Here is a 70,000-nt window from a genome sequence, read left to right as displayed (position 1 = left end):
TGAGAGTTCAGGAACACATCTATAATTACAGTAATGATTCAGCAACAAAGCATAATTACAGCTCTGATGGCTCAATATACCTGCTGCTATATTTGACTCTCTTCTTACTGTTCGACACCTATGTTCTCTATAAAGACAGCGCCGCTTATTAAATACTATATATAGTGTTTCATAAGAAACCTTTCATACCAAACCTACCGAGCCTAATTACATCGGGAAAGAAGCCAGCCATGGTTCTGGAAGGGTTGCTGAATATCCATAAGGTGACTTCAAATCATCTAATAATCTCCAAAAAAGTAATTTAACTGTAGTCCCAACTTTTGGAAATCTCAGGGTATGGATTGAGCTGACACTTCTGGACTGCCAGCAATGTTCTTATCAGCCATATGTAAATACCTTCACACTGATAAGATGCGTAAAGTTTACAAAAAAAGGAAGGCGTGGGGAGGTTTGTTGACGATGTGTGACAGTGGAGCAAAATGTGCATAATTGGTTATGCATTATTGGAGGGTTTTTGGTCTGAAAACCAGAGGCTATGTTCAAAGCAAAAAGCGACACAAAATTCAGCTATAGGCCTACATTTATATGCATGGCCATGGAAACTCCTTCCAAACATTCAAACAAGGTGACAATTAAGGTACATTGGTGATGCATTGGTTTCAATTGGTTGGTTCCCCTTGGTTCAAGGGGAGGATTGAAGTCGCATTAAATAAGGATTGCTTGTGTTTTGAATAGCTTTCCTTTATTGCCCGATTGTATTATTTATATGTATTGAAATGTTGTTCTGGATGTTTGACAGTTTTTTTTGTTTGTATGTTGTCATCAGGGTGTCATTGAAAAAGAGAGCCTGCTCTTAATGGCCTGCCCTGAACAAACAAACAAATTCAGTAAATAATAATAATAATAATAATAATAATAACAATAATAATAATAATATTAATAATAATAATAAATAATAAGTTCAAGTGAATTGTAAACACCAGTCTATTCCAAATCTGTGGGAAGATTTGAGAGTTATAAATAGAGCAGAAAAATGACCAAAAATGTTGCAGAGGACAATGAAAACCTTCAACCGATTCACAAATGATAAGAGATGATAATATAAGGTATTTTATTGAGCTGCATTCAAATTTTGGACAACCAGGTTGGCCCAAGTCAGCGAATTCAGCATAGAAAATGTGGATTTCAAAGCTCATACCTAGAATAACCTTCACACTGGCCTCACTGTCTGTCCATTGTGTTCTCGTTTTGCTCATTTGAACTGTGGCAGCGATTATCAAACCCCAGCATCTTGATGAGAGGATAGAGTCTGCAGTCACAGAGGCTTTGTGTTGTTTACAGAAATGACCCCTTTCTGAGTCGCTGTGGTCATGGGGTTTTTCTCCTTTTTTTTTTTCACCCGAGTTGCACATCTCAGTGGAAACACATTGACTAAGTATGATCACAGGATGCCTAGGCAGCTGACCTCTGCCCGACAACAAAGTTACGGGGGAAGATGGTCTCGTATTGATCGCGAACACACGCTCGTCTGTCTTGGTGCGGCTGGACAACCAGCGCTCTGCGGCGGTTTGTAATGACACGACCACCAAATTATTCCATGACCTACATTCAGAGTCGTCGCCAAAAGGAGGATCCTTGAGTAAATGACTATAAAGAGCCATCAAATATGAGCTACCGGTTCTTTTGTCTCCCCCCCTCCCCCCCCCCCCGAACACTCGGCTGATTTATGTCATCAAACAGCTGTTTTTCCTCTCATCCATTTACCTTTTTTCCTTTTTTTTTTGCCGTGGTGCCACATCACATATCCCTCAGTTTCTAACTGCTGTTCTTTATATTTCTTTAATGACACCCTGACAGCCAGCCTCGTAGGGGCCCATCACCATTTGATGAGCTTTGTCTGTATCAACACACACCGCCCAGAGCTGAGTGTGTGCGACATTACCAACTAATGTCTCTCTCTATAAACCCCCCCCCCCCCCCCCCCCCCACTGCTGCCACCCCTCCTCCTCCCAAAAGGAAACGTACCTTCATGAAAAGCTCCGGCAGTGTCACTTGAGGAGACTGCGGCGGAAATGAAAGTGAGCGCTTTTTAACAAGCTGCAGGAGAGCTCCGTAAACAGGAGGAGCTGTCCTCGGGGCACTTGTACTAATAGGGGAGTACACAATCAGCTCCTTTTCTGGCTCCTGGGGGCCCCGTGGAGCACCCTCTGCGACGGGGACAATAGGGCCTCAGTGGCCGGCTTGTACTTCATTTGTTTCGCTTGTTGGTTGTAAAGGCCCCCCCCCCCCCCCCCCCCGTTCACCATCACGTCAGCAGCTCTGTGAGAGACTTGGCCTCCGAGGAGTTGTTGATGGGGGGGGGCCAGGCGTGACTTATATTGAGTGAGGGCCCCCGGACCGCAAGAACAACCACAGCTACATGAGGGTGACAGAAGCTCAGGAGGTAGAGTGGGTTGACTGGTAACCGCAAGGTTGCTAGTTCGACCCCCCCCCCCTCGACACCTCACTCTAACTGCTCCCAACGAGCTGGCTGCCGCCATCCATGGTCGACTCCGCCGTCGGTGTGTGAATGTGTGTGCATGAATAGTTGTAAGTCGCTTTGGATAAAAGCGTCAGCAAAATCCCATCAATGTAAATGTTAACGTAAGCTACATCCACATCCCATTGGCAACACCAATGAACTAACAATGATAAGACAAGAATCATCATCATCATCATCATCATCACCATGATAATACTCATGATAATCTCACTCCTTGTTTTACCCAGGAGATTGGAAACCAACCTGTACTTCTATTGACAAAATCATTTTTTTCGTGTGGTCTTTTTCGGGAAGGGGGGGGAGGGGAGGTGGGGGAGCGCACATCAAGTGCAAAACTAGTCCAACCCTACCGTCAGGGTAATTACCTTCATACTTTCCCTTCAAACAGTCGTACAGCTGAACTATTAGCAGGCCCTCCTCCCTTCCGCACCCCCCCCAACCCCCCGCCCTCCCCTCCACCACCACCACCACCACCCTCAGCCACAAATATTTGATCTCACACATCCAATAATAGCTACGCGCCGCTAAGCTAATGAGTCCCTGCTCCTGCCCCCACTGTCTACACAACTGCACAATCTAATATTCAGGGCCGGAGCCAGCGCCAGTGTTATAGTTGTCCCAGAAGCCAGCCAGGCAATTAATTGCAGTTGTGTTAAGAGAATCAGTTTCGATTATTTTGATTATTTGCTGCCGAGTCATAAATTATTATTATCCTCATTGTTTATTCTTATTGTAAGCATCGTCGTAACCAGCGGTGATTAAGGTTTGGCTTCTTGGCTAACCGGGTGGCTAGGTGTTAGCGAGCTAACTGACGCGACAGCTGTGGCAAACGCGGCCCTGATACAGACGGAGCGCTGATCGACACTCAACGGCGGCAATTGCCTTTCATTAGTCACAAACGACCCGGGAAACATAGGCGTCTGGCGCTTGGGAATGTTTACCGAGCAAGATGCCGTCTGGGTTCTTTGGAGGGTGGAGATGGACCGGGGGGGGGGGGGGGTTTGGCTTGCGGGGGGATGTGGGGGCGTAGCTGGGTCAGCTCCGTCGGAGCTGCACCTGTTTTCCAGTGAGGTGGAGGGCCCGGGGACACCTGGGCCCGCATGAAGGGCTCCGCAGAACACCTGGGAGGGTGGAGGGTGACTCACGGTGAGCTGACAGGTCTGCTGTAATCGGCCGTACTCTGGGGGAGCTCAGACCCCCGGAGGAGTTAGCCAAACAAGCGGGTTATTTGTTGGAACGCATCCCTCAGTTCAGTGGAGTTTTGGGGCATTAAGAGGAGGATAACATTGGCGTTTTGTTAGAAAGTGTTCCACTTTCAGTCTTAGACTGTTGCCCTTACAGGAATGAAAAGGCCTGTTGTGTTTTCTGCTTCAACGTGGGCTTCAAGACGCCAACAAGCAGTTCATTGTGGGTGGAACGAAAGATTTGAACATATTTCAGCCTTATGCTAGCTAACGGTTATGCTAGCTACGATTATTAGTGAGAACCTTTGGGTTGAGTCTTTTCAGTTCTTACTCTTTCAGGCAAAGAGAAGCCCAGGGCCGTCTGTGCAGACAGCGCGTGACTGTCGATCAATATAGCTAGTGTGTGTTAAATTTCAGGCTTGTTTGATGTCTGGACAGGTTCACAATGAACAGGTCCAGTCTTGACTAATCTCTCATTTCATCTCACCCTTCAATTCCTCATCGCGGTGACTGGTCTGATTTAATGCGTCTCCGTGATTGGAAAATGTCACGACTGTAATTATTTTCGCTTGACAATTTTACGATCGGCCGTACGCAGGCGTGACAAGTGGGGGAAATCAAATCAAAGGTGTACAAAATGTCATGAAACTTTATTTTTCTCAAAGCATCATGAAAAGATATCAAAATCATTCATTCCGCATCACAGTTCCCCACTGTGAATATACAATCATCTCAGTCATGCTTACATTCAATATATAAAAATATAAAAGCAAACGTGTTGAAACATACATGATTGCCAAGTAAAAAAAAATTGAGGCACTTTGAGAAACATATGTATTGCTATTCTGAGTGCTGGAAAAAAGTATCTGATTCACAACTGTGCAAAAGATATAACTCTTTTACCCTTACAAAATAAAGACTTTGCACTTGTTCCCTTGCGTATGGCTTCAATATTCCACGCTGTTTGTATTGTTATAGCCATCTATAGGCTGCACCGTTCCATCTATGGGACTATGGTCTACAAAAACAATGCACCCTATCCCCATAATAACAACAACGTCTGGGCCTCTGAGAGGAGACGGTACGGGCAGATACAAAGCAAAACCGTGGCTGTAAAGCCTTTTGGCACATTCGGGAAAACCCAACATGCAAAAAGTGCAGGGGTGGCCTGGTGGGTGGACAGACACGGCACGGAGAAAAGTTCAACACTGATTACGAGTCGCCCGGAAACACCGTTTGAACCCCCAGACACATGACAGCGCGCGCATCCCCAAACTCCCACATCAAACACTGCCCGGCGAGGAAGCAAGAATAACAAGAAGAAGAGGAGTCTCTGTGGTGACGTGATTCCCTGACAGATATCCAAATCCAAAAGGCGAGTTTTTCCGGGTGGGTTGAAAGTAGGAGGAGGAGAGGAGGAGTAGACGAGGAGGGTCCGGAACGGCGGTATTCCTGGTTCAGTGCGCTACACAACAGCCGGATTCCTCGTGCTTATGCAGAAGAGACATTCTGGAGAAGGTCTTGGAACAGTTTTTGCACTGGTACTTCTTCACATCTGAGTGGGTCTGTAGGTGAGCCCTGAGATTGGAGCGGTCGGCGAAGGCCCTGTTGCAATGCGGGCAGGAGAAGGGCTTCTCACCTGTCAACAAGGAGAACATACAGATTGTTAGAGTGGTCACAGGCTGGACAGGCCAACGGTGAAATAACATCCATACATTTCAGTCCCATACAGAGTTTAGCTTTGATGGTTCCTGCACAAATATATTGATGTGTGTGTGTGTGTGTGTGTGTGTGTGTGTGTGTGTGTGTGTGTGTGTGTGTGTGTGTGTACCATACAGTGCGCGCTTGCGTGCGCACTGTATGGTATTGCATTGTCCACACCACAATGACAAGTGTGTTGTGAAATATCCTGAAATGCTTCAATGGGATGTAAGACCCAACCCTGTAACACAGCTTATCAGACGTGTTCATGGTTTTGAGCCAATAAAAATGAACATGAACACTTTATGTCCATCACACTCGGATGTAAGGTCGGTAAAACGTTAGTGCCAGCGTGACCGACTTATTGTACACATAACGTGACCACCCTTCCAACCACAGCACACACTCTCAAACAGGCCCACAGTTCCACTGACACCTCCACAGCTAGAGGCCAGACTGACTCACCCGTGTGTGTTCTGATGTGTCCTTGCAGCAACCACGGTCTGGAGAAAGCTTTGCCACATATTTTACACACGCACGGCAACGTGTGAGTCCTGATGTGCATTTTAAGAGCTCCAAGACTGACGTACTCCTTTTCGCAGTATTTGCAGCTGAAGGATTTCCTCGACTGAGCGTCGCAGTGCAGCTGTTTATGCTTGAGCAGTCCAGAGTAGGTCGAGTACGACTTGCTGCACAAGCCGCACTGGAACTTCTCCGTCTCAACCCCATGGGGATCCGTTAACTTGGTGAGAATCGAGTCGTCCTCGTCGCTCCGCGGGCTCTCCGAGCCGCTGTGGTCTTTGGAAGAGGTGTCAGAAAGCGACGAAGGGTATCCAGAGATCGGGGAGAGGTCACTGGGTAGCGGCGAGAGGGGCAGGTTGTTGGTAGTCCATACGGTGATCGGGCTGTACGCTCCCGGGCTGAGGATCTCCGCTTGGGGGATGAGAGGCAAGGGGATCGCCCTGTATATGTACGGTGAAATAAATACTGGAAGCAGAGGGAAAATAACATCCAATTAGTACCATTATGTTCAGACTGAAAACCTGAGGGTTAGACATTTGCGGGACTTTGATAAACTTTTGTTTGAAACGAGTCTGATTCAACAAAAAACACAACTCTTAAACGACAAGCATCCTATTTTGTTTTAGAGAACAAAAAACTATTAAAGAAAGAAACTTAACAGTGTGAGTTAGAGAGAGTAACTTTTCAATTAACTTCGGAAACTTTACCTGTCGGGCTTTCCAGCTCACTATAATTAGGTTTCTTCGCGAAGTTTGTATGCTTCTTGACCAGAAAGGAGCGTGGCATCTTGGAAAAAAACTTTATAAAAGTTTAAAACTTTTTCGGAGAGCACAACGATCAGTTGTACTCAGTTGCGACAGTTCAATGTAAAAAAAAAACCCCGAGGTCCTATTGCATGGTCCAGCTGAGTGTCATAGCCTAGTGAGGAGTAGCGCTCCTGCAAACAGTGAAGTGGCTGGGAGCTGTAAATACTCCCCTATCAGGTGGATGGGAGGGGCCATGCACGCTGCTCGTTTACATCCCAGACTCCTTCAACCCAATTAAATCGCGCTGTTGCAAAAGTACTACTTTTTTTTAATGCATTACTTTCTCATGCGCAAGAGGTTCATTCCCTGGAGGGGGCGTGACCACAGCCACCTTCCTGCAGACAGACGGACAGGTGTTTGTGTGTGTGTGTGTGTGTGTGTGTGTGTGTGTGTGTGTGTGTGTGTGTGTGTGTGTGTGTGTGTGTGTGGGAGAGAGGTTGCGCTTTTCTTCTGTGTACCCCTGGAGCGGTGTGCGCCTGTCTGTCTCTGAATGGTTCAGGGTGTATTGGCTTTTAGCAATTAACTAAACGGCTCTGGTGAGGATGCACGCCAATGCAATCAGCGGGGTGTGAATGTTGCTGCTGATTACTCATCTTCTATATGACATGGTGTATCCTGTGTACAGGTCGGCCACTATAAATAGAACGGTTTAATATGCAAAATGTGTTGCCTATTAAAATTGCTACCGACCATTTATATTACTGCTGTCTGCTGCTGCTAACTATCTATCAATTGACAATAGTTATGCTAACAATTATACTATACTACTACTACAAATAATAATGATAGTAGTATTGTTTTAATTTTAGTAGTAATGGTAGTAGTAGTAATAGTAGTAGTAGTAGTAGCAGCAGCAGCAGCAGCAGTATAGGTAGTATTATGCCTGAGTAGTAGTAGTAGGCTAGTAGTAAAAGTAGTAGTAGTGTAGCAGTAGTAACAACAGTAGGATAGTAGTAGAAGTGGTAGTTGTAGGTATTAACAGCAGCAGTAGTAGTAGTAGTAGTATTAGTAAAAGTAGTAGTAGTAGTATTAGTAGTAGTAGTACTAGTGGTGGTACTTATTCTGCATGCAATACCATTGGGGTTATTGGGACGATAGGATGCATGTATGATTATCATGCACATGTACACTCATATCTTGTTTTAAATCGATCACATCTGTTTTCTACTAAGGCCAAAGCAGGGAGAAGGAATCCTTTGATTCGGACCCCCCTGGCAAGCTCATTGTCATGCTCCTGCTCTGCCGTCACATGGAGCTCCCTAATGCATTTGTGTATGCTGTATACTACACGTTTCCTTGCCAATAATCCAATAAGCCGTTCCTTCTTGGAATGTAAATTTAAGTGTAGTTGCCTCCCAAGGTCGGAGCCAATAGAAGTAGAACATTTACCCCCTTCCTGCTCTAGAGCTACCGCTTTCGGAGTAGGGGCAGCAGGGGGAGAGAGACTAACTTGGGAGCCTACGCCCCCTTGTGTTGGAACTGTTGTGCGCCAGAGGGGTATGGGGGCAATAACCCAGACGCGTCGAGGCAGGAAGAGAAAGAAGAAGTAAACAATGACAGCGTTGAAATGGGAATATGAAACGCAGGTCCCCTCAGTGAGGCTTAACTGGCAGGGTCAGCGGATATGAGGACTTCCAGTGACTGGGAGACACATTAAGTTAATTGTGAGGTGCTTATCTTATCGGGCCCAATGTAATTGCACATCAAGATTGTCTTCCCTCCGCGCCAGAGTGGAATTATGAAGATGGGGCGATGGTGGAGGTGGTGGGGGGGAGGGGGACTCAGGTTATTTGCTCATTCAGTGTGTGTTAGTGGCAGAGCTGCTACCATACGCTGGAGTCAAGAGGCACACGATGAGCTGGATGCACTGACACACACTGTGTGTGTGTGTGTGTGTGTGTGTGTGTGTGTGTGTGCGTGTATGAGGACTTGTGTGTGTGTGTGTGTGTGTGTGTGTGTGTGTGTGTGTGTGTGCGTGTGTTTGTGTCGCTATGGCCATGTGTTTGTGTGTGTTCTAGATACGTACTGACAAGTTATTCCATTTGTTTGTGTCTTCTATTATTTATGACCTGTATCATCTTTGTATTTCTGTCACTGTGTCACTGTGTGTGTGTTCTATGTTTGTTTGTGTGTGTGAGTGTGTGTTTGTATTTGTGTGTGTGTATGTATGTATGTATGTATGTATGTATGTATGTATGTATGTATGTATGTATGTATGTATGTGTGTGTGTGTAATTGTATGTGTGTATGTGTGTGTGTGTGTGTGTGTGTGTGTGTGTGTATGTGTGTGTATGTATATGTGTGTGTGTGTGTGTGTGTGTGCATGTGTTTTTGTGTGTGTGTGTGTGTGTGTGTGTGTGTGTTTGTATATCTGTGATTGCGTGTGTGTTTGATGTTTAATGGAAGAGTCTTGTTGCTGTTGTCTCATATCCACCAACACATATAAATGTAAAACAAACAGCACACTGTGTACATTATGCATATCTAAACAAGGGCGTTATCTCTGCTCTTCATACATACATGCATACATACATACATATATGCATACGATACATGCCAAGCACTACGCATTCTGTGTCAGTGCCACAGGGAAGGGAGATGACTGCAGATAAACGTTATGCATGATTCGAATGTGTGCATTTATGCACACATTCGTTGACAGAAACATGCTGCTGTATGGCGGTGCCGCTGCTGGCATTGCTTGCGATGCAAAGCAGGGACCTAATAAAATGCAGCTCGTCCAACCTGCTGGGTAATGTCATTCGCTTCGTTAAGATAATAAACAAGTGAACCCTTCAGCTGGAGGATCGCTCTGTCAGCTCAGGAACGATACAGGGGGACGCATCAGGGAATTATTGATGGTGGATGAGCATTAGGAGAGCGATTGAAGTCGGCCATGTAAAAGTGCTTTATTAACACCTGACAAGACCCGCCCCCCCCGCCCTCCCCCCCCGTGTAACACTGCGCGATCCATCAAGGTGAGATGCATTAGCCATGGCTTGATAACCTGCGGTTGAGCCATTAAAGGAACAACAGCGATGGAAGGGCTCCAACAGAAGTGCACAGAGGGGAGCACTCCGGTGGAACTGTGAGGCCATTGAGCACAGCCCATAAAGCATCTCTAACCCACCGTCCGCCATAGCGGCTGACGCCGTTACATGGTGCAGGCCAGAGCACGCGCCAAATGGTTACCAGGAACAACAGCAAACAACAGCAGCGGCTGTATGAGTGAGCAGGCTGCTGATTGATTATGTGTTGTCGTTCATTGTCTAACCCTATAGAGGGAGAGCATTGATCCCAGCCCAGTGATGACTTCCTATGGATCGTCATGTACGAGATGTTTATTAAGTGGGAACTGATCACTGACACCGCTGAAGGTGTGTTTAAATGTTGTTGTTTATTATGTTATCCTACTCCCTACATATTGTTTTGACTTTGATAATAGTAACACATTTTATTAAAGACACAAAGACACTAACTATATGCCAGATAAGCAAAAATATTTTTTGTGTACATACACATTTATATATACAGACACACACACATAGGCTACAAACATATTGTTGTTGTATTTTCCTTTCCATTATGTTAAGCAACCTTGGGTTTGAGAAAGGCACTATGTAAATGAAACTTATTATAATTGTATTATTGTTATATAAACACAAATGAATATATACATATAGTTGTAAATTTACATTCAGGGCATTTCGCAGAAGCTTTTATCCTCAGTGACTTAGTAAATTTGTCAGAAGAAAGAGAAACAACATTCATACAACGTTCATAGAACCAAGTGCCAAACCCTAACAACTGCTAGGTTAACCCATTCACTGTACACAACAAAGACAGCTAAGATAAGATGTCACACGACGCTAAGTACTATTTTTAAGTGCAAAGAAGCGCAACATACAATAAGTGTGTACATTAGGTGCCAGGACGCACAAACATACACCAAGTGCGTAAGAAGGGTGTTATACTATCTCATATATGATGATCCATATACACACACACACACACACACACAGGCTATAACATATACAGTATATACAGTACATAAACACAACATGGATCAGGGGTGTGGGGTGGTGGACAGGACTGCAGACAGGGAAGACGGACGGTCAGGGAGCTCAGGAGTAGCGCACACTTTGAAGAGGAACGTTTTACGGTAGGGTGCTGAAGGTTGGGAGTGGGATATACATCATAGATAGTTGTGTGTGTGTGTGTGTGAGGAGGTGTGTGTGTGTGTGTGTGGGGGGGGGGGGGGTGGGGGGAAGGAGAGAGTGTGTGTGTGTGTGTGAGGAGGTGTGTGTGTGTGTGTGTGGGGGGGGGGGGGTGGGGGGAAGGAGAGAGTGTGTGTGTATGTGTGAGGAGGTGTGTGTGTGTGTGTGGGGGGAGTGGGGGGAAGGAGAGTGTGTGTGTGTGTGTGTGTGTGTGTATGTGAGTGTGTGTGTGTGGGGGGGAGGGTGTGTAATGTATGTTTGTGTATGTGTGTTTTTATTTACATGTTTGTGGGTGTGCCAGTGTGTTTATGTGTGTGTGTGTGTGTGTGTGTGTGTGTGCCGCCTATAGACTCAACAGGGAGAGAAGAGAACAAACAAGGAAGCATAGAAGCATGTGGGTCAGCCTGGCATGGGGACAGGATTGGAAGTTGTGTGTGTGTGTGTGTGTGTGTGTGTGCACCTGCCTCCTGCACATCGACCTGAACAGCTGCTCACACGAGGAGGGCCTGTGGGGGGGGGGGGGGGGGGGTATCTGTACTAGGATGACGATTCACTGCTACTGCTGCTGCTAAATGTTCCTCAAAAACTGAATCATTCCTCACTGTCTATGAGAGGCTATTCTGCTGCATACACACACACACACGCACGCACACACGCACACACACACAGTATATATATGTATATGCTACAGTGTCATTCTTGCATATACGCATGTATTATTTTCTTTTCTTTTATCATGAAATTGTCATTATATGTCTGAGATAATATGTCTGTATGTTTATCTGTCTAATGTCTGGTGAGCCAAAGACAAATGTCCACTTTGGTGGACATTAAAGTTGTATTGTATTCTATTCTATTCTTGGTAAGTTTCCCAAAGGGCTACTTTACAACTTCAACGTGTTGTTGGAGGACGTGTAGGAACTCCATCCTCGGCGCCATGGGGTTCTCTTCTTTTGCAGCTACCTCTGATATGAATGTGAATCCTGTGGTTTCTGAATGGATCTTTTTAGCCCTACCTACCGCAGTGCCCTGCCGCGTTTATTCCTCCCCTTCTCCTCCTCCTTCTTCTTAAAAGTGATTTATGATTTGCTGTATGCGTGGCGACAGGGATACAGTCCCCTTGTCTCTGGTGAAACGCCCCAGCTAGACAAAAGTAAATATTAATAAAATATTCAGGAATACAGAGTTGCGCCGGAGTCTGGGGTAAATGAATAACTGAATAACTGAGTCGATTGACGCGCGCGTTGAAAGGAATCGCGTGTGGTTTTCTTTGCAGCCAGCAGCCAGTCATTTTGGCAGCAGGCGCGTCGCGCAGTGCACTGGAGAGACGAGAAACACACTGTGCACCCCACTGTCGGAGCTGATGTCTACCGAGAGGCACCCCTAAACATCGCTGCTGCTGCTGCTGCTGCTGCTGCTGCTGCCCAGGAAATATGGGAAGAAAGATCATCGCATCCATCCAAGTGGCGGTGGAGGCTGCTCAGTGTTCTGCACGTCGCTACACTGTACAGTGGACCGGGATGCAGTGTGGGCGATGCGTGCACAAGGGATACATTGTGAATGTGCAGTGATCTTAAAAGCAACCGCTGCATAAATTAAACCAGAAAGCTTCTAATCGGGGGGGATGGAGGCTGGCGTCTGAAGGGATTTTGGTCAACGTTAGCACCTGTTTCCTGCACGTTCGGGAGGTAAGCCTCAAAGCCTCTTTTTTGGCTCTAATTGTATTTACAACGATGTGTGACAACAAGAGCAGTTTGCGTTGAGATCGATAACCGGTATGCACTCATCCTTCATCTACATTACTTTACTATGCACTTTTCCCAGTGAGGTTTCATTCGCTTTCTGTGACTGCGTAGCCTCGACCCGCGTTTGCGTGCAAACCTGCAGATGATTAAACGCGGTATAGCCAGCCCTACTCACATGTTGGTACATTGTCAATCTGGGTTTAAAGAATGCGAACTCATGACCGGCCTCGCCATGGAAGACCGAGGCGATAGCCTGCGATGTCCAATTAACCCTGGCTTGTGCAACGTGCACGTTACCGCCTCAATATTGAAATAAAGCAGCCCGCAGTTCCTCTCCGTGCACATAGTGTCCCTCCGACCAGACCTCGCTTCGCCCAAAGTGGGTATAAGAGCGACTGGGTTCTGCGAATAACCAACAGCATCCCTCTTTTTTTTCTTTTCTTTTTTTAAATAGACCACCATAAATCTCAAACGTCATGTCTTGGCTCAGACCGCTGAAAGCTTCCTCCATCAGTCATGCCTCTCGCTGCCAGATCCTTCTCCGCAGCAGCAGCAGCAGCAGCAGCAGCAGCACCTCGGAATAAAACCACAATCAAGCCAGCGTCCAGCCATGGTAACCTAGGACCGTTACCACAGAAGACTGCTCCTGTAGTTCGTGCCCCCCCGTTTGCACAAAGGGGCTGATTTCCTATAGGAAATCATAATTTTCTTCGTTGAAATGATGATGGTTTTGTGACTTGTGTCGCCTGCGATTCGATTGGGCTGGGAAACGTTCACCCACCTTTGGCAGAACAGGGTTAACATAAGTCCTGAAATCCCCTCATTCTACATAGTAGGCCTATCTCGTTGTTTAAAACCGATTTAAGGAATTTGACTCACTGATTACCTGATGGATTTGGTGCATAACAGTATGCATGATTCCTGTAGAATTCATGTTGTAGTAGCAGACAGCAAGTCCTGGTCGTGCCGTAGTTGACAAGTTGTAATTGCGCTATGTGCAGAATACTTATGTTGCTGGCTGTAGGCAGTCAATTCCGTGCGGTCGTGGGTCATAGGTCATGAGTAGGTCATGGGATATCTGCTGCTGACGGGGTCTTCTCCAACACAACCAAACACCAAGTTGACACATCGTGACAATTCAATGCCCAGAGAGCACACAAACAAATACACACACACACAAGCATGCACACAAACAAACACACACCCACGCAAGCACGTACACACACACAAGCACACAAACAAATACACATACACGCACACACGTGCACACAAACAAATACACACCCACACACAAACACATACACACACACACACGCGCAAGCACGCACGCAAAGAAACACACACACACACACACACACACATGCACACAAACAAATACACACGCACACACGCATGCAAGCACCCCCTTGAGTTCCCCCTTCCCCCTCATCCCTCTGTACCCTAAGCCAAGCGTCCGTTGGCCACATCACAGAGTGTCAGTCTTCCCCCTGGCCCTGTGAAACGTGTCAGGGGTGTCAGGTCAATGTGTCCCGTCGGGGAGCGCTGGTGTCGCGGGGGCTGCCTTCTGGACACACACACACACACACACACACACACACACACACACACACACACACACACACACACACACACACACACACACACACACACACACACACACACACACACACAGAGTCAGCATGTAGCTGCAGAATGAGACCATTCTGTTTAATGTTTGGTTTTACTTTGGTTTTACCCGGTAGATTCACACAGAGATTAAACCCTAACTGTTCAGGAGAGACCTGTCCAGGAAGCAGCATCAACCTGCATGGTTATATATATATATATATATATATATATGTGTGTGTTGCTATGCGTTGCTATGGACAATGATTGCCGTTATTCTGATTGCACCGCCATTGCTATGGTTTTCTATTTATAACTTTTCCCATCATCTCTGTGTAATTCTTTATTATTTCAGACCCAGGGGGATCCATATCACAAGAAACAACAAGAACAAACGAAAAGACACAGTAAAAAAATACAAAGCTTTCCACGATATTCAATTAGTCTAGTGTGTGTCGCATGTGGCTTTAACATGACCGAACCTGCCTCTATACATGTACTGGGATTGTTTCCTCAATGTAGGAGATGTGACTGACCGCCTGTTACTTACATGTAGGAGATGCAACTGTGACTGACTGTTACTTAAATGTAGGGGATGTGACTGACTGACTATTCCTTAAATGAAGGAGATGTGACTGACTGACTATGACTTAAATGTAGGAGACGTGACTGACGAGCTGTTACTTAAATGTTGGAGACGTGACTGACTGCCTGTTACTTAAATCTAGGAGATGTATTTTATGCATATTAGATATTTTGCTCAAGGACGCATGACATGACATTGGGGATTGAAACTGCCACTCTTCAGCTGAGAGTTGAACACCCCTAGACACTACCCTGGAAATCCAGAGTTCTCGCGAGAGCACAATTTGAATTTGCTCAGTGAGTCACTCTGGGAACGAGCAATATACTGTCCCTGATTGCCCTGGCCCAGAACATCAACCAATCACATCGGTGTATCTGATATAGGCGGGCCAAAAGCGTTGCTGTTTTACAGATTGGATACAGCAAGTCTTATTTAATGGTTAGCTCCGCTGGTCTGGTTACGTCACTCCTTGTATTCTTCTGATTGGTCGTAGTGTTATCCAATTGCGTGCAGTGATATTTTCAAATGCACGCTTGTTGTTCCGCCCCTCGAGTTGGGCCATTTTCATTACTCGTTGCCAGACCCTACAGCTTTCTAGATGTGGGTGTGGATTTCCAGGCTACCTAGACACGGCAATACAGTACAATACAGTACAATACACTACAGTACACTACACTACAATACACTACAATACACTACAATACACTGAAATATAATACAATACAATATCCTATAATACACTACAATACACTGCAATATAATACACTACACTACAATACACCACAATACACTGTACTATCCTCAGGCCTAGTCAGAAAGATTGACATATATAATGTCTCCAACTAACAATGAATTAGTTGTTTTGTCTATAAAATGTCAGAAAATGGGGAAAAATGTCAATCAGTGTTTCCCAAAACCCAACAAGAAGTCCTCAGACGTCTTGTTTCCGAGGACAACCCAAAGATATCCAGGCTACTGTCAGAGAGTGACTGAAGCACACTGAACATATTCACATCCAGGCAGAGTCTTGAAAATGACTCACTGAATAATCAACTGTCAGAGCAGTCTGTGATTCTTTGAATAGTTGTAAAGGAATCCATTAATCGATGGATCCTCTCCGCTCCGGGCAGCCTATGGGCTGGTACCCAGGGTGTAGGCTAAGTCGCTGGTCATGAGCACACACACTTCACCGCTGCCTCTGTGCATCGCCTGGGAAACTCCAACATTTATGAATATGCAGAACGACCAGCACTCCCCATCCACCTCTCATCACTCCTCCTCCGCCTTATCACGTTTTCAAACTCCACGTTTTGAAAACTCAATCAATAGGCGGGCCATGAATATTCAGCTCCCCCCACACCTATCAGTCTCCCCCACCCGACGGTTCTCCACGTTTGGTTCCATTTCATTACGCCTGTGCTTCTCGTTCAGGTGCATGTTTTAACCATGAGGACGTAAACCCGCTCGAGGAAGATGTGATGTTAGGTGAGAATATGCAAGAGCGATATGCAAAAAAGCCAATGGCGCACACACACACACGCACACACACACACAGCAGAGACAGATGCAGATTACTAAGGATGTGCCGTATTGCAGTTTGAATATTGCTTTTCATAAGTGTTTTTTCAGATATTTTAATTTAATAAAGCTTGAATGGGAAACACAGAGCCTGGGAACCTGCCGAATCTGCGAGCTCATGTTTTATTTGCGCTGGTGCATGCGTCTGCCCCCCCTCCCCCCAGACTGTGATTGGCCGTGCTGCCAGTCTGGGCTGGGCCAATCACAACCAATACCAATACCGATCTAATATGGGGCGGGTTTGGCATGATGACTCATCAAAGGAGCGCCCAATGGCAGCGCCTTTGAGGCATTTTATTTAAAGCACCACATGGAAATCGAATATGAAAACGAGGGTTCCAGTTTAATACGCATTCCCGAACTAGTCGGCCGATGTCGGAAACACCACCTCAATGTTAAAAAACAGGAATTCTAACAGGAATCTAAAAATAAGACCCTTAAGGTTCTCATTGATTCCATCTAAAGAGGATCCGGGAGTCTCAACGAATACCAGTAGAAGTAGAAGTTAACTCATCATTCTCTAGCCTCGAGCCAAACGTCTAAAATAGGGCGATAAACCATCTAATATCATCGTATATACCGCTTTAAGAGAGGTGGGGGGGGGGGGGAGGGGTTTGTTCAACTGATTCGGTCTATATAAACTGACACAGGTGAGCGGATAGCAGCACATAATGTCATACAGCGATGGAGGTGCCAAACATTGCCATCTTTGCTGTGTGACAAGCCTGTGTAATCGCAGAAACAAACACACCGCCTCACACACACACACACACACACACACACACACACACACACATAGGGTCAAAGTACCGTTGTTGTCCTTCGCAGAGCCGGCAAAAATGAAAAACAGTGTGACGCTGCTGACCGGCCGGCTGGCTTGGGGGAGACTGATGTCCAATCAAGTGAACACACACAGCCAGCCTAATGCAGAGAGGAGGGCTGGGGGGGGGAGTGGGGGGGTGACACCACACTCATTGATATGCCCCTCAGACGCCAGGCCGTTTGATTTCCAGAATCAGGACCGCAGCGGTATACATGGGGGGTGCGGGCGAGAACCAGTCATGGCCGACCGTCAAACGCCATTTGGGGACGTGAGACGCGAGACAATGTGTGGGGCTCGTGAGAGCATCTGGGGACGGTCTTGTGTGTGTTCGTTAAGGGGGGGAAAGAAAGAGGAATAGGAGGAGAGTGAGTGAGGACGAGAAGAGAAGCCCCTTTGCTTTTACCACTGGGTTCTTGTCAGAGGGGGTTGCAGTGTTTCCCATGATGCTTTGCAGCATCCAGGTGTCCCAGCCAGGACAATTTTAGGTCATATTTGATTAATGCGGGAAGTCTGCCTCCTTCCTTAAGCGAGGCTGCCTATGGAAGTCGATATAAGCTGTCTTTTTTACTCTTTGTTTGCAGATTGCATTTTCGCCTCTTGTTTCCGTTGTTGAGTTTGTAATCCATGCAAACTTAGGAAAACAGCTTCCAGTGGCAATTAACCCAGTTCCATGGTTTCTCTTATTAAGACAGAATGGCCGTTGTGGTGTTAACTAAAGAGAGAATGAGGGGAATTGAGAAACACATGATTGGATTTAGATTTAGTCGCACTCCATTGAATTGTTTAATGTTCTCCAACAACAGCAGAATATTCAATTACACGTAGAAAGCGCAGTCTACGCCGTCAGGTCGAATTTACTTTCTTCCTTTTTTTATTTTAGATCCCATTTGCCTATTGCGTGTATGCTGAGGTTATTCTATCTCAAACATTCCTGTACCCTTCAGCCCTTGTGTTTCTTGTTTCACGGTTTGATTTCCCAGACTTTATATATTCCATTCGGTCTGGGGAGGGGGGGGGGGTACGTATTGAAGGCTGTGTCATACTAGTTTATATTCAGTGAGGGAGCATCGTCCTGTGTCCCCCGGAGTTCTTGCCTTTGGGTTTGGTTTTTCTTCCCTTGCAGCCACGAAGCCGTTGCTTAATCCTTGGCTGCGTCCTTTTGTCGCTTGTCGTCGCTCGTCGTGCCAAAGTGTCCTCTGTGAAGACGCCTCCCGACTACACGTGTCTCAGGGTGTCTCTGGGCCCTTCCAACGCGACTGCTTTGTATATACCGTCTGTTACTGTCTGGGAAAAAAAGAGAAAACATTCAAAATCAATTAGGCGGGGGATGCAAATTGTTAATCTGTGATGGTGTAATGACCAGCCATGTTTCCCCCCCCCCCCCTCGTCCTAATTAAGATGGTCATGTAAGATATCTCGCTTCACTTCCAATCCCCCTGGCCATCAGCTTCATAGCAGTGTATTGGATGCTAATAGACTTAATTAATTTATTCAAATTAAGTAGACCTAGCTAGTTCCTAAGGCAAAATAAGAAAGTAGAAGAAAGATCCGAGAGAGGTCATGTCGGAGCTCACCTCTGAGCAAAACCCGTCCAAACACCAGTTAGGCATATAACAAACAACACCAAACTCAGAATCACCACTTTCCAGAATATAGGATTACGGGTGGAGTTTCTGAGTGGAGACTCCTGGATTCGAGTTGGCATTCAGCAGGTAGCTGGAAGTGCCTTTCGGCCAAACCCCATCTATCACCTGGATGATTGCTGGGGGCCAGGCTGATAAATATGTCTATCATATCACTTATTCACCTGTGTTACCCTGCAGGACGTGCTCAGGCATGGCAGGCATCTCTGACTCAAAATCGAGGAGTACCCCTGTGTTACACTACCGGTGTTTGGTAGCAAGCTTGGTAGCAAGCGTTTCTTGTTGCACACGAGCAAACACATTACACCTTATTAGACAAAGGACATCCTCAGGAGACAGAGTGCTGGGCAAACAGTCGCCTGCAGAGATTAGCCCTTTCAGTCTAGCGCTGGGATCCAGAGTTCAGCGTGATGGGCCGGTCATGCAAATTGCAAAGGAGAAACAGAAACAGAGACAGAGAGACAGAGTTGCAATGATTGTTAGAAGCACTAAGTTTAAAATGGAGAAATGTGTGACTGCTTGAAATTTCGGTTGCATCAAAGGTGGCTTCTCCTCCCCTGACTCTGCCCTCAATTCCAGATCCATTTAGTAAGCCCTGGTGTAGGAGAGTAATGCTAATTTAATTTGAATGGACTTTAAGTGTAAAATAAGGCACTCTTTGGCATCCGCAGAGTGGTTTAATAATGACAATATAACACCAATAACGGCCTCTCGCCAAATTAAAAACCTTTAATCCGAGAATCCATTGCGTCCGGGGTCGTGGAGATAATACTCATAGAGCTAACACACCGTAAAGTGAAGGCCATCTAATTTCCAAAGTCATAAAAGCCTCTATCGGTGGCGGTGCTTCCCCCTGCAGCTTGCGTCTCCACCTGGGTGGTGAAACGGTCGTACACCCACCCCCGTACACCCACCCCTGTCCTCCAGCGTCTGGGAGACAGAGACGTCACGATCAAGGTCTACAAGTGTCATCCGCCGAAGCTAACCGCGCGCTACGACCTTGGGCCTCTGCCTTTTGTTTAACGAGACAATCGAGAATGTGTAGGTTTTGTTAATTCGTAGTTGCTGGCCGGGGGAGCGCTTGACGTCTGCTTGAACTCAAACAGCATAAAAAGGCTTCATTGCTTTTTATAGTTTTTGCATCAGCGAGGGTAAAGAGAGTCTCTCTGTAGTAGGCCTCACGTGGCGGCGACGGCGATTAAGACAACCGTCGTCCCCGGGCTGCGGATGCGTTTCTCTTCATCGAATTGACAAGAAGTGGACATCCATTTTTTAAAACACGGTCTGAAAACGCTGCCAAGTTTGCGCCTGCATCCCTTGAGTGATTCTGGCTCTGTCTGGCTTGTAGTTCTGGCTTTGCTTTGGACAAGACAAACACTATGCTAGTGGGCTGCAAGGGAAAAATATCCCCCTTTTGCAATTCATTTGAATTTGAAAATTATTGGATTCATTGTTTGTTCGGTTTTGTTTGTTTGCAGTCTACTATTATCGGCGTCTAGGATAACCTAATTATGCTTCGGTGAAGATTTTTAATGATTCTAAACCCCTGAATGTGGCTCATTATGAGGGAGTTAGCATCATGAGCATGAGGCCTTTGAACTTTTGACTTTTCTTTTTCATTAGCATTATTTCTGCAAAAATCGTTATGTTGGATATTGCTAATTGCCATTTTTTTGTTGGTTGCCTTCCCCATTTCCTAATCCTACCTACACAGAGACGCCAGCAGCACAGAGCTCTGGCAAAGCCCTCATGGAGTCTCATCGGTCTGCTCTGTAATCAGAAGTCAACGTCACACTCTCAGATTCCGTTTTCCCTCTTTTCCTTCGGTGGGTATTCTGTTTTAATCCCGGGGGGAATAACAAACACAGCGGCAACAAAGGAGCCGGCGACGACTTGACAAACCCGCCGACAAAGCGCGCTAACGAGAAGCATTTCTCGAGGGGGTTTCCAGTACAACAAACGCACAACGTTCTCGCTTGTATCACTTGTACTTTCCTTTTGAGCCTCATGAAAATAGGGAAAATGTATGTTAATTGCCGTCTCGCAGTTAGACACACAAATCGCTCTGCTCGCGATTTCGCGAGCAGAGCTCCGAAATCTATCCTCGCTGATTGCTCTCTGAATGACATGGATATTTTATGAATCATAATCGCCCTATGTTTACACTAACAATGTTTTCTCGCGACACACGCACACACACACATCGACGTCACACGACGACATCACACGACGACGTCAACCTGCCCTTACACGGTTATTGGTTCAAACAACAAACCCCCCCTGCTCACCTCCCCTCCTGCAGCCCAGCCATACACGACTTACTCCAGTAGTATTCCTGTAAATTATACATCAACTGAATTCCAACCTGTATCTTTTTCTTTCTCCCCTGCAGCTCATGGCGGATTCCAGCGGTTGCCTCTCTCGCTAATGGATCCCACCTTAACCAAATGAAGGATTTAAATAATGCCTAAGCCCCCAACCTGCTGGAATTAAAGCAGCACAGCCACCAATCAATGTCGGGGAGTTTATAAAACCGCTCCGGAGCACAGCAGCTTCCCTGTGCCCTTCCTCGCCAGCTAGGAGAAGAGGAGGAGGAGGGTGAGGGTGGTGGTGGTGGAGGCGGTGGTGGTGGTGGTGGGGGAGGAGAGGGGGGGGGGGAGGAGGGGGGGGGGGTAATCCTACCTCTACACGCCAAGCCGAGAGAGCAAGAGGAGGGGGAGAGAGAGAGAGAGAGAGAGTCGACTGCTACCCTCTCTACCCTGTAGCTTCCCGACCCCCGGACAGGATGATCCTGGAGGCTGGTCTCCGCGGGCTGGACCAGGGGGTCGGCACGCAAAGCTAAAGGGGGGGCCTTTCTGCTGAGGCACGGCTCCCGGTGCCTCCTTAACACTTTCAGACGTTTAAGTGTAAGCTGTGGGATTTATTCCCCCCCCCCCCACCCCCCCACTACTTATTCTTCTTCTGGTGGTTTTTTTCTTCTCCCCGGCGTCGTTTTTTATTTTTTATTTTCATGTCAAGTCAAGAGGCAATCATGTCTGGTAGCGACTGAGTGGAACAGGTTCCTGTAAACCCGGTATGTTCCAATTATTTTCCCTTTTATGTTGTTTGTAAATGTGGTGCGTGTAGCAGCTGCTGAATCCACAATGAGTCATGTGATGTACCTGCTACACAGCTCCATGCCGCCCCGTGATTGGCTGATTGTACCGTCACATCATCTGTAGCTGCACATACACATTGCTCTTTATCAGCTCGTCGTGACTGGCCGTTCCTTCATTCTTCTCTCACGTGACGTTTCAAGTGTCGCCGTTCGGATGGCTTTCTGATGGCGGATTGTTCTCTCTTTCTGTGTTCTGTCTGTGTTGTTTTTTCCAGGGCAGTTTCCCCCTCCCTGCATAGTAGCACATGGATTTCAAGACTTCAAATGAAGAGGTGGGCTTCTGTGCTATCCCCTCCATTTCGGTGGATGGTTCATCATGTTCATCACGTTCATGTGCTTGTGCGTCTGCGTCAAGCACTCGGAGGCAGAGCCCGGCTCTTAACCATGTTCCATGATGAGGCAGCACAATCCAGATGGGCTGTGTTGAAAGGCGCGGCGTGTGGTGTGCGCAGACGCCCGTGTGTTATGCGTGCTACGTGTGTGTGTGCGTTTGCTGTGAAGTGAAAATGACCATCCAGGCCGATTCTGTCTCCGTGGTGTTAATGAGGGGGATAATAGCGCGAATTAAAGGAAGGTAGGAAGGGCAGGCGTGAGATGGGATCACAGATGAGGGCCAATTACGTACAGTGCATCCTCTAGGAGAGGTCAAGGCGCGTTAGACGCCGCGCTGGCTGACCCTGTGCTGACCCCAGCGCTGACCCCGCAGCCGCTGCCCTCATTTGGCCGGGCTGACCCCTCTCTCGCTGAGAGGGCGCGTGGGCGCACAAACACGGAGACGTGCCTTTATGGTTTCAACCTCTCTTCTATCCCGCGTGATCGCGGGCACATGTGCGCACACACAAGTACACACATACACACACACGCATGCATGCATGCACACACAAGTACACACACACACACACACACACACACACACACACACAAACACATTCATGCACGCACACACACACACACACACACACAATCACACGCATATTAGGATGAGTGAACAGCAGTACTCAGAGACACACTTACACATGGATGGATCTGGATGGACTGACGGGTTAAGGGCAGACAAGTGCCCCTTGATTTTAAAGGTGGTGCTTATAAGACTAGTGCAATGCTGTATTTCTCCTTGCAATTAGTTTATATCCTTGCAATCTACTTGCAAGCAAAAGTCAAATCAACACAAATCTCTGAGGACCCGAACGCTGGCCCCAATTGGAGTAGGGAGGCTCATTTGGACCGTAAGAAAAGCAGGACTGGCTTGTTACCTCATGACTAATGGGGCTGAGGTGACTCCAATGCTGACTCTGGTGCATCTTTCCATTAGTAATCCTGTCAGGTGAGGGTGGCTGTTTTTTATTTAGACCTTTCTAAAGTCTCAAGGACGGCACCGGCATCCCAATTAGCCCGGAGAAGAAAGGGCGACGCAGAATGCAAATGCATTAAGGATTAGCATATTTTTTGAATGGATCATTGCTAACATACATACGCACCTAGCGGGCTTGGCATACGACAGGCCGTGTACACAGAGAGAGAGAGAGAGAGAGAGAGAGAGAGAGAGAGAGAGAGAGAGAGAGAGAGAGAGAGAGAGAGAGAGAGAGAAGCCATGGAGAGAATTCCCACTCATTTCACAGATCCTTAATTTGCCATCATAAAATGTAAATAGACGTTTCATTGAATTAAAAAGCCATTCGTCACTGATTATTGTGGGGTGTAGATTTGACGATTTTATTATCAATATTAGCACTGTGGTTGAATAGTTGTTGAATAACATGAATAATGAGTCTTTTGTTCTGCTTCTCGTTATGTGGTTGTATTTTAAAAGTATGCGTTGTATTAATGTTTATTTTGAGAACAATATTTTATGCCCTTGATCATGAATTTTATGAGCCATCATTTTTAACACAAGTCGCCCGTATTTCTAAAAGAGACTTTCCTGCGTTCGTTTTTGAACGACTCGGCCATTAGCGTTTTTTGCATTTGCATCAGCAAGTCATCAAGGAGGGACCGCATAAGAGACAGCGCCACCGGCGCCGTCATAATCTCCACATTCATCCACCAACAGTATATTCTATTACATTTCACAGCTCATTTATTCAGTCACGGCGGGAGTGATGGATGATTTTATCAGTTTGATTCCCCGCAGACAAAGACTGGGATTTATTTGCTGCAAGAAGGTAATGAAGAGCCGTTCAATATTCGACTGCACTTGGCCAGAGACATTCTGACGATCCAGGAGCAAGATGTCATCTGCGTGTCCGGAGACCCCTTCTACTCCAGTGTAAGGAACCCAATTAGTCCCATAAATACACCTTATACTTCTGCTCTCTTCTCTGACGCATCAGGATTAGGCTCTGTGAGTGAGTCCCTGTGTGTGAGTGTATGTGAGTGTTTCTGTGAGTTTATGTTTGTGTATATGTGTGTGAACACATTCACACATTCAAATCAATAACCATAGAGGACAATATAAAAATATTGATGATACACTGAATGCCTATGAACTCGACAAATAAACCGTCCATAATTCAGTCCGGGCTATTAAAAGCTATTTCTGACCCGATAATGTTGCTTTAGGCCCAAAGCTGTTGTAATGGTAATAGCCCAACGTTGTAAGGAGATTTATGCCGAAGACCAGCTAGTAGCAACAACAGACTTAACTTTCTATGAATGGAAATATAAAACCAAACTACGGGCTTCAATTGTTAATGGCAGCGCACTCCAACAGAGCAACATGTATCTTCAGTGCCTTGTCCGGCCTGCTATGAAGGAAAATATGAATTCATACATTTTAAGTCCATCATTTTTCTCCCTGACTTGCGGGAGTCTTTGCGATACTGCCCCATTATTGCTTTTGAGAAATATGTATCTCCCCGATTTTATTTTGGCGTCAAAGAGATAGAGAGGTATATTCGCCTCGTCCTGAGTACATTGCGATCCTTAAGAAACAGAGATATAAATTGCTCCCTACGTGCTGCGTCGTGTCCTTGCGGCGGTGTTGAGAAACACTTTAAATCGAGTGACCTAGTTATATGACTTGTGGTCATCACGCTTTGAGTAGGCCTACTGATTCGCCGTTTTCTTAAACCATCATAGCAAATAGCCTCTTGTAATGCAGATTGAAGAAAAGGGGACATTATTTATCCATGAGATTTCAGGCCATGGATAACTATTCAATTCTAAAGTATTGTACCATTCTATATAAATTTTAAACATTTTTTCTCAATGGGATTTCAGGCCATGGATAACTATTCTATTATAAACTGTTCTACTATTCTATAGCTATTTTATACATTATTTCTCAATGGGATTTCAGGCCTTGGATAACTATTCTATTCTAAACTATTCTTTATAGCTATTCCAAAAAAATAAATAATAGCTTTTCATTCATTGGAAATAAGGGAGTGACGGTGGCAGTTTGTGCAGAATGGTAGCAGTTCTACCAGAAGTGATGAATGTGCTCTTCATTACTACAGGATATCTAATAAAAACCCACAATGCCCACAGGCTACACAGAACGTAACTTTTAATGTCTCTAAGCCTGCAATGTTCCAGGATTTGGTCTGAAGCGTTTCCATTCCTCCAGCTACCTTTGAAACTTCCCTTTCACTATTCATGGTGGAGGGTTTGTCTACGGCAGAGCCGCAGGCCGTTGTTGACTGAGTCTGACTCTGGCGCTGTGATTCTCCCCACAGGAGAGAACTGTGACCATACGGAGACAGGCGATCGGAGGGTTTGGCCTGAGCATCAAGGTAAAGTAAAAGCCAGCCAAAGTTCTTGGGCACATTAGTAGAACAGGTCACAGGACAGGACAGAGAGACAGAGAGACTAAGACAGAAAGACAGAGACTCAGACAGAGAGAGAGATGGCGACAGAGAAAGATGGAGTAAGAAAGAGAGCGAGAGATGAAGACAGACAGGGTAAGAGGGAGAGAGAGAGAGATGGAGTCAAAAAGGGTAAGAGAGAGAGAGAGAGAGAGATGAAGTCAAACAGGGTAAGAGGGAGAGAAAGAAACAAAAAACTTCTCTGCGTAAGTTTGTGTGTGGGCGTCACCTGTTGTTGTTGCCCCCTCCCAGGTGCTAGCCAGATGTTTCTGTTGACAGAGGAATAAGAAGTGTGTTGTGTTTCCCGTTGTCTGCATCTAGATTTGTGACTTGTAATTAATGACTCTGTTTGTACTCCAGGGCGGGGCAGAGCATAAGATCCCAGTTGTGATATCCAAAATATCGAAAGAGCAAAAAGGTGCGGTTTGAAGTTTTTGCAAATCAACCTTTTTTTTCAACTAAAGGAAAGTTGATGGAGTTGCCTTCCTGATTGATATTTGTTTTCTTTCCCCCTCCCGTCACTTTCCAGCTGAACTCTCCGGCCTCCTCTTCATTGGCGATGGCATTCTGCAGGTAAACGTGGCGGACATGTTATTGCACATGTTATTCAATGTTGACACCGCTCCCTCCTGCTGCTCGCCAAAGTGAAGCTTATGTTTAATATTCCGTGCTGCATGTGTCAGCGAACTCACGTTGAAATACGACGCACTTCCAGGTAAATGTCAGATTCCCCGGCCGTGTTTGGGTTGCAGAGAAACATGAAAAGAAAAAGCAGGGTAAATCAAATGATCTCCCTGTGCCCGGTGGTCCGCCAAGATAACGTTTCCAGAGCGACACTAGCCTCCCTTCCTGCTGTTACCCCTGAATCGTTTGTGTTTTAGTGCAGAGCGCAGTTTGTCTGCTTGTCCTCTTCATCATCATTTGAACCATCGCGATACAATGAGATAGCTGAGACGTCCGGTGTGTTCTTTGAGTGTTTCATCTGATATCGCCGTGTGCTTCTCACAGATAAACGGAATCAACGTCAGAAGCTACCGCCACGAGGAAGTGGTAAGGAGCCAAACGCATGTTTCCTATTTTTCACGCCGTTTTCAAAAACCTCATGATAATTATCTGTTGTACCAAAATTAAAGACAAATCTAAATCAGGTCTTCTGTGTCCTTCTCGCTTAAAAATTGATCAAAATGAACTCCTCGCTGGTCTGGTATCTGGGATTACGCGTCTCCCGTCGGGAAGAGGCACACCATGCCTTTTTTCCAACCCATCACAGTCGCAATCAGTGGCAGAAGAAGAAGCTGTTTTAAGTCTCTAATATAAATTTCCCTCAACCGCAGGTCCAGGTATTGAGAAACGCCGGTGAAGAGGTGACACTCACGGTCTCCTTCCTCAAGAAGACCCCAGCCTTTCTCAAATTGCCCCTCTGTGAAGATTGCACATGTAAGGAGCCTCAAGTATTATCTCTTGAATAAAATAATAAAGAAATAAGTACACAGTGTCCCAAACCCCCGGTACACTGCCACTGATATCTCACTGTTACTAGACAAATAGCCTGCCATTATTTGTATAATGCCTGGTATTATTGTGTCATTTTAGTTGGATGTCATGGCAACCTTGAACTTCTTAGGCACATTAGTTGAACAGGTCATCCATGAGTGAGAGAGAGAGAGAGAGAGAGAGAGAGAGAAATAGAGAAGAGGGAGAGAGCGAGAGACAGATAGAGTGAGAGAGAGGGATGGCAACAGAGAGAGGTGGAGTAAGAAAGAGCGAGAGAGATCAAGACAGAAAGAAAGAGAGCTGAAGACAGACAGAGCGAGAGAGATGATGTCAAACAGAGTAAGAGGGAGAGAAACAAAAACAAAAACAGAAAGACTATAAATAAATAGAATTGCCTTGGCTACACTGATGAACATCCCCATTTGAGATGAAAGGTTGTGTGCAACACAACAATTGGCTAATGATGGCAAAAACAAAGCACAACAAACATGGTGTGCTGCTGAGGTAATAGCGCACAGAGAGCGGAGCACAGTGAGATGAATTCAAGGCAAAAATGTATTTCCCTTCAACTCTCCTATTAAGTTAATGACTACATAACTCGTATCAAAAGGTGCTAGAAAAATAGTGGTTTTAGTGTGCCACACACTACAATGCAATTATATATGAATGATTTTTCTTAAGTATCATATTATATGATGTATAATCCTGTCTATATCTTGTATACGTTTGACTTAGACTCTCTCTCTCTCTCTCTCTCTCTCTCTCTCTCTCTCTCTCTCTTCCCCCCCCCCCCCCCCCCCAGGTATTCCCAGTGACCAGAGCAGCGGCACGTCCTCCCCTCTCTGCGACAGCGGCCTTCATCTAAACTACCATCCCAACAACACGGTGGGGCCCCCCCACCTCCACTGGCCCTTTGTAACCGAGCAACAGGGTCCCAGTGGACGTTGTTTCCATGCAACAGCTAGCGTCCGCATAGCATGACGCTAACACGGCTCTATCTTTAACCTTGAGCAGAAATTCGGCGTCTCAAATTAATGCTTGCTCCCTCGCCCCGGTTTCCTCTCGCTCTACAGCACGCGGTGTGGGAGGGGGGGGGAGAGGGGGGGAGCAGGGGGGAGGCTGTTGCTGTATCACCTGTTGCGAGCGCATTCATTTTTTTTTGTGTTCTCCCCTTTCCTCCTGTTACTGTTATTTACCGTGGATCCACTTTGACACTTTTGGTTCAAAGCTATTAGGGTGAATTATTTCGTCTTTAAGGAGAAGCCTTTCGAGGAGTCGTTATTAAGTCGTCCAGGAGCAGGCAGGGTTTAGGTTTAGGCGTCAAATGCCAACAGGTGGACACATCAGACGTCGGGCTTTGAACCCGGAACCTTTTCTGTCAAGTCCTGGCAAGGGATTGAACTCGACCGACTAAAACCAATTAAAAGCGTGTTTCTGATTATAAAAACACACGGGGCAGAAACCGGGTGAAGACAAATGACAACAACACAGGTGTGAATAATCAGTCATCAGCAATTAACACAGGTGGCAGGAATTTCACTAACGAGGACACCCCCACCCTCCCCCTCCTCCTCCTCTTCTCCACCTCCCCTTCTCTTCCCCTTCTCCTCCGGCTCCTACACCTCCTCTTCCTTCACCTCCTCCTCCCCCTCCCCCCCTCCTTCTCCATCTCCTCCACCTCCTCCTCCCTCCCCCTCCTCCCCCCTCCCCTTCCCTCCTCCTCCTCTCCCCCTCCTTCTCCATCTCCTCCACCTCCTCCTTCCCTCCTCCTCCACCTCCCCTCCTCCCCCCTCCCCTTCCCTCTGCCCCCTCCTCCCCTCTCCCCCCTCCCCGCCTTCTTCCCCTCCTCCCCCTCCCCCCCACCTCCTCCTCCCTCCTCCTCCTCCCTCCCCCTCTCCCCCCTCCCCCCCTTCTTCCCCTCCTCCCCTCCTCCTCCCCCTCCCCCCATCTACACCCCCCCCACCTCCTCCCCCCCCCCTACCTCCTCCCCCCCTTCTCCTCCCCCTTCTCCCCAACAGGACACTTTGTCGTGCTCCTCCTGGCCCACGTCCCCGGGGCTCCGCTGGGAGAAGAGGTGGGTGGACCTCCGTCTCATCCCGCTGCTCCACTCCCGGCTGTCACATCACCTCCCGGGCTCCGACGTCTGCAGGTGAGAGCCCCTTGTCACCATGGCGACCGCAGCACATCGGGTGGGCGATGTACTCTAACCTAGGAGGCTTCTGGTTGGACCGGGGAATGATGATGGAGAAATGCTGGAGGAACGTGGACAGTGCTTTGTTTGGTCATGGAGAATTATATTTACGTTGAGGGCGTTTAGCAGAGGCTTTTATCCAAAGCGACATACAATAAGTATTTGTCAGAAGAAAGATAAACAACAATATATCGCTGTCGGTACAGTGAGGATGTTTATAGAACCAAGTGCCAAGCCCTAACAGTCGCTAGGTTAACCCATTCCCCGTGTACAACAAAGATAGCTAGGATAAGATGCTACACAATGCTAAGTTATATTTTTAAGTGAAAGGACATACAACATACAATAGGTGCGTACATTAAGTGGCAGGACATAAAACATACAATAAATGCGTAAGAGGGGTGTGTGGGGGGGGGGGAGAGGCTATGCAGAATCTAGGTGAACTCTGATCAAGTGAGTCTTAAGAATATATAGAGAATATAAAGACCACAGTCAACATGACATTTCAGGGTCTTTTGATCTGTGGGTGTAAGATATGAATGCATTTTATAGGAGTTGAGGGGGAAATCAATTTGTTTGCGTATCGGGATTCGTCGCTTGAGCAACACTCGTATCGCCTGGTCGAAAACCGGAACAGAAATGTTTGCCAAGCTGTCAGTTGTTAGTGCGAGCATATTAACGGCTTCCTCAGCGGCATGACCACAGAGTCTGCACAGAGGGGGCGGGAGGCTGCTTTGTGAGCCGCTAATCCCTGTAAAATGTGTGTCAATAAAACGGCTGATTTAAACAAATAAGATGCATTCATCACACGTCACGCCTCGCAAAGCTGGACGCGTCGGGAGAACGCAGAACGAGCCGCCCGAAAAGTTTGGAAGACGCAGAAAGGTTACAGCGGCGCACGTTGTCGCTGCAACAGACGTCGGATAAAGTAACGACTCGACTGTTTCTTTCAGGAAGTGCTCACCATAAACAAACAAATGCAGCTCTCCCGCTGCGCTCGGCTAGCAGTAGTTGTTAGCAGCGGTGGCTAGCAGCAGGGTAGGAGCAGTGGTTTTGGTTTTCCCCAGGGGGTAACAGCAGGCTTGTTATCCACAGAATACGTTATCCACAGAATAAGTCGTTTTGCAGAAATGTCCCATTTCTGCAAAACTAGTGTTGCTTGGCGATACAGTGTGAAAGGTGAGGACCAGAGAAACACGCAGTCGATCAAAGAGGCTCTTTTCAATTACACATTGTGATGAATGAATTCAGTAGATATGAGCTGTTTTTAATGGCAGCACTGACAGCGGCTCGGATCAAATATGAAAATAAACATTATACTACACCGATGTTTCTTACATAAATCATGTTAAAGTGGCACGCTAGAAGATCTAGAGATTTTGCAGTCAGTGATGTGTTTCCGATCAGCCAGCAATGAAGCTACCCCACACACACACTCACTCTTCTACTCACTCTTCTACACACTTGTAAGTGTAGCAGTGTACAGTTACTTTTCCACCAAGGGTGTGCTGCCAAAAAGAAGAAACAGAGAGCTTTGAGATCGCCTCTTTAGATACTCACATAATATATGAATTGATACTTTGCCATGATTTAAAATAAATAATAATGAGAAAACTGCAGGAGCAAGAACAGAAATAAGTTGGCCCCCCTGCTGTTCCTTGCCAATATCCCGTTCCTAATTATAAGTTTGAATAAAAACCAAAGTTGTTTTAAGTATTATTAACAGAAGCGTGTAGAAGTTTCCTTCAATATGAACCATAGGATGGGAGCTGGTTTATCTCCGGCTCCAGAAAGGCGTGTCTGTTCAGACATCATCGCTCAAAGGATCGCTTTTTTTTCAACTGGTCCCATCCTTAATGCAAGCTCATTTTTTTTTTAATGTATTTTAATTTTAGGAAAAATGCCTTTCAAGTGATAGCGGTGGACGGGGTCTGCAGCGGGGTCATCCAGTGTCCTACAACCGAGGACGGCGTGGACTGGCTGCAAGCCCTCGCCAACAGCATCTCCAACCTCACCAAGCACAATGTGAGCGGAGGCGAGACCTCGACGCATACGTACACGCATTCATTCCAGACTTTATTTACATTTAGAGCTACGGTTAATGGAAAACGTGGCAGAGTTTGATTAGTCTGATGCATACTAACGCTTCGTTTTCAGCCCCGGGGTCACGATAAGCTGTGGCAGTGCGCTATACTGTAGTACACTGCCTGCGTCTAAGGCATGAACTTATAGGGGTCCTTTATCATCACGCATTTTGCACTAATAAGAATACCAAGAGTCAGCATGCTGGGGGAAAGTAACTCATGATGAGATAGGAATTATTCCTGACTCTTTGCGGCACTCCACTATAGTTTGATGAGGGTCTCTTCTCCTGGACAGACGACGTTCTTGTGAAGAGGATAAACAGAAGGCAGCTCTTATTCAAATTGAATCATGTCGTATATCTCATTGAGCAGAGTGATACCTTTAAAAATGGCAGATATGCGGCCAAATATAAAATAATAGTGCATTTTACGGTTTCAAACTCCCCAGCGCCGCTATCTCTCCCCCGGTATTATTTGGCCCGTTTAACGTTGTTGACAGCCAATGATAGCTCGCTCGCTTATTCAATTACTTTAGAGGAAAAATAAAGCCCCAGCCGAACACGGGGACCAGGATGCTGGGTAATGGCCAGATGCCTCGGGTGACCACACAGTGGGAAGAGCGCGGCCGTCGGGAACGGTGGCAGACCCAGACGCAGCGAGGTGTAATTATAACGCGGGCCGTTGGACTAGCGGGGGGGACGAGGGGCCCCGGTCTCTAATGAGGAGGAGCGCGGTAATTGAAAAAAGAAAAAAAGTGAACAAAACCATTCCAAGCATAGCGCTGCAGATTCATTTTACAAAAACGACATCAACTGTAGAAGGTCGTTCCATTTCCATGGCGCCCCACACCAGATGATCTTTTTTCGGTTAATAGAAATATATACTGAATCAAAAAAAAAAACTCTCTGAAAGCACACAGATGCTATTTTTCTTCATCTTCTCATATATATATTTTGCCGATCTATAATAACCGGTAATGGAGGTCCTATACTCCAGACACGCCCTGACCTTTAATAATGATGGTCTGCGTTCTTCCTCAGTAGTCTTGACCGCAGTAACACACATCGCTTGTTTCGCTCTCCCTCAACTGCTCCCACAAAACCCCTCGTGATGGAACCTCTCATTTCCTCCACGAGCCCCAGCAGATCACTGCTGTTTAGGATCACGGCTGGTCTTGTTTATCACTCCCGTGGAGAAACGCAGCTGCTGAGGGAACTGTCTTACATTTGCATTGAGGGATTCTTGCTTTTATCCGAAGCGACTTACGACCATTCATGCACACAGTCACACACAGACGGCGGAGTCGACCACGCAGGGCGACAGGCAGCTCGTCGGGAGCGGTCAGGGCGAGGGCGTCTCGCTCAGGGGACCCCGCGACACTCTAGCTAGGAGGAGCCGGGGATCGAACTAGAAACCTTCCGGTTACCAGCCGACCCGCGCTACCTCCTGAGCTACTGCCGCCCTATGCCAGGGCCCTTAATTCCCCGTCCTATGCGTGCCTTTGAGGAAGTGTAATATCGGTAGTATGGCGTGGATTAAGAGTGTCTTGATACCTGTGATCCGGGCCGCACGGTTTAATTTAAGGCTTCACTGCTCTCCCGCTGGTTCCTCCTGCCTTTATTAGGATGGAGGGAGAATGGATTTCTCTTTTTTTTTTGTTTTGGGGTACTTTGGGGAAAAAGGGACTATCTCCCTAATTCATTTTGGGGATTTGCATAAAACTCGATGAATAAAGCGGTTGTTAGCGGGGAGCGGCCGCGAGCGGCGCTAAGGAATGCTAACACTTTGATCAACACTGGCCGTCACACAATACCTGCTGAGCCCGTCCCTCCTCCTCGCTCCCAGTCGGACGGATCCGTAAGAACGAGGAGATTTGAATACGTTTAAACACAATGCCAAGTGCCAGTGACGGCTTCCTCACGTCGCCAGCGGCGGAGGAAAGAGAGAACGCTGTATGTCTTACATGTCTATGCTAACGCTTCTCTCGTACTGACGCTCATATGTGGTGGATCTGTTTTAACAGGTGAAGAAGACCAACCGCAATTTCCCAGTCAACCAACAGGTGAGGCGGCGCTTCCTTTCGTTTTTTTTAATCATACGTTTGTGTCGATTGTTGTGCTCTCAAATCGGCCGTCAAACAGTGCGGTTCTTTCTTACAGCGGTGCCCCGCGGTGCGTTGTTGTTGTGCGCTGTGAGAGGCTGCTTTTGCATCATGACGAAGAGACTAGCTCACTGAGGAATCATTACCAGACAACCAGAGTGCCCTCCACACACAGCCCACCCCCAGTGTCTCCCTTCATTTAGGGCGCGCGTGTGTACAGCGTTGTGTTTTATCAATCTCTGAACAGTCATCCCGGGCTCCCTCCCCCTCCTCCCGACACACCCACGTCGCTCCCTGTGAGGAAACGCAAAGGGAAAACATCTCGCAACATCTCAACTCGAGCAATTAAACCACGTTACCGGCGAGTGCCTCGAACCCGGGAATCTTTCACTCAGGGCGGACATCGAAACGTCAAAACACCCGGGGACGGGATGAATGAGCGGTCGCATTGCCTGAGACGCAGTCTGCGTCAGACGGCGGTGAAAGCAGGCGCTGGATGTGTGGAAACATGTTTGGGAGTGCCTCCTGCTGTCTCTCTGTCTCCGTCTACAACCTGTGCTTCTGATTGACGTTCCCCTGAACCGACAGTGCTGATGTGTTAGTGTACGGTGCGTCTGGCCCCACCCAGATGTTTACTTCCTGTCTCTTCTTGTGAGCGAGCACACAGCTGCGTCCTCTTCTTTTAATTAAGTGTATTTCTGCACAGTCTGAAAAAATCTATATCAAATCTACACTAACATTATCCCCTCATTCTTTTCCAACACTCCATTTAAAGTGTGTAAGAATCTGATTCCTTCTCATTACTGCCTCCTTTGGTCAGAAAGTGAACTACATCCAAAACGCTGGAGTGTGAGCCCCCTGGGTTGAGACTGTAACAATCATAAACTAATGTTAATTATAATGAAAAATGGCTATTACAATTTGGAAAAATTGTGAAAGAAGAAGCATTATTTTTCCCATTATAAATGCATCAAGTTACTTCCTTCCCTTGGCTTTGCAAAACGGGCCCACTTAAAATGTAATAGAAGACCACAGGCTGTTCCACACAACAGAGAGCGTCAGGGAAGGTCTCATTTTTTAAGTTCATTTACAACCTGACCGTATATTGGAAATATATTATCATTTTATAAAAGCGTTTTTTGCATGGAAAAATCCTACCAGTAGCTCCTTTAACATCATAAACATCAAATAATTGCTGTCTACATTAACATAATGTCCTCATATCCTCTACATAAAGTCTAAATTAACATCATGTCCTCATATCCTCTACATAAAGTCTACATTAACATCATGTCCTCATCATGTCCTCTCTATAGCAATTCTAAAAAATGTACATTAATACAATCTCCTTATTGTTCTAAAACCCTCTATATGAAATCGACATTAACAACAGCTCAGCTCTTCAACCCTCCATCTGAAATGCACATCAAAGCGTCTCCCTTCTGTCCGGTAGATCGTCTACATGGGCTGGGTGGATGAGAAGGAGCTGGACTCGGTCCAGGATCGAATGTACACGCCTAAGTTCCTTGCCTTGAGGGGATCCTCGCTCTTCAAGTTCTCAGCTCCTCCGGTGAGATCCGTCCTCATGTCCCTGTAGTCAGAAAACCACTTAAAAAGGTTTCAAAGACTGTTTGTAATATGTGTTGATGTCACATTGCCTATGAGGTGTTAACACAGTTTTAATGGAAAATACAAATCAAACAAGTTGTGAAAGACGTGAGTCTGCCAGCAAAAATGGAGTTTTCTTCGTATTGTGGTTGTTTTAATGGTGTTCATTGTTTTAGAGTCCGACCGATACTTGATTTTAGGCCGATGCAGATACCGATATTAGGGAGGAAAAAATGTCTGATATCAATTTATCGGCCGTTATTCATAATATATCGGCCGTTATTAGATATATATATTGCGGTATCCTGGGGGTGGAGCAGCTCCATGGGATTGGCTGCTCACCCTCCAGCAGCATCACATTAAAACCACGAGGAACCAATGAGGAGGAGCTACTAACCTCCAAACAGAACTTGATGCTAAATTGTTAGTTTACGTGGATGTGCTCAGTTAAAGCTCTCAGAGGTTCGACCACCACAGTAGAAGACGTTTGAAGAGGTAACTACATCTATAAACTGACACCATTCCTAAAGTTTTTATATCGGCAAACACATAAGCTTATACCAATCTGTTTTTACCGGCCGATCAGCCGGTAAAATCGCCCAACCGATATATTTTTCGGGCTCTAGTAGCAAGTGAAGTTGTTCCTATTGACTTTCATCCATTCCAATACGGGACTTTTCAAACAACAAAAGATATATTTACTAGTTAATTACTAGCTAATTAAATACAAATGAGAGCGGGCTGTGATGAAGGGCTAATCAAACGTGTAATGGAAAGTAAAATTTAATGATGTCATACTGCTCCAAAATTGCAACACTGGCTCATGGGGGGTTTCTGGGATGATCTTGCCGTGGGCGTAGGAGTAATATTACTCCTACACCCACGGCAAGATCATCCCAGAGAGAAACCCCCAACCTGGACACCAGGTGCAGACCATCTTTTCTAATTAAAATACTATTTTAATTAGAAAAGATGTTCTGCACCTGGTGTCCAGAGAACCGAACATGGGATTAGCTCATACGTCCATCAAGTGAGCTCACACACCACACTGAGGTAATACCAGCCACTGTTGTTCAAGTTCAGGGAGAGAGGAAGTATCAATACATTCCCAAATAGATAATGAGTCCTACATCAGCACGCTGTATGCCAACAAGACTAACCTAATAAGAAGCCCCTCCCAGGTTAGTTTTACGGGTTTGACTCTGGGTTAGAATCCCTACTGATTGATTGATTTTATTTGACCATTTTGATATAAAATATGAATGATGGTGGTATACCAGTAGGGATGCCTGAGCAATACGCCCACCTTATCTGCTCATTCACCAAATGTATCCAAAGAATAAGCCTACCTTATCTGCTGATTCTCGAAATGTACCCAAAAAATCTCTGGCATTTGCATTGGGAAAAAAATCGACTATGAAAGGCAAAGCCTTTCAAAGCCTCTACATAAACCAATGTTTTGTGTACTGAACAATGTGACTTCACACTAGGAGGCTGAGCAGCTCTTGTGATCAGCCTTTGTAAACAACATGTAATGAATGACCCGTGTACATTCTCAGTCGCATTGTTTCCATGGCATCCATTTGGAAAGTAGCAATATATTGGGTATTACCTTTGGCGAACACTTGGCAAGACGGCTAGCTCCAAATGTTAGAATTTAATTCAAGAAATCAGCATGCAAACGGTGTGCGACAACATGCATTCCTAATATACCGTATGGGAGTGATTTTAATGCTTTGTGTAATGCACCTTGAAGGCATTCACATTTGTACTTGAATATTGTCAGATGGAGCCTCACCTAGAATGGCCTTTCCATGAAACTGATGTATATTTTATATGGGATGCTGTATGTAGCCGTGTCAGCTCCCAAAGCGTGATGTTAATGTATGATGTTAATGTGTGATGTTAATGTGTGATGTTAATGTGTGATGTTTCAGGTAACAACATGGGACTGGACGCGAGCAGAGAAGAGCTTCACTGTGTATGAAATCATGTGCAAGGTTTTAAAGGTAGGGTATCTCTGCGCCGCAGAGAAATATTATAAATATTATATAAAAATATTATATTAATATTATATTATATAAATATTTAGGAAGACTCGCTTTCTTTAAAGGAACACAGAACCTTTTGTACCAAACTGGATCTAGTGGAGAGACAAGAAACCAGAAATGGTTATGAGAGGAGTGTGGATACATCAGAACATTTTTTTGATCATATTATCCTTTGAGATTGTAAAAAATGAAAAAAGCCCTTTCTTACCCAATTACATTCCCCATTAATTCAGTTGAGCAATTGGGCTATAGCTCATCGAAACTAGCCTCATAGCGGCCATGTTCGATTCTCATTACAGCTAAGCCCGAGCATAAGCTAGAGTCAGCTAACATCTGGCTGGGTATGCACCATTCTCACCCAGAGGTCTCAGAGCATCACCCAGGCTTACCCGCAAAGCTTCAGAGACATATAAAAAACAGAAGCTGAAACTCATTTCGTTTCTATGTTGCATTGCTGGCTCTCTGCGCACGGTCCAAACGGCCGTGTCCATCTGTACCTGATCAGCATAGGACTCTCTGTTGTACCAGGATAATGACCTTCTGGACAAGAGGAAGCACTGCTTCAGCGTTCAGACGGAGACCGGAGAGGACCTGTTTTACAGCGTGGAGCTGGAATGCGAACTGCTCACCTGGGAGAAGGCTTTTCAGATGGCAACATTCCTGGAGGTGGAGAGAATACAGGTTTGTTGTGGTGCGTGCGTGCGTGTGTGTGTGTGTGTGTGTCTGTGTGTATGTATAAGTGTGTGTATATACATGTGTTGTGTGTGTGTGTGTGTGTGTGTGTGTGTGTGTGTGTGTGTGTGTGTGTGTGTGTGTGTGTGTGTGTGTGTGTGTGTGTGTGTGTGTGTGTGTGTGTGTGTGCTGCAGCAATAGAGGTGGCTTCTGGCTGCTGTGAGGGCAATTCTCTCCACCCATGCTGATGTTGTTGTTGTTGTTGTAGCGGGAGAAAATAAAACACGTAGGAATGAATTCCGCTTTTGACGTGTGCGCTGAAGCGATTGGTGGCTACACGGCCGACGGAGCGCCGGGCTCCTTGTTCCATCTTGTTCCCCTGCTGTCTGACAGTGTAAAACATACGCCTGCATCATGGAGAGCCACCTCATGGGCCTGACCGTGGACTTCAGCATGGGCTTCATCTGCTTCGACGCCGCCTCCAAGGTCAGTCGCCTCGCGCGTCACGTCCACGAGCCAATTAAGAACGGACCAATCACCAGTCACCGAGGGAGGGCGATTGGCTCGGTTGTGGCGAGCGTCCTGAACGAGTGCGACGGCTCAGGGTTTATATAATGTGGTCTTTTTTTTTTTTTTAGCTCTTAGTCACGCTCAGTTATACTGCAGCGTATGCATTATGAGTTAGGAAGCACATCGGGTTTTGACAGCTGATCCCCCGGAGCTTCAACCTGTCACTTGTGCCTGAACTTCATTCTGGCCTCTCCCAAGAGCCTAGCCTAGTCCTGGTGAAAATACTACCCAGCAGTACTCAGTACTGTGTACTCATGAGGAGAGAGAGAGAGAAGCATCAACATGTTGTACTCTTGGATTTCACATCCATATGGGATAAACAATGACTGCCAGCCTTTTGTTTACAGAGAAACAATTCATTAGGATAACTGCTATGGCACCGTCACATCCATGCTGTGTGAGTGTCTGTGTTTGCTCGAAGGTTTAAAGCCAAATAATGGCCTGCTTCTGACTTAGAATTGCTACATTTCAGTTATGATTCAGAGAAAAAAAAAAGCGTTAACCAGACTGCTAACGTTTCCCTCGACCGTACAGGAAGCTGTTTACTCTCTGATGGCCGACAGAGATGGACGGCTTCACCAGCCCCGTCTGTGGAGCTGCTGTTAGAACTAGGGCTGGACGTTGTGCTGTAGCTTGTTACATTTATTATTTAGAGTGACGGCTCTCTCATCTTTTATACCAATTTAAACAGCTTCTTTTTTGCTTCTTTTTTTGCAAAATGTCATCAAATATTACTCATCCACTTTCCAGAGATACTGGATTCATGCAATACTTGGATCCAGCTGTGTTTGGTGTATTTACCAACAGTAAATGCCAGACTACGAATGACTTGGCCTTTTTCATTGTTGTATTCTTCCATCTATCTGAGCCGGGATGACATTCATTTGCTAATGGCCGCAGATGAATAAGGATGATTAAATGATTTGGATAGATGCAATCCTCATAATGCGTCCGGTTCTGTCGCACCTGCAGGCAGTGCTCTGGAGATACAAGTTCTCCCAGCTCAAAGGCTCGTCGGACGACGGCAAAAGCAAGATCAAGTTCCTGTTCCAAAACCAAGACTCGAAAGCTATCGAAGCCAAGGTAACACACCAAAAAACAAACCTGTCGTGTAATTCATCAACATTGACATTTTACATTTACATCTAGGGCATTTAGCAGACGCTATTTATCCAAAGCGACTTGCAATGAGTACATTTGTCAGAAGAAAGACAAACAACTGTCAGTACAGTAAGGATGTTCATAGAACAAGTGCCAAGCACTAACTGCCTGGTGAACCCATTCCCCGTATACAACAAAGACAGCTAGGATAGGATGCTACACGATGCCAAGTACTATTTCTAAGGGAGGTGTGGGGGGGGGGGGCAAGGGGGGGAGGCTATGCAGAGTCTAGCTGAGACTCTGAAAAAGGGAGTCTTGAGTCTTTTTGCGGAGGCTGGTGAGCGACGCTGCGGTCCTGATGTCGCCAGGGCGCTCGTTTCACCGTGCGTCGTGACCTCTTCCCCTCTTGTTTACCGTGTCCGCCCGTCCCAGGAGCTGGAGTTCTCGAACCTCTTCGCCGTGCTCCACTGCATCCACGCCTTCTTCGCCGCCAAGGTGGCGTGCCTGGACCCCGTGTTCGTGGAGAGCCACACCGCCGCGGCGATGGGCTCCGGCCTCTCCGGCCTCTCCTCCCTCGCCACCATCTCCTGTAACGCGCAGCAGTCGTCCAAACTCAAGTACTGCACTTGACAGGCGGCGGCGGCGGCGGCGCTGCCTCCTATCCCCTCTATCTACCCATCCACCCCTGATATCTTAGACACTGCACTTATCCTCCCCCCCCCCCCCCCTCCCCCTTGGACACAGGGGGAACGACGGCCCCCACTCACTGGTGAAGGGGGAATATAAGGATGAATTATATATCTCATAGTGGAGTTAGTGGTTATTTTAATGAGAGACTTTATCCTCCTCTGGATATAAAATGACACTCTTTCCTCTCGGGAGAACACTCTTTGCGGCTGGAGTGTCTTTGTGGCCCTACGCATCAAAGTGGACGCTGAATAACTGTGTGTCTCGCACGGGGAAGTGTTATTTTCTATGTTTCCTCCATCCTGCTTTTTACCACTGTGTTCCCCCGACGGGATGGGTCTCTAGCTATGGTTTTACTGCTCGTATGCTTGTAGATGAAATATGTAGCTTTACATACTTGCCAGACTAAATTAATTGAATGTTTGTTCTTGGAATCACATTGTGAAATGCAGGTATTATAATGTGTTCTCTTTGTGTTGCGTTTGTTGCTTCAGGCGAAATCAAAAGGTAATTTTCTTATACAGTATCCTTTTAAATTTATAGAAACACAATTAAATTAGATGTTCAGTATCTAGATGCCAAAATCAATCTCTTCTTTCACGGTTAAAACAGCAATTCATCTAAATAATGACCACAATGTTTTGACTTTGTTTTCAATTAGACTTGTTTTCTTGTTTTCTTTTTTTCTTTTTCTCTTTGGGTCAAAGAAGGGCGTGTAAGCTTACAATGAAGAACCTTCTAACTATTATTTCACACTCAAATGAACATCAAAGTTAAATTCTATCACATTAATCGTGTGTGTGTGTGTGTGTGTGTGTGTGTGTGTGTGTGTGTGTGTGTGTGTGTGTGTGTGTGTGTGTGTGTGTGTGTGTGTGTGTGTGTGTGTGTGTGTTGCTTTGATTAAAAGGAATCCAATCTGGGAGTTTGTCCAATCAGGTAAAACCATCGACCAGATCATCTCCATACCCTCATACAGTGATGTGATAAGTGTCAGAACAGAAACCACCAGTATGAATTCACAGCAACGTGGGTTTAAGTGAATTGCAGCCAGTGTATTAACACGGTCACAAAGGATGGCTACATGAAAACTGTCTGTAGCCTATCCATTTATAAAAATACATCTAAAAATGATTTTGGTTCGAAAAAAAATGTAGACACCTGCTGGGGATTTTCATCACCGTTGATTATGTAAATAAACACCGTCATTCAAATTAACTCGAAAGCATAACGATTTATCGGGATGGCTTGACGGATTGCCATTCGGGATTATGGAATTCAGTTAATTTGTGGTGCACCAGTTCCAAGGTAGCATTTATCCTCCTACCTACTATCCTTCACCTCACATACCGAGGTGAACAAATGACTCCCGTGTATTTTATACATATCTTAACTTTTTCAATTCAGCTTGTACATAGTGAAAAATAGTTATTACATGGAAAAATAAAGAAACTGTTGGCATGTCGGTGTGGTGGTTGAGAGACGCCCCGCGCGGAAGGGTTCGTAGCGCCGCGAGCCTCCCGCGAGGTGGGGGAGGGTTTTTATAAACACGTCCGCACCATCCGGAACTATGTTTTGTGACGAGCAAACCTAAAAATCCTGCCGTGTTTCAGAAGCAACTGCTGTCAATTAGCGTAGTTAGTCATGCCTCTTACCTTCCATATCCTAAAGTAGGCCTAAAGTTAAACATTAGAAGAAGAGGAGAGAGGGGGGGATCACGGATGGGTGACCTCCAGCAAATGGAAAATGAAATAGATTCAGCAAAGTGCTTCATGTGTGCGTGTTGAGCTGACACCATGTGTGTGTCAGTGGAGAGAGGAGTGGTGGTGGTGTGTGCGGAGTCTATGCAAAGACAAAGTCTGAGAGATGCTTTATGTGCTTTAAAACTATCTTGATTGCATCCACCTTAGAACACGAGGATCAAGAGGACTTATTTTTTTGCTGATTACACCTGTTTTATTAACAAATATGTTGTGTAATAACTTAATAAATGAGACGTTTTATAAGCCCGGGCCTGCTTGTCATCGAGATGAAACCGGGAGAATGATCATAAGGCAAAGTGTATGACTTGTATATTTTGGGGGTGTTCCTGTGTTTAAACTAAGTAAGTAGGCTATACATCTTACTGGTAGTGACCAAATAAAAAACGTTTTTATACTTGGCAGCACTTTACAATAAGGGTGCAATAATTAACAATGAATGGACATTACTTTATGCAGTAATACCCATTATCTAACTAACAGTTAATTAATGGCCTAGTAAAAAAAAATACTAACGGTGTTAACGTTTACTTATGGTGTTCATGTTAACTAAGGTATTAATTCATGTTAGGGCTAGGGTTAACCCTAATGTATACAAATGTATAAATTAATACAATACATACATAAGACACATTACCTTGCATACAAGTAATCATTTACCTACATACATTCGTAAATTACTAAAAATGATGATGTTGAAGTTTATTAACTGAGTTAATAGTTAATTGGATGCTTCTTACTGCAATAACATTGCAGTAAATCTTAATTAGTAGTTAATTAGTAGTTAATATTACTTGCCCAAGTAATATTCTCTCTCAGCAGCATCCAAATACAAACAAACCCTACAAAACAGTCTTTCCTCTCCCTCTAAGAAGATAAATCTGTCGTTTTTTCTCATGAACTCTTGATTCCATCAACACAAGTCAGCATGAAGTCAATAGTTTCCCCCACACACGAAACCCAGGAACACTACAATACAATGAAAAAGTCAATAACACAGAGCGGCTACGATGTGATTGTGACCTTTATTTTGTGTCAAACACATACAGAGGAACAACACCATTTCTAAATGAACTGCACACTAAGGTAATCAGCATTGCCCTGATCAATGACAGGACTCTTTTGGCTTGGTACAAGGAACTAGACTTCATCGAGTGCCAATTTATAATCAATCCTACCCAATTGGTGCAAAGGGGGGAGGAAAGTCTTAACCAAAGCCTCTCTAATCTCAACTAAAAAAGACAATCGCAACTTGTGATATAGGACTTTGTAATTGCGTAAATATATATAAAATTGTACTTTAATCACGGCATCATCAATTAACGTTATAAAAATCAATTTAGTTGTTAGTGGTGATTGTTAATCGTATAAAGGAAATTGTTATTGCTAATGTGAAAAGCTTTCCACAGAGTTCAAAATCTGGAAGAAAAAGACCAACCCCTAAAACATAACAAAATTCACAAACACGTGTTGGCCTACATGTTTGCATACACATACATGTTGGCATACACGTAGCCTACACGCAAACCACACACACACACACACACACACACACACACACACACACACACACACACACACACACACACACACACACACTACACCACCGCCATAATTAAAACCCATTCATTACAAACCCAAAGAAACGCACACGTCAATTCATCAAGAGCAAATGAGTACTAATGTGTGAATCTCTTGAACAAAACAGCAGTAGAATCCATCTACAGTACACAGACATGATTTCCCAGTGTCAATATACAGTACAGCCAAAGGGGGCGCTAGAACGAACCGAACGCAACTTATACGTGATGCATAAAGCACGTGGCGTCCATACACCTACACCGCTTTTATACCGGTTAATTCATAACATAACATTCAACTCAGCATTTTTTACCACCACTACTACCACCACCACCACCACCACAACCACTATTAAATGAAGCAAGTCAAAAGGAAGAAGTTTTACAAAAAGAAGAGCATATACACAAATGAAACATGACATCTGTCAGTGGTGTGTCATGTGCCATCGTTGATGGTGTGGAATGTTGACTTTGGGATCGATTGGATAAATGGACTGTGTGCCACAGAGCGGCGCCACCTGTCGTCCGTCTGTGATTGGTGACGCTGGACACTAAAGAGCTCTCATCAGCGCCCAGAGAGTTCTGTACTCACATCCATACACGTCCTCGTTCTCATTCCGCAGTACAAATGAGGCCCCCTCCGTCGAAAAAGTGGCGCCTTGTTTTTCTTTTAAATGTCAGAATGAATAATAAGGTGCATGGTTTGGACACATCTGCTGTCCAGACTACAAAAGGCTTCAAAATCGGCCATTAAGATGATTTTGCATCATTTGAATAGAAAAGGGTGTCAGGGACTTTTTCGCCTGTCAGAACATTTTAAATCACTCGGTGTGCAATTGGGAGTCATGCCCTGAAATCGCATTTATTATTATTTTTTTTATTAAAGCTAGCGGAGAAGCAAAAGGAGAACCTTAACCCACGATTCCATCATTGCTCTGATTATGATTTTTTTTATTATTATTTGGCTCAGCAAACAAAAAAAAATAAAAACCACGAAAGGTCAATCTGTGCCTCAACGCTCAGACGAAGGCGGAAGCCTCAGATTCATAATCACCAGTACTTAAACGCCAGTCACTTACAGGCGGGCTAAACAATAGAAAGAGAGAATAGAAGGGAAAATATAAGCTGACGTGACCTCATTCTCACGCTGTGTGTATGTGGACCTGAAAATTAATTGCTGATTATACCATAACACAGTACTTTAAGCCGCTCTCAGGTAATGCAAAACAAGGGTTCGATTTAAGTCTTTCTGCACAGTTGAGCGTCTGTCCATGGCCAGATATAAATTCACGTGTCTAGAAAAGGTGCATTCAGTCTCTTGATTATTCCCATGATGGTATTCTTAACAAATATATAAGAATCATGTTTTCACCTTGAATCATTCCTGCAGAGTCATTCCATCATCGTTCATACCAAATATGAATCCACCACCCTGTTCACATTATGCAAGAGGTCTCTTCTCTTCTTTGTTCATCGTTTCCATGTTTGAAATAAAAAAACAAAACAAAACGTAAATGTCAGGAACCTGCCACGATGACCTCGCATTAGTATCCAAAAGACGTAAGTACTACAAAGTGTTTCTCCATCGTGGGGTTCCCCACCTGGACTGGAATGGAAATAATGCTACATTTGTACTGAACAACAGAAGAAGGTGAGAGAGAGAGAGAGAGAGAGAGAGAGAGAGAGAGAGAGAGAGAGAGAGAGAGAGAGAGAGACACTCAGCAGGGGTGAGACGCTATGTGTGGGGGCTACTTCTCCCGGTGATACAGCAGATAGGCCTTCAGCGACTCAGGCAGCGGCAGCGCCATGATTTGGTCTCTTAACACGTTCGCCTGCTTCAGGATCTCCACCTCGCCAATATCTCTCATCCTGTCCCCTCCCACCTCCTCCTCATCCTCCTCCTCCTCCAACGCCGTGGCCTCCTCCTCCACCCCCTCCTCCCCGCAGCCGCTCAGCTTCCTGTGCTGCTGCTCCACCACCTCCTCCTCCGCCTGCCGCCCCCCCACCACCATCACCCCCCCTTCCTCCTCCTCCTCCTCGTCCTCCTCGCTCTCCATCGTCTGGGGGATCAGCTGGTTGCCGACGAAGACGTAGGCGTTGACTCGACGCCGCCTGCACCGCCGCTGCCGCTTGCGCTTCTGCGGCGGGGCCCTCCGCGTTGGCCCCGCCTCCCGGCCCTCGCCGCCGCCGCCGGCCCCCAGGCCCCGCAGCGTGCGGCGGATGTAGACGCGGGACAGGTCCTGGAGGCTGCGGACACTCAGCGGGGCTGCAGGTCACCAGCGAACATATAAGAGGCGTGAAGAAGAAAGACGGACGTGGTTATGCCGTTGGTGTCGCCCCCTCAAAGCGACGGACACAAGGCGTGAAGAAGAATGACGGACTTGGTGGGACGGGAGGGGAGAGGGTGAGAGGGAGGAGAAGGAGATTGGAGAGAGGGACAGAGGGGAGTGATGGGAGAGAGGGGAGGGAAGGGGAGAGAGAGCGAGGAGAGGGAGAAGAAAAGAGAGGAGAGGGGAGAGAGGGAGGGAGGGGCAAGAGAGGGGAGAGAGGGAGGAGGGGGGAGAGAGAGAGGAGAGGGGAGAGGGAGGGGGGAGAGGGGCGAGAGAGGAAAAGAGGGAGGAGAGGAGAGAGAGGGTGGAGAGGGGGAGGGAAGAGAGGGGGGAGAGAGAGAGGAGAGGGGGGAGAGAGAGACGAGAGGGGCGAGAGTGGAAAAGAGGGAGGAGAGGAGAGAGAGGGTGGAGAGGGGAAAGAGGGAGGGAGGAGAGAGGGAGGAGAGGAGAGAGGGAGGAGAGGGGAAAGAGGGAGGGAGGAGAGAGGGAGTAGAGGGAGGAGAGGGGAGAGAGCATCAGGTATCATTAGTGTCGCTCACAATGGATGATCCTCTGAGAGGGACAACGTTGGAAAACAGAACGATAACTCGTACTAAGAACGACGTTAGGACCTCATCTGTGGGGCTCCGGTGCATTAAGGGAGGGTCTATGTAGCGTCAGTCGAACCACACATCTCGATCGAGGTTTGAATCCGTCTTGATTTGAATGCAGCGTTTTTTTGGAAGATAAAATAACGACACAACACTTGGGCGGGCGAGATACGTCCTGGCCTGGCCAAGGAGGAGAGGAGGATGGAGAGAGAGAGAGAGAGAGAGAGGAGAGAGTAATGTTAAACTCACGCAGTTGGACAGAATCAGGTTTGTCTCCATCAGCTCTGCTCTGCTGAACAAGGGGAGCGAAGGACACGGCTAAGATGTTTTTACTCTCCCATGTGCACTGGCCGGTCCTGGTAATCTGGGTCAGCTAGAGACAAGACAACACACTCACCATGAATCACAAAATACAGACAGTGTGTGTGTGTGTGTGTGTGTGTGTGTGTGTGTGTGTGTGTGTGTGTGTGTGTGTGTGTGTGTGTGTGTGTGTGTGTGTGTGTGTGTGTGTGTGTGTGTGTGTGTGTGTGTGTGTGTGTCCGTCTTGACAGACGGCTTGGGGATGAAATGGAAGCTTTGACCTAAATTCGACTCATTTTATCATTATTTTATGTCACAACTACTATTACTACTATTTTATGTCACAACATGATTTATTGCCAGGCGGGTAATACCCATACAAGTGATTTGTCTTGCTATTCTGAAGGAAGACAGAACACAACGGTACAGTAGAAAACCAAGGTATACTAAAGATAAAACGCCGGTCCAATCTGCACTCCCTCCTTCTAATGGCTGCAGGGGACGTTTTTCATCATCCTTTCAAAGGCTTAGGGCGCATCCAATCAGAGCCCAGGGAGGCCCCCTTTGATGCGCGCTCTTCCAAAGGGTCGTAGGCAAGATACACGACGTGAGATCAAGCCGCCCCGGTACCCCGACATCTCAGGCTTTACGGCCCCCGTCGGGTTTAAATAAAGACTCGTATTGGAGCCGCACAGCGCAGCGCATTGTGTACCAATTGTGCCTCGCCGTGCGCTGCGTAACCTTTCACCTGAACCCCACGGGCGTGGATACACTCCAGCGTTTAACATTTTCCGTTCGCGAGAAAAAAGGGAGAGGAATGAAATCTGAAATATATTTTTAATACACTCTCCTGTTTTCCATTCGCTGCGCCGCAGAGGTCCACGAGCGGCGGAGCTTCAATAATGCATGAGGAGCGTTCCATAACAAGCCTCGCCGGCCCCAAGCCCTTCCGCCGCGGCCCTCTGTTCGGGTCGGCATCATGAGTATCGATGACTGCCGGGCTTTACGGGAGCGTTATTCAAGGAGCCCCCCCCCCCCCCCGCCCCCCCCCCCCCCGGGTCCCCCCACTTACCTGGTCCTCTATGGGCATGACCAGGACGCCCCCGACCTTCAGCAGCACTTTCATGTAGTTCTCGTGGTCCTTCTGCACGCCCGCCCCGCAGTAGATGCGGTCGTACTGGTGGCTGTCGGTGGAGATCTCCAGGCAGTTCCCCACCACGAACACGGGCTCGCAGAACTCGAACCTGCAACCGGAGAGCAGAACGGTGGAATGAAACGTTGAATTAAAAAGAATAAAAAGTATTAAAAAAAAATGCTAAATACTTTCCCGCCAAAATGGGAAATCCAGTTTCACACGGCTAACCGGTTTAACTGCGAGAGAATTAAAAATAATGTAATCAAATTTTAAAAGCATGCAACACATTTGATTCATTGAATTAGCAGGTCTTAATGGGAGGGGAAGCCGCAAACGTTAAAAAAAAGGGAAGCAAGAAACCCCCCAGGCGATGAGCTAGCGCTGGCGCCGCTAGCACTTGGTGGCTAACCCTCCGTCCCACGGCGCGCGAGGCGTCACACAAAAGTGCGTACTCACTTGTCGAAGCTGTCGCTGTTCTTTATGAAGTCCTCCAGCTTCTCGCGGGCGTACTCCACCACGTCCTTGTGGAGTTCGACGCCGTGGTTCACGCCGAAAGGCCCTTCAGAAACGCAAACACATTGTCGGGGGCTTCAGAACCGGAGCGCCACCTTGAGGCGCGCGGCGCAGAACCGTGTACAGGCCTGTGTTTACGATGGAAATTAGTTTCCATTGAAGAGGTTGTGTAAGAGGTTATTGTTTATACCGTCGTGAAGAGTCGTGAGAGCTCGTTTCTGCACACAATATTGAATCCTGCGTGTTAAAGAAGCCAACTGAGGACTTTGGTGCAGAGGTACACCTATCTTACGCACTTTTTGTATGTTGTACGTCCTTGCAATTAAAAATAGTATTTAGCATTGTGTAGCATCTTATCCTAGCTATTGTATTGTTGTAAACGGTGAATGGGTTAACTGAACAATTGTAAATGCTTGCCACTTGGTTTTATGAGCATCCTTACAGACAGCGATATATTGTCGTTTGTCTTTCTTCTCAGAAATGTGCTTATTGTAAGTAGCTTTGGATTTAAGTGTCTGCCAAATGTATACAGGGGACTTGGACTGCAAAACCATATGATCATGTTTACGACCAAAATGACTCCAACATTGTCTGACAAAGGTCTGGTACCAAAAGTAAATAAAACACATGAACTAAAACAGATTTAAAAGAGGGCAGAAGCTATGAGCCCTCTCCAGAGCTCTCAGACTCATAGCGGAGTTGTTGTTGTCTTTCCAATCAATAATGAATACTATCAGCGGCGCCGGCTTACCAGCTGGGAGGCACTCTTCTCTCATCCACAAAACACCCACCCTGCCTCCGTAACATCACACCAAACACCAGTAAAACACCACCGGGAGGGACCTCACCACCCCCCCCACACCCCTCTTATGCACTTATTGTATGTTGTACGTCCTTGCACATAATGTATGCACTAATCTTATGTTGTACGTCATTGCACCACAAAATAGTACTGAGCATCGTGTAGCATCTTATCCTAGCTATCTTTGTTGTCTAGAGGGAATGGTTTAACCTAAAAATTGTGAGTGCTTGGCACTTTCTATGAACATCCTAACTGTACCGACAGCGATATATTGTCGTTTCTCTTTCTTTAGACAAATGTACTCATTGTAGGTCGCTTTGGATAAAAGTATCTGCTAAACGCCCTGAATGTAACCACCTCAACAACACCACCACCACCACCACCACCACCACCACCACCACCAGCACCACCCCCAGCAGCCCCCCTGCACCTACCTACGATGAGGCCCACCATGGTGCTGAGGTAGCCCGTCCCGCTGCCCAGGTTGAGGAAGGAGAGGCCGGGCTGCAGCCTCAGCGCCTCCATCACCTCCGAGTAGATGCAGGGCGCCGACAGGTGGATGTTGCCGTGCTTCCAGGCCAGGTCCTTGTAGGCGTTGTCGCGGTACTCGTCCAGGTAGTAGTCGCCGCGGTCGATGGCGCGGAAGGCCCGCTCCACCCGCTCCGTGCGGATGTACTGCGCCTCCTTCAGGTTGTCGATCAGGTCGTCGTTGTCCTCGCCGGCGCTCACAGCTCCGCCCATGGTGGAGCTGGGTGGATGGTGGGTGTAGATGTGGTGGTGGTGGTGGTGGTGGTGGTGGGTGAGGGGGATGGTGGGTGAGGGGGTGTGTCTCACAAGGTCATGGATCCTGGGGAGACCGGGGGGGGGGGGGTCGGTGGTGCTACTGCAGCGGAGGAAGTTCAGACCACAACCGTGTCCAGGACATCTAGGAGGGGAGAGAGGGGGAGAGAGGAGAGAAGGGGGGGGGGGGGGGGGGGGGAGAGGAGAGGGAGGAGAGGGGAGACAGGGAGGAGGGGGAAGAGAGGAGGAGAATGGATAGAGGGGGGAGAGAGGAGAGAGAGGGGGAAGAAGGGAGAGAAGGGAGTGAGGGAGGAGAGAGGGAGAGAGGGGGAGAGAAGGAAGAGAACGGGGAGAGGGAGGAGAGAGGGAAGAGAAGGAGGAGAGGGGAGAACAGGTCAAGTCAAGGCCCTGCGTTCACATCGGCGTCCGCTCGCTCTAAACACCGGCTGGGGATTACAGTCAGCATGCAGGCAGACTTTTTTGTCTATGAATCTGAAAGCGAGAGGAGGGGGAAAACAAAAGAGCTGGCTGGGAAAATAAATGGAACTGTGTTTTTGAATTGGATTTTGCCCTGAGGACAGAAACAGCTACTAGAGAGAACAAGTCATTTTTCAACCCGCAAGAATATATATATATATATATATATATATATATATATAATGTTGTTCCAATGTTGACATGTTGTTCCAAGTATATGAGCAATGGATTGTATACATACTGTTTGCATATGCATGTACATTGTAAGCACATAGACCTACACATGTATTAATCAGCAGGCCTATATCGACATAAATCAGTTTAGTAGGACGCCGCCGGCTCTGAGAAACACAGCAGGAACACGGGGAGCGGAATTAAAAATACATTAGCCTGCTTAGTAATTAAGGATCGTTTAGAAGAATAAGAAACTGTTGCCCTTATTCGGTTGTAGTATGTATTCATTAAACAAACATGAGCCTTTTTATCAAAGTGCAACGGGCTTATCGTGGGAAGCAGCAGCAGCTGGAGCCTTGAATGCACCCTCTCCCAGCATCTCCTCAGACGAGCTGACGCGACTGGAGCTGGAGTCAGAAACAGCGTCGCAGCCATTTTTCACTGGGTGCTTATCACCGGCATTCTCAGGAGCCATCATCAACAGCCATCATCATTGATTCACCTTCATATTTACAGGTAATGTGGTCGTTTGTTTCATCCTAACCCCAATCTACCCAGCCCCCCCAGCTCCTCACGATGATCAGGTTTAGTTGCGGTGGTTGTTTCTGAGTGGAGGTTTGTTTGGCTCAAAAGCGCCCCCATCTGGCTGGTAGTGTGGATTACAAGTAAATAAATAAGTAAGTCCCAGTTATTGGCCCTTCGGTATACTTCAAGTGTAATCACATTTGCCATGGACACCCAGACAAAAACAGAACAACGTTTGGCGATAAGTCCTTTAGGGAAGGCCGAAAGCCATGAGGTAGCTCCAACTTCTATCCAGCGCAATCAAATCAACTATTTTCACCCGTTTCTGCACCAAGAAACGCAGAATTTGAATTATTATTTTGTTTAAAGTTAGGTGAGACTGAATAATTTTCTCTGCATAACAGAGCACAAGACTTGGGGCTGACATCTTCGTAGGGGAAAGACACACATCCACAAGAAAAAATAGAGAGATGTACATATTTGCCGCCTGCAATATGCATCCAATCATACAGAAAATGGTGGCCAGTCACAACCTCTCTCCATCCCTCTGAACACCAGTGTGACGGGAATGGCCCCACACCAGTCTGCTCAAACTGAGCACACTAATTGCTCAGGTTGGAGCCAACTTGTTGAAAACACACTAATCAGGCAGCCTTACCGCCAGTTCCCAGAAACACAACCCATGCCAACAACAACACATGCTCTCTCTCTAGTAATATCACCAGCTACAACAGTCTCTGACCACCTCTCCCATACTTTGCTCGATTAGCTTAATGCTAGCTGAATGCTAGCTAATGGAGTTCAGAGTACTAACCGGTGATAACCAGTCCAAACAACAGCCTTGTTCACTAACTACACTGAATAGAAACGTGTTGACTGTGTCACCCAATCGGTTGGAGTCTGCACATGTGTTAATAATTGACCTTTCCTCATCTGTCCTCTGTTTCGACAGGTGGATCCGTCTGCAGACCGCTACACTCCAGCCATGGGAACAATTGTAAACTTCAGTCAGCACTTTGTGACTTAAGATAGGCAATAGACTGCAAAACCAAATGAGAATCGCATTACAAGGAACATCTCTGCCAATTAAGTAAATAACAGTTTCTAGCTGTATATTTATAGCTGTGATCCACCTTACGCCACAAACACAACAAACTTCCCTCTACTCCTCCATGTTTAACTGATATGACCACGGATGTTTGAAGGTTTTTCGCACTGCTTTGCATGTCAGGCGTGGGTCCCTTCGATCCTCTCTGCGGTCTAAACCCGCTGATCCCACTGGACAGTGGCCTCTGTGAGGGCCCCACAGACCCAACTCTACAGTGAGGGCCCCACAGACCCAACTCTACAGTGAGGACCCCACAGACCCAACTCTACAGTGAGGGGCCCCACAGACCCAACTCTACAGTGAGGGGCCCCACAGACCCAACTCTACTGTGAGGGCCCCACAGACCCAACTCTACTGTGAGGGCCCCACAGACCCAACTCTACTGTGAGGGCCCCACAGACCCAACTCTACTGTGAGGGCCCCACAGACCCAACTCCACAGTGAGGGCCCCACAGACCCAACTCTACAGTGAGGGCCCCACAGACCCAACTCTACAGTGAGGGCCCCACAGACCCAACTCTACAGTGAGGGCCCCACAGACCCAACTCTACAGTGAGGGGCCCCACAGACCCAACTCTACAGTGAGGGCCCCACAGACCCAACTCTACAGTGAGGGCCCCACAGACCCAACTCTACAGTGAGGGCCCCACAGACCCAACTCTACAGTGAGGGCCCCACAGACCCAACTCTACAGTGAGGGCCCCACGGACCCAACTCTACAGTGAGGGCCCCACAGACCCAACTCTACAGTGAGGGCCCCACGGACCCAACTCTACAGTGAGGGCCCCACGGACCCAACTCTACAGTGAGGGCCCCACAGACCCAACTCTACAGTGGCCTCTGTGAGGGACATACACACAGATATTGAGGTGACCAGACTGTGCACAGGCTGCCCTTGGAAGGCCCGGCCCGCCTGCCAGCAAGAGTTAGCGGGGCCGACTTCACACCGTGACGGGGACAGGAGGGCGAGGGGGATGGTTGAGCTGTGCAGCCCTTTACTGCGGCACCTGATAGCTGTCCTAGCTGTGATACCGCATGACATAACGCGTCTGATGTAACCTGGAGGGCGGAGCCGGCGTCAGACAGGGGCTAGACTCGGCTGAACCTGAGGTGTGGGAACTGGCAGGGTCACGGCTAATGTGTTTCACTAAGTTTTGATAGAACGACGAATGCGATGTTTCTGTGTAACACAATCAATAAAAAACGTTGATGATAATGATCTGGTTTTGTTTTATTAATTTGTTTTCACATCATCCAGCATGGTTTCAGAGGGCGATTGGGACAGTTTTAAAAGCCGTTGTAATAGAGAACCATTGTACTAGTTAGTGTTTTGGTTTTCAGAGTCATAACTAGTTGTAATTATATTAAGGTTACGGTCCAGATGCTTGAACCTAGACAAGGATATTGCATAGAAGCAAAAGTTTAGGCCAGTGATGATGGAACAACTAAAACTACTGTACTTGTTTTTAGCTAATTCGATCTGGTAAAATGATCTGGTAAAAGTAAATCAATTAATTCTTGCCAGAAATATAGGCCTGTAGTTTTCTCTTGGAGAGACACTCTACTTTTCCAAGTTTCCAATGAATAACTAGCTCTGTTCCGGCCAGTGGAGCCAGCATTTCTGCAGTACATAACATCTTCCCTCATGTTTCCACGTGTTTTGGTTTGAGAATGATTTGGCACACCATGTGCAAAGTTGAACACACTCATCCAGACCAACTTCACACTTAGTTTATCTTAAAACAAACCTAATCCAGTGCCTACTCACTTGGATATATCTACTGAAGACTTTTGAATGGCACCAAGGATACAGAGAGAGATTCAGACAGCCAAAGGTAGAGAAGAGGTAAAGAACCAGACAGCAGGAAGAAAACGCATTAGTAGAATGAGGGAAGAATGAAGGGTGGCATTGGGGAGATAGACATGGAGATAATGGAGGCAGCGAAGATACCAAGTAAAGGCTGCGTGCCCCGGCCTTGTGCCAGTCTAAATAAAGGAAATATTCTGCCAAAAAAAAATCAACACAACTTAACCAACTTCATTTTTAAAAGTTTAACTTTATATAGTTCTCATATGGTTAGGTAACATTCAAAGGATGACGTATAGGCCTACCCCTTAACAATAAGACTTCTCTTATCATTACTTACTTTATTTTATTGTTATTATTTATTATTGTTATCTATGCTGCTACTTCTTTTTTACATATTCATATTTTTACTTATACGTTATCTTGAATGGTTTGCTGCTATTTGGCTGTTGAGGAACCAAGCCTAAGCATTTTACTCTTGTGTACTGTAAAATAAGATATAATAAAAGTAATTCTGATCCTGATTCTGATCCTGATAATTCACCCAGGGCATCAGTCTATGCCTGGATACACACTGGGCCCCGGGCCCTGGACCATTTTGGAACAGAGCCCAGGTTTCAACCCGCTGCACCTGTTAGGTGACGAGGCTTGGATCATGTTGCGAATCGATGGCTGAAATTCAATAACAACAACACGATATGCGGATATGGGGACAATACCCAGAAGTATACTACGCATGGACACGAATAGATACCAAGCTGGCCATCGTTTAGCACAGGATGCATTGTTTTATACGTTTGTTTCTTGCTAATTGATTCGTGGTAAGATCTAAAGTTGGTGCACACAGTGATCGCGTTGCTCTGTGCAGTGTGCGTGACATGACCCTTGTTGTCTTTCAAAGCAAGCCCCGCCCCCCTTTGACGACTGACATATCCCTAAGCCAATCATGTCATTGGCTGATCATGTGCCACAGTTGCCACACAGAGTCTGCCCTGTCGACCAATCATCTTGCAAAATAGCTGCTTCACGTTGCGTGTGACGCTCGGAACAAAACAAAAACATTGTTTTCATGAAACATTGTCTGATATTTTCCATCTCTGTGAATAATGTGTCGTTTAAACGCCCGTGTTCAGACGGATACACGGTGATCATCTCGATCAAGCCACCACTGTGCGCGTAAACCACAACATTTGCGCACCGTTCAACAGCTTATATTCACTCTTCCACTAAAAAGGCAGTTTCACAGCAGTGCGATTGACCTCAATCTTTAACCGTGACTCGTCCGACTTCAAACGTGAGACGAAACGTCAGTGAGGCAAAGTGGTCCGGGGTCTCAGTGTCCCAAAACACACACACACACACACGCACACTCACACACACGGTGTGGTTCTCCACCACCACAACCACCACCACAGACGCTTCGCTGCTTGTAAACAATTGCGCCCCCGTTTGCTCGGTCGTCAAGTTTCCGCACAAAACACTTCTCCGGTGGGCCATGCATGCGCCATAAGAACCACGGACCAGGGCAGGACTCGTCCCGGGACATCCTGACACTTTATGAGCAGAAACGCGGATGGGTTCAGTCAAATGAGCGGTCTGAGGGAGCGGCTAGGCGCTTAGCCGCGGCGGGCCTGAGTGCGCCACCGTCCACCGCACAGACAAAGCGGGTTAGATAATCAGCTCTGCTGCTCCTGGGACGGCGATCACAGCGCAGAGAGCCGCTCTCCTCCGGGGGTTTTCTGCTTTGACTTTGCACGATCGCAGTGGATGAATCCTCAACGCAAAGACGTGCGATCACAAAAATAAACTAACAACTAAAAGTGGAAATACTCACCGTTCCGCGTTGGATCAACTCCCCTCGACTGATGGACGCACTTGGACTGAAATGTTTGGTTTGTCTGTCGGTCCCGGATGCGTGTAGCAGCGAGCTGGTTGTAAATGATTTAGGCCTGGCTACAGATAGCGGATTAGTTCTTTAACTTACATCGCTCGTTAGGTGAATGTATAGGACACCGACGACCAATTTGTTCTTTCTTATTTTTTTTTTCCACGCAGAAGAACATAACAGCTGAGAGGATGTAAACACAGATCACGTGGTCTGCAGTTTTAGTTAGGGGCGTGCTGTTGCCGCTGTGGTCTTTCTGTCCGTGTGCCCCTACCCTTACCCAATCATCATGTAATCTGGATTGTTAAATACTTGAACGTTAATATATTACAATTTTGGTAATACTTCATAGTAAAACACACACGCGCGCGCGCACACACACACACACACACACACACACACACACACACACACACACACACACACACACACACACACACACACACACATCCAAGTTGCCTCAAGTAGGGCAATGGAATAATATGGTGAGAAAGAAACTGCTATGGCAGCTTGTGGCCTTGGGATCAAAATACCAACCACCCATGAAGCGAGAGGCGGGCCCCACTCCAGCTATCGGCATGAGCTCACATTGATCGAATCACACCTTAGCAAACAGCCTAATACACTAAAGTAGGTGAGTACTTAAGAGCCACATCCAGAACACAACTAATCTGTGTCAAGGTTAGGCTTCATTAAGTTTTGTTGGTGCTCATTTGAGTTTCCACTTTTATTTTATCAAGTCTACTTGATTGAGCCAACAAGATAGGTGAGAAACGACGGTTGTGTTGTGGTCATTTAAATTAGAAATCGTTTATGTTGTGAATGAAGAAGCAACACACACTTTATATATTTTTTCTAGATCATTTTCCCATTTTTAGTTCAATATAGTAAATGTATGTGAAATAATTGTGCACATTTTCTATTTTCTGTCCTGTGTGTATGCAGTCTGAATCCTAACCGCTAGGTGGCGGTAACGCCTAAAGAAAAGTTTCGCTTTGGCGCTTTGGTTAAAAAACGTCAAATGGGATAATTAATAGAGTAAATAAAACGGCATTCAAGCGTTTGAAAAGTTTATTTCTACCATACACAAACTGTACAACACACCGCATATCTGCTTAATATGAAATAGTAAAAGTAATAGGAAGTTTCAATTTACAAACTACTTCAACTGAAAAATCATTACATTTTATTGTAAAAGAAAAGCAAATACGGTACACTTTGATATCTTACTAATTTCATTCCACAAAAAAAAACAATTTCACATTACAAAACATCAAATACTACCAGGGAAAAATAAATATTATTCACAAAACTTCCTGAGCAAACAATGTGTAGTATTGGAATTAAATATTATAACTTCTAAATAAATTATTATAGCCGTACTATTAAATAATAAATAGTTTAAAGATCAATGAATATTTGGATTAAATAGCCTACAGGGTCATACATTTTCTATAATTTGGCTTTTTTGCTGTTACATTATTTTTTGTCAAAATAGATGTCTGATTTTGTTTGCATTAATAGGACGTGTTACTTAAACAAATAAAATTGGTCGGCCTTTCACCGTTTTCAGAAAGACATGAATACAGTTATAGCTATAACTGAAATGGAATTGATTTATCTGTCAATAAAACGAAATTAACAATGCAGTCTATGCAAACAAATAAATAGCCAAGATTCCATATGCCTGAATGTGTTTAGTTTGTCATATAAATTCAACTTTACATTGCAGATTGAGATCTGATCTTAGGTCTTTATGGATGGAAACTCTAAACATCTTGCTCTAGGAATTACAGGAATGTTTTAATGTAAGACATACTCAAATGGAAAGGCCTATAAGCATTAGAAAAAAAAAACAATAGTAACAAATTAACAAAATAAAACATCACAACTGAAATACTTCGTCATAGCTGTTTGTCAGATGGTGTTTTTCAATCATTCCCACCTGTTTTTTTTTCTCCATGCATACCAAAGTTAAAATTAACATATCTATCTTGATTCGGATGTTTTGCAAACAGCTACTGAAACAATGGAATTCAAACAGTCATTAGAAATAGTTCCTCCTTTTGAAAGTAATCATACTGTATAATAAATTAGACACCATCCACGTAATACTGTCCTACCACAAAACATATTACTGTATACCTTTATTGATTCATATACATTTAGGCACATACTGTATGCACACTACTTCGGTGTGTGTGCACAGAAGGCAGTTTAATATTTATATATTTCAAGAAACGGAAAGACATCTTTACAAAGTGGGTTTTCCAAGTGCCGTCAGCCTGCACTCTTTTTGTGGCATAAACTGCAAAGTTGACTCTGCTGTTCAGGTCATCTGAAGGACATGGAACAATGATTTATTTACTTGGTGCCCCCTCTTCCTGGGTGGCGTTAGGCCTTCCACATCACTGGAACATGGGGTACACATACAGTACAAGTGCAATTGCATTTTCTTGATCTCAGAGTTCACTTTGCTTAACCATACATTCAGTTTTCAGTAAAGAATAAAAAAAAAAAGCAAAAGCAAGTGTTAAACGTAATTTTGGTAGTTTTGTACTTTTTAGGTGGAGGGTGTGGGGCGGGGAGGGGGGTCTGAAAAATAAGTTCCTCAACACTAGATGGCGAAAGTAAACCGTGATTGAAAATTGGAATGTGCTTCGATGTAATTTTACAATGTGCAGAAAGTCAACCGATTTGTCAATATCAACCATTTTCACAATTATATAAATAAATAGAAATTGAAGAAAAAATAAATACAATGGCGAACAAATATAATAAATAGCAATAATATAATAAGTATGACGTGAATCACGTATAGAATTTAAAATCAAGAAAACCATACAAAATAATTAAGTGCAATAGAAGGGGTTGTCAAAATCTCACTGGGAAATAAACATATCAAGAGAGGGGACGCAACAAACAGTGAAAGCATTAGGAGTCTGGCTGGTCTTTTTCTCTCAGTGCAGTGTACTTATCCTGTGGAAACGCTGAACATTTCCAAAAAATATAAAAAGCCTTGTGGTATAGATGGAGCCCAGCCAGGCCGCCCTGTTCAGTAAAATAGAGGGCCGCGGAGTGCTATTATTCCAAGTCAAAGGAGCCTCTTGGAAACCCCACAGCTCAGACGTGAATGCCCTTAATAGCCTGTTTAATGTTATCCAAGAGCACCTTGCACTCCGGAGAGTACTCATGTTCCGAGTTGTTGTACATGTCAGTTAATGTGTTCACATAGGCTTCGAAATTATGCTCGCTGATGGGGCCCTGTGACAAAAACAACAACAACAACAACAACAGATAAATGAGTGCAAAACATTGACAAGTGATAGTAAGTATGATATTCTTTATTTTATTTTTGGGGGGGTTTTAAACGCGGGGCGTGGTTTTGGGGGGGTGGTGGTGGTGCAGGCGGTACCGTACCATTTGGGGCAGTTGGATGTCGGTGAGGCTGTTGATTAGCGTCTGGCTGAGACGTGCTAGCTCCTTCAGCAGGCTGTCGTTGTGCTGCTCGATCATCTTGTTCTCCTCCTCGATGGTCTTCAGGTTGCACTCCATCGACGAGATCTGCTTTCGGGGGGAAGGAACGGGGCTCGTCAAATTGGGGAAGCCGAAGGCGGTTGGTTCCATATGTTTTTTGCTCTGTTTTCGTGGTGTGTATTATTGTTTATTATCATATTCATATTCATAGGGATGCTATGACATAACATTAACGCTTAAACAAAAACAAAGTGTTGAATACGATGTATTGGAAAATGTATCTCAACAACTGTCTGACTCTGATACTGATACATGATTGGTCGAGTGGACCAGACACAAGCTTTACCGCTGAGCCTATAAGCTGATAAATATATTGAAACCAAGGTGAGGTTTGGGTGCAGCTTTCAGTGTAGTAGTATACTGTAGCAGTTGACAAATCAAATCCAATTGTGTCTCCGGGCCAAGTGCCACGGAGTAAATAGTTACCTGGGTTTGGAGCTGCATCATGTCCTCCTCTATCTTCAGATTGGATTCATTCAGCTCTTTAATTTCGTGATCCAAATGTTGTACATCCTCCCGGTTCTCAACACCTGAGTGAAAACACACATCCCAGTTCTAATTATGTGCAAACTGGTAATTACCATGCGTTCAGAGAGTGAATTTGTGATGATTCAATAAACATTTCAGTTAAGTGAAAAGGCTTTCAGTTACAAAACATGTATGCTGTATAAACATATTTATAAACATATATATGTATATTTTTTAATATATTTATATGATGCATCATAAAAACAACTTACCGCTACTGGCTTTTAGTTTAATAGTCATCATCTCCTCTCCTGACTGTTTCTTCTTGATACTCTGTGCATTCAATGGGCAGCCAGACAAGCTAACACACACAAAAACACAACCAGCAGCAGAGATTAGACCGAGGGAAACACGCCAAGCGGACAAACTTATTTGTCCGAATGAAACAGTTGAACGTGAAGTGAAATGTCTCTATTGTTTGGAATGCAAAAAACGTCAACCATCAGTATTTGTTTGTGGAGACAGGACAAAGGGGACCTCACCTTCTGTGAGTGACAAAAACATTATTGGCATGTCCGAGGCCATTGCAGCCGGGCAAGGGACAGTGGGGCAGTTCTTGCTTATTTGCCTTCCACGGAAAGGGTAGTCCGTTCATAGAGGACTCCTTCTGCCTCTTGGCAGCGAGGGGGCAACTGCCTGCACTGCGGTGTGAGGTGTATTTCCCTGATATATGGCCCTGTCCGTCACAGCCAATTACGGGGCACCTATCAGATAGATAAAGAGGTCAGAGTGTGGCTCATGTCGCTCGTTACGTTTGCACACAAGAAACAGCAGCGCGTCAAGCTCTGCTTTTCAAACGTACCGCATGTCGAGCTATTTGTCATCAGATACCTAGCTTTCATATTCATATATTCATTTGATATCCTGCAGCACGTTTTTAGCACTATATACGATATATAACTCTATACAAACACTGAATCTGTGTTCATCATGCCAACAGGGTAAAGCACACACATTTCATTACATCAGTCATAACCCCACAACTTAAAACAATATCTAAAAATATATATATATATTCGAGTGCAATTATTGTCATAGTTTATTAAAGAAATTAATAAAAACAAGCTCACTGTATAACTAGACCAGAAGATTTGTTTGACCATTATGTTGATTAATCCAACCAAATGCTGATTAAAAACGAAGTCCCCCTAAACTAGAAATATACTCCATTAATCATGTAAGCTTTAAGTTACGGCTAATCCACTAAAACTTCAGAACAGGCAAATGCTCTGTTAAGTGCATGAAATGTTATTAATGTGTGTGAATTTGAGTGTGTGTGTGTGTGTGTGTGTGCAAGTGTGTTTCAATGCATTAAAAATTGCATTACTGTTTGTGGCGCAAATGCATGAGCACGTGTTCTTAACAGAATATCATTAAGAGGGCTCGCGCCACAGCCCTGGTCTCTGTGTGTGTGTGGCGTGCCGCGGGTCAGTAATGGACATGAATTACACATAATTGACATGTAATCCCAGCGTGTGAAAGAATGTGATGGCTTTTTTTACCATTCCCGGCCCCATTCCCTCTTATTGATAAAGGTGAAGGTTCACCTGAGATGCTACACACCACACACACACACACACACACAGACATACACACGTACACACACACACACACACACACACACACACACACACACACACACACACACACACACACGCAAACACACGCAAACACAGGTGTGCACACACACACACACACACACACACACACACACACACACACACACACATACATGTACACAAGCACACACACATGCAAATACACACACACACACACACACTCTGCACAGAGTGCAGTGGCGGCAGCGAAAAAGCCTGTTTCAGCCGATTTTTTTGTGTTGTTTTGTTTTAGTTACTCAACAAAGCCAACGCACTTAGAGGAGCGAACAACACGGCCGCCATTACTGCCACGCAGCGCGGCTAGGTCACCTGGTGGAAGGCACTAGAACAATACCAGAGTATGATCCATATATGGAGCTGCCATGTACAGCAATCTGCTCCCTTCCCCTCTGGGCTCTGTGAAACACACAGCATCTATTCTTGTCTAATTCCTAAGCTCACCCTCGCCGTTGCATTAGTAATTACAAAGAAAAAACCTGATAATAAATAAATAATATAATGCCCAGATGTATACTGTTCATAAACAACAGCTTATAGGTTGGACTGGATTTAGGCAACAGATCAATTCTATTATTTATATATTTATATATATATACGTGTGCGTGTTTGTTTTTCGGCTGAACAACTGGGCTGAGAACAGTTAAGCTTTGACTACAGTGAGCGGAGTGGAGCAGTTCCACGGTTTCTTAATATAATTACCAAGAAAGCCCTCATCACAGAGTGCCAGATATCCCTGTCTGGCAGTCGGCGCAATACACAAACCTGAAAAATCCCCCTCTAAACATGTGGCTAATCCTTGTAAAATAATTCACTAATGTTACAACAACAGAAATATCATTCCCTTTGTTCAACTTAAAAGCTCATTGATATAATGCCCTTTGCGTGCAACAGTGACAGTTCATTGTGTGTTTTTTTTTTTTCTTCAATTGTTTGACATTCAATCGTTTAAAATACAAAGGCAGAATTCCCTGAAGGCCGATGTGTGGGACCTCTTACTTCATCTCCTGCTCCTCCTTCTCCTCCTTGTTTGGCGTGAGCTTCAGACCTCCTTTCCTGGCCCGCGGACATCCTGACAAACTAGGAGAAAGAACAAGAACCAAGAGCAAAACACAAACACAATTACAACACCAATTCTCTTGCTAGGACTGCTGAATAACGTTATCAAGAGGAAAAACAAGAACGAAAAGCAAAACTCAAAACACATATACAACCACTTACTAGGACTGCTTAATAACATTATCAAGTAAAATGTGTCCCCTATGATCAGAATAAATCAGAATCAGGATCCAAATTGCTTTTATTACATATTATTGTGCAAGTACACAAGAGTACAATTCTTAGGCTTGGTTCCTCAACAGCCAGAGACCTCTATAGGTGTATATTCACCTCTATAATGCTGATCTACTACCTAAACATCTTAATATCATGCCTAATCGTGTGTGTGGTAACTCTATATATACAGCTCGTGTTACACTGATGTTTATTAGAAATTAACGCTATGAATGGAACCCGGCTAAGGAAATAAATGATCCAACACACTACTGTACTCTTCAGCAGATCATAATGTATGCTCAGTTGCAGCGATTTTCCCTCTCTCTCTTTCTCTCGCCCTCTCTAGTGATTGCACAGGCCGTACCTTCTGTGTGAGGCGTAGTTCCCAGTCACATGACCCGATCCGTCACAGCCAGGTGTTGGGCACCTGCAGGGAGAGAGACACAGACGTCAGGTCACCCTCTCTCTCTCTCTCTCTGTCTCTCTCTCTGTCTGACTCTCTCTGTCTCTGTCTCTGTCTCTGTCTCTCTCTCTCTCTCTCTCTCTCTCTCTCTCTTTATTATCGTATGATCGTGAGCCTCAAAGTGAAGAGAACAGCAATAACCAAGATGTCCTCCACGTTAACATTGAGCAAACGGCCGGTCAGAATGATGGTGAATACACACGGGGACACACACACAATACACACACAGTATACACAAAACACACACAACACAACACAACACAGCAGGGACACTCACTCACGGCCCAAAGTGGAAACAAATAACGACAACCACACCAAACACAAAGGGAGCCCGGGTTTGGATGTGAGAGCAGATCCCTGTGTAGACGATGTGCGTTCAGCCCCAGAATACATACTTTAATTCCTGAGAGTTGGCTGCCATCAGTGACTTGAGCGTCTTGTCAGCCAGGGGACAACCAGACACGCTGACGGGGATAAAGAGCTCAGTCATCTCAGTGCACTCTTTGATCAGCGCACAATGCAAACGCACACTCGGGCTATTCTGATACAATGCACACCGCCTTGCCTGTTTTTCCCTGCTTGTTTATTCAACTGAACACCACCAACACCCCCCCCCCCCCCCGGCCCCAACCTCACCCACCCCCACCCTCCACCACCACCTTACTCTTCATACAGTAGCACTCTGAGTCACCAATTTTATGATGATGATGACGATGCCGTCAGGGGATATCATCGTTATTTATTATTTAAACGCAGTGTTAATCTCACGCTGAACGATCAAAGTGTAGCTCTGCTCTCGTTGCTGCTCGGTTGTGTTAACGAACGCGGGGAGAGCGTTCAGCGGATGCGTAGTACCTTCTGTGGGAGGCGTAGTTCCCGGTGACGTGGCCGCTCCCGTCGCAGCCGGGGGTGGGGCAGCTGAGGAGAACACACAGGGGCTTCAGTGGGAGCAGTGCACGGGGCGGAGATGGGCGGGTGTGTGGGTGGGGGGGTCGGTGTTGTTGAACAGAGACCGTCTCGTGGACGCAGAGGTTAGAGTTAGTACGGCCAGAAACTTAGTAGAAAGTGATGGGACTGATCGACGTTCAGGCTAGTGCAGTTAGTCTACGAGTTGTAGGAATCGGTCTGATGACTAACGCACCGGTCTGTGGCGTCTTACGTCCTGGCACATAATGTAATCACTTATTGTATGTTGTACGTCCTTGCAATTAAAAATAGGACTTATCCTAGTTATCTTTGTTGTATACGGGTAATGGGTTAACCCAACAATTGTAAGTGCTTGGCACTTGGTTCTATGAACATCCTTACTGTACCAACAGCGATATATTGTTGTTTCTCTTTCTTCTGACAAATGTACTTATTGTAGGTTGCTTTGGACAAAAGGGTCTGCTAAATGCCCTGGATGTAAATGTTAATGTATCTTGTGAAAACTGCAGAATCCAACTTTCCTCTTTTTTGGGATTCTCAGAAATGTACGGCAGGAAGTGTTATGTATCTAGATCTATTCAAAGCTTATTTATTAAGTAAAAGCCAGCTTTGTTCTACACCTACGTTGAAATATGTATGAAAAAAGACACTACAAAACGCTCGTCCCTTTCATATTGAATTCGGCCCAGGGAGAGAGAAAACCCAATGTCAATAGATGTGTTTGCGTTGCGGTTGCGGTTCCTAGGGAGATCATGCAGGCTAGAGGCTAGAAGGCTGAAGAGTTTATAAGCTTGTACCGGACATACAGGCAAAAACTCACTTTCACAAAGATACATATCTTCTCCACATGAACCTGCAGACATACCGTATCACAGTGATATATAAATATATATATATATATATATATATATCATAGAGAGAAACGCTAGCTAATAACAGAGTGTGTGTGTGGTGGGCAGTAGGTTTCATCTGCATCGTTCAGCTCATTGGTATTAGACTCTTTTTATCCAATAGGAGGGCTGATCTGGAATTACACTTTTATTATTAATACCGTTCACCATCTGTCCACTGACCTTTTTCCTTTAAAGGGGAAAACTTTGTGTTATGCACACATGACTGCTTCAAGATGCCCTCAAGGCGGCCACACCTCCCCTTTAAATAAACCAAACCAGCCCCCGGCCCCCCTGCGGTGATCCTGACAGCACAATGTACCTCATTAGCTCCTTCTTAGCGTCTCGTAATAGCAGCTTGTTTTTGGGGCTGTTCATGCCACCGTCGCCGTGGTGATAGTGTTGCTCCTCTAGGGTCATGTCGTCAAAGTTCTCCGGCTGGTCAGCAAAACAAACGCACCGCATGTATCAATACGTGTTCATGTATCAACACGTGTTCACGTATCAACACATATCCATGTATGAATACGTGTCACCTTCTGAACCTTCACACACAGAAAAAAATGAGGAAAAGTGGAGATTTGACAATGATCTGCAGTGACCTGAGGGTTAGTAATCAATGGAAAGCACTTAATGCTCTTTAAAGACAACCCACCCCCTTCCCCCAACACACACACACACACACACACACACACACACACACCTCCCCCCGCGATTATGCTTAAAGATCCTGATAGTGTGGGCCAGACTACCCATCGTTTATACTCATACCTAATCTGAGCCCTCGCTGTGTGTGCAATGTATAGTCACTCTGTTCACATTGACTTTTGTCAAAGACGGTGTACTCTGTGTGTAGGGGTGCCAGATGTTGTGAGGCTGGGAAAGAGGTCACATGTGTTGTTTGTCCCTGTTTTGATGTCATAAAGACAAAAGAAGGCGGGAAACTTGTGGGGAAAAAAGCAGCAGTGTAATGAAATTCAGTCTAATATATAATAAAACTACAACTAAAGGCTAAAGACATAATCTTCTGAAACATAAACCAGATTAGTGTTCCCTTGGACCCTCCGGGCAAGACATTGTAAAGAAAGCAGATTAGCCGTGTGCTGATGTGAACGTATCCGAGTGTGTCGTATGTTTGACGAGAGATGCACAACTCTTAATACTCGTCCTCTCGGTCTGCGATGCTTCCTCACAGAATGCTTAGACGTATTAATAGATTCATTTGTTTGCGTCATGATGCTCTCCAGGAATACTGGTTGCGATGTCTATTGGGTTCAAAGACGCAACTTATAACACCTTTCATGGAGAAAGTGGTTAAAGTCATAGGAAAAGTATCTGGTATCTTAGGTCTCAAACATCTTAGCATCGTGCTCAGAGACTCAATAACAACGTCAACCTTTCTGCATTTCTACAGATTTACAGTTTTGTAACTCAAAAGATTTACCGCTATCGTTTAATGGTTTACTTTCGGTTTCACTTTCTATAACCCAACGTTTGAACGACTGCACAGCCGTGACCGCCACCCCTGCTCCCCTGTGATTGGCACAGTGTTCGAGGCGTCTTTTTTTTTGGACACGTTCCCCCACCCCTGTGATTGGTCAGTTTTGGACGTGTCTCCACCCACCTCCTTGTCATGCATGAGCGTCACTTTGCTGAAGTTCATGGGGACGCGGCCCTCCCAGCCGTCCCGCTCGCACAGGGAGCGGTAGAAGGCCGGGTTGATCAGCAGGCTGCCCCCCTTGGCCATCGACGACTCGATGGGGTGGTGGTGAGGAGGGTGAGGGTGGGCGAGAGGAAGAGAGGGAGGAGGGGGGGGGAGGAGGAGGAGGAGGAGGGTGAGGAGGCGGCGGCGCGTGGGCCAGCGGGTCCTCGCCGGGCACCTTGGTCCGGGGCGTCCCCCCGTGCTCCTTGCCTCGCTTCATGCTCAGGTCCAGAGTGCCGTTCTCGTCCACCTCGATGAGCATGTCCTGTTGATTAGGAGAGCCAGAGGGAGGGGGTGGGGGTGGGGGGGGTGGAGTTTGGTCAGGATGGAAGACCTACTCCATCATGGGCGTCATAGCAAGTGTGTGACTCTCTACCAAAACAAGCAGATTAAAAGAAATGTGTTTTTAATGCCTTTAATTAATACGGCAACGACGGCATGATAATTGCAAAGCACGCAACTTTTGGTCTATAAACGTGAGTCATGAGTTTAATAATAAAACGACCCCACCCGCACCCCCCCCCCCCCCCAACCAAAAATTTAGTTGTTTTTTTGAATAAGAAATGCCGTGATTAACACACGCCGCGGCATAACACTAAGCCAGCGATAATTCGGTTGGAATAAAAAAATGGCTGGTGTATATTTTTTTGCCACTGACAGCTGTGTTGTGTGTTTTCTAGGACACACAACCAAGATGGCAGCTGTGGGGAGGGGGGCAGGGGGGAGGGGGGGCGGCTGGTTTTAGGTCATCGTTATTACAACAAAAAATTTAAAAAGCTTAACGTAGCATAAGTTTGCTTGTTGACAGCTGTGCCGGGTGTGCTCCGAGCGACGGAGTGACGGACCGTAGAGCGGCGAACGCCGAGGGGTTTTATAGTATTAACGCGAAAAAGTTTTACCTTATTAAAAAAAAAAAAAAAAAAAAAGAGCAAAATCCCTTTCTATGAGACCAATTACTCAACACATTCGTATAATTAAAGCCTATACATATTTTTCGCAACAAAAGGGGACCTTTCAAATTAATTAAAGGGGATAATTTCCACGGGCATCACATGCTGCTGTCCACTGTAATTATCCGGCTGTTTGATGATGTGTGTACCTAATCAAAATAACATCAGTGTAGAAAACTACAGGGCCGTGAAACAGCGGTTGTCTTTTTGCCGTATTATTTGTTAATAATCACTCACTCAATGTGTTTCGGCTGAAAAGAACACCAACCAAAACACGTACTAAGTGCACCTGCCGTTGTACGTTTGTCGGGGTCAAAGACGACACCTTCAATCCGAGGGCCAACCCACGGGCGAGGAGGTGATGATGCACTCAAAGAAGTACGGGTTCAACCCTAAAAAAGGAAGCCTCTTCCCTAGAGTACGACGGCATTGCGCGTCTCTTCAGGAAAAACTCAGCTCGACTTAGAGAAGTACGGGTTCAACCCTAAAAAAGGAAGCCTCTCTCCCGCAGTACGTCGGCATGGGCGTCTCGCCAAGAAAACTAGGCTGCACTCAAAGAAGTACGGGTTCAACCCTAAAAAAGGAAAGCCTCTTCCCTACAGTACATGCATCTCTCTGCAGGCAAAACTAAGCTGTCCACAGAGAGCAGATGATGATGAAGTTGCTCACACTGTTTAATTCATACAGTGGGCTGGTACCTGGTACCGGGCCACATTCTCAGCTCACCAAGCTGCTGAAAGAGAGACATATCTGTGTTGTTGTGTAGGTGTGGACCCTTGAATCATCCGCAAGACTGGGTGTATATATATCCCAGGGATTGACATTTGAATTGAAGTACGGAGAGAGAGAGAGAGAGAAAAGAAACAACAAAGTTTAAAGACAATGGCATGTCGAGATAATGCGATGAGATTGAGGGTTTTAGAGTTATAATCCAAAGCACACATTTTTGAAAACGCAGAGAGAGAAAAAAAGATTTGTAGGGGTTTGTGGTTTTGTGTTGTTTTTTGTGTGTTGTGTGCGTGTATGAATTAAAGAGCAGAGTTGAATTCACATTAATTTATCTGATTAGTTTAATCCATTGAAAAGCCTTTGCAGACTCTGCCCGACTAGACACACACAACCCGTGTTGGATCATATAACTTAGCGAGATATCCCCTGCCATCTGTAAAACACAAGAGGCCCTGGGAGGGGACGGCTCGCGGCCGTGCCAGAACGTGCTGAAACAAAATACAACATTTTCTTGGAAAAAAACGCAAAAAAAATCAAACTGAAAAGAAAGATAGCTAATTGTAGTTTGGAAGCAGGGCTCCTTGTTTTCGCATGCTTTTGATGTGATTACATGACATTCTCCTTTGTGTACATTAAAGCCTCACGGAGGAAGCCACCTTGCTTCTCTGCTGCCAGAGAAACTGGAAAAAAATCCCTTTGCCATATTCTGGTCTTTTGATGTTTTCTCTCCCCCTTCCTCCACCAATTCTTCGACTCATCTCCTCCTTTTTAATACACCAATGCGCCGGGCTCGCTTCTCCCTTCCAGCTGACCACGGTGAAAACCTTTCCGAGCGCTCTATTTCAAAATAACAATGATAAATATACATACTATATATTTATCTAAATAGAAATATCCACCATTTTGTTGTTGCATTCTAACCACTGGGTCGGCCACAGTGGACGGAATCCAACCCCTAACCCTGGCGGCAGTATTGCCCAACTGCCACGCCGGGCTCCGCCGCTAGACCAGCGCCCGGACACAAGGGGAAGGGGCCCTCACCTTGGCGGGGGGGCCCCGGTGCCGACCGGCCCCCGCGGCGGCGGCGGCGGCGGCGGCGGCGTCCATGTTGTTGCGGTAGCGGGTGGAGAGGTTGAGGATGGCGGC

General features: G+C 45.9%; 4 protein-coding genes across 4 annotated transcripts in view; 1 reads left to right on the top strand and 3 right to left on the bottom strand.

The window, feature by feature from the left end:
- Positions 1–4,454: 4,454 nt before the first annotated feature.
- Positions 4,455–6,825, bottom strand: snai2 (snail family zinc finger 2). Its single transcript, XM_084481234.1, has 3 exons — positions 6,657–6,825; positions 5,893–6,414; positions 4,455–5,365 (listed from the first exon to the last, which is right to left on the bottom strand). Exons 1-3 carry the CDS (start codon positions 6,733–6,735, stop codon positions 5,184–5,186), a joined length of 783 nt encoding a protein of 260 aa, XP_084337360.1. The 5' UTR covers positions 6,736–6,825; the 3' UTR covers positions 4,455–5,183.
- A 15,529-nt stretch (positions 6,826–22,354) lies between these two features.
- sntg1 (syntrophin, gamma 1) lies at positions 22,355–40,417 on the top strand (the record flags this gene model as incomplete). The annotated part of the gene is made up of 17 exons (XM_084481232.1): positions 22,355–22,381; positions 24,241–24,375; positions 25,787–25,843; positions 26,276–26,333; positions 26,445–26,488; positions 26,924–26,965; positions 27,250–27,352; positions 28,212–28,294; positions 29,428–29,558; positions 31,496–31,625; positions 33,708–33,746; positions 35,239–35,355; positions 37,331–37,402; positions 37,973–38,125; positions 38,510–38,602; positions 39,659–39,769; positions 40,220–40,417. 17 exons carry the CDS (start codon positions 22,355–22,357, stop codon positions 40,415–40,417), a joined length of 1,593 nt encoding a protein of 530 aa, XP_084337358.1.
- A 2,827-nt stretch (positions 40,418–43,244) lies between these two features.
- pcmtd1 (protein-L-isoaspartate (D-aspartate) O-methyltransferase domain containing 1) lies at positions 43,245–56,389 on the bottom strand. Its single transcript, XM_084481233.1, has 6 exons — positions 56,187–56,389; positions 49,916–50,406; positions 48,623–48,725; positions 48,104–48,275; positions 46,981–47,104; positions 43,245–46,077 (listed from the first exon to the last, which is right to left on the bottom strand). Exons 2-6 carry the CDS (start codon positions 50,220–50,222, stop codon positions 45,560–45,562), a joined length of 1,224 nt encoding a protein of 407 aa, XP_084337359.1. The 5' UTR covers positions 50,223–50,406; positions 56,187–56,389; the 3' UTR covers positions 43,245–45,559.
- Positions 56,390–59,360: 2,971 nt separating this feature from the next.
- The window catches only part of st18 (ST18 C2H2C-type zinc finger transcription factor), a gene marked incomplete at both ends in the record, with an annotated part of 28,497 nt that continues 17,857 nt past the window's right edge, over positions 59,361–70,000 (bottom strand). The window contains 13 exons of the mRNA XM_084481520.1: positions 59,361–59,501; positions 59,658–59,804; positions 60,201–60,304; positions 60,515–60,603; positions 60,785–61,006; positions 62,918–62,998; positions 63,558–63,620; positions 64,052–64,120; positions 64,512–64,574; positions 65,796–65,908; positions 67,098–67,226; positions 67,354–67,440; positions 69,896–70,000. The exon at positions 69,896–70,000 is cut by the window's right edge and continues 122 nt beyond it. Coding sequence (XP_084337646.1) covers positions 59,361–59,501; positions 59,658–59,804; positions 60,201–60,304; positions 60,515–60,603; positions 60,785–61,006; positions 62,918–62,998; positions 63,558–63,620; positions 64,052–64,120; positions 64,512–64,574; positions 65,796–65,908; positions 67,098–67,226; positions 67,354–67,440; positions 69,896–70,000 — 1,413 coding nt within the window. The remainder of the gene's footprint in view (positions 59,502–59,657; positions 59,805–60,200; positions 60,305–60,514; positions 60,604–60,784; positions 61,007–62,917; positions 62,999–63,557; positions 63,621–64,051; positions 64,121–64,511; positions 64,575–65,795; positions 65,909–67,097; positions 67,227–67,353; positions 67,441–69,895) is intronic.

Source organism: Micromesistius poutassou, assembly GCF_964030765.1.
Source record: "Micromesistius poutassou genome assembly, chromosome: 16".
In the NCBI taxonomy this organism is placed as follows: Eukaryota; Metazoa; Chordata; class Actinopteri; order Gadiformes; family Gadidae; genus Micromesistius; species Micromesistius poutassou.
Note: the sequence above shows the minus strand (reverse complement) of the source record. Positions and strands in the feature narration are given on the sequence as shown.

Bases quoted from the DNA above. Each gene is read 5' to 3' on its own strand.
- pcmtd1 (XM_084481233.1), bottom strand. From the start codon at position 50,222: ATGGGCGGAGCTGTGAGCGCCGGCGAGGACAACGACGACCTGATCGAC. The intron at 48,276-48,622 runs GTGAGTACGCAC...CTCCGGTTGCAG, and splicing joins AACAGCGACAGCTTCGACAA to GTTCGAGTTCTGCGAGCCCG. The intron at 46,078-46,980 runs GTGAGTTTAACA...GGTGACCTGCAG, and splicing joins ACCTGATTCTGTCCAACTGC to CCCCGCTGAGTGTCCGCAGC.
- snai2 (XM_084481234.1), bottom strand. From the start codon at position 6,735: ATGCCACGCTCCTTTCTGGTCAAGAAGCATACAAACTTCGCGAAGAAA. The intron at 6,415-6,656 runs GTAAAGTTTCCG...CTCTGCTTCCAG, and splicing joins TGAGCTGGAAAGCCCGACAG to TATTTATTTCACCGTACATA. The intron at 5,366-5,892 runs GTGAGTCAGTCT...CCTTGTTGACAG, and splicing joins ACACATCAGAACACACACGG to GTGAGAAGCCCTTCTCCTGC.